The sequence below is a fragment of the Helianthus annuus genome, chromosome 15, assembly GCF_002127325.2.
Source record: "Helianthus annuus cultivar XRQ/B chromosome 15, HanXRQr2.0-SUNRISE, whole genome shotgun sequence".
Lineage (NCBI taxonomy): Eukaryota > Viridiplantae > Streptophyta > Magnoliopsida > Asterales > Asteraceae > Helianthus > Helianthus annuus.
In genome coordinates this window covers 39,446,646-39,518,734 of record NC_035447.2, presented here as the reverse complement: position 1 = coordinate 39,518,734, position 72,089 = coordinate 39,446,646, and the positions used below count along the sequence as shown (strand labels likewise).

The 72,089-nt window shown below is 36.4% G+C and overlaps 3 protein-coding genes and 2 long non-coding RNA genes across 10 annotated transcripts; 2 read left to right on the top strand and 3 right to left on the bottom strand.

Moving 5' to 3' along the window:
• Positions 1-21,174: 21,174 nt before the first annotated feature.
• Positions 21,175-32,743, bottom strand: LOC110909607. The gene is made up of 3 exons (XR_002575481.2): positions 32,581-32,743; positions 31,833-31,922; positions 21,175-21,405 (listed from the first exon to the last, which is right to left on the bottom strand). It is a non-coding gene; the product is annotated as an uncharacterized LOC110909607 (long non-coding RNA).
• A 3,493-nt stretch (positions 32,744-36,236) lies between these two features.
• On the bottom strand, positions 36,237-37,747 carry LOC118487446 (probable serine/threonine-protein kinase clkA). The gene is made up of 2 exons (XM_035984301.1): positions 37,018-37,747; positions 36,237-36,733 (listed from the first exon to the last, which is right to left on the bottom strand). The coding sequence occupies exons 1-2, from the start codon at positions 37,745-37,747 to the stop codon at positions 36,237-36,239; spliced, it is 1,227 nt and encodes a 408-aa protein (XP_035840194.1).
• A 13,374-nt stretch (positions 37,748-51,121) lies between these two features.
• LOC110911416 lies at positions 51,122-53,221 on the top strand. 2 transcript variants are annotated; one of them, XM_022156022.1, is made up of 3 exons: positions 51,122-51,355; positions 52,443-52,551; positions 52,954-53,221. In XM_022156022.1, exons 1-3 carry the CDS (start codon positions 51,137-51,139, stop codon positions 53,028-53,030), a joined length of 405 nt encoding a protein of 134 aa, XP_022011714.1. In that variant the 5' UTR covers positions 51,122-51,136; the 3' UTR covers positions 53,031-53,221. The 2 variants fall into 2 exon arrangements, with proteins under 2 accessions (XP_022011714.1, XP_022011712.1); XM_022156020.1 differs by having other exon boundaries at positions 52,948-53,221.
• Positions 53,222-53,904: 683 nt separating this feature from the next.
• Positions 53,905-57,405, bottom strand: LOC110911417. Of its 5 annotated transcripts, none has more exons than XR_002576941.2 (6): positions 57,109-57,405; positions 55,361-55,457; positions 55,160-55,262; positions 54,796-55,064; positions 54,501-54,557; positions 53,905-54,204 (listed from the first exon to the last, which is right to left on the bottom strand). It is a non-coding gene; the product is annotated as an uncharacterized LOC110911417 (long non-coding RNA). The 5 variants fall into 5 exon arrangements; XR_002576940.2 differs by lacking the exon at positions 54,501-54,557 and having other exon boundaries at positions 57,109-57,168; positions 57,242-57,401; XR_002576942.2 differs by lacking the exon at positions 54,501-54,557 and having other exon boundaries at positions 57,109-57,168; positions 57,262-57,401.
• A 4,665-nt stretch (positions 57,406-62,070) lies between these two features.
• On the top strand, positions 62,071-63,447 carry LOC110913607. The gene is made up of 2 exons (XM_022158429.2): positions 62,071-62,751; positions 62,863-63,447. The coding sequence occupies exons 1-2, from the start codon at positions 62,071-62,073 to the stop codon at positions 63,445-63,447; spliced, it is 1,266 nt and encodes a 421-aa protein (XP_022014121.1).
• The last annotated feature ends 8,642 nt before the right edge of the window (positions 63,448-72,089 follow it).

Genomic DNA, 72,089 nt, shown 5'->3' with positions numbered 1-72,089 from the left:
GCATGTTATGCTGTGATCAGGTGATAGATATAAACGGTGAATTTGATTGATTATAAAAGCTGATATTATTGGTAACCATGGTTGAGAACACGAATTGTGTTTTAAATGGGTATGAAATCTGAATGCTTGCTATGTGATATGTGTTAACGGTATTTCGTGTGACTTGTTGCAAACGTGAAATGGCTATGCGTTTACAAAACTGACCGTTCTTGGTAACCATGGTAGGGAATGGTTGACCAACTGGGTACGGGTAATGTGATGTAACATACCGAGCAATCTAAGGTGAGTTCACTGCTCTTTTTCCAAGCATGCATCCCGGGGAGGGATATCTGGTAATTGTTCCGGGGAGGAACGTCGGGTTATGGGGATGTTTGTTATTACACTCTTTTCTATCATATAAGACCCCTTACATCTACCGATAGTTGCCGGGGAGGCAACGAGGTATTTAGTTGATAGCGCTATTAGGTTTGGCACCCTCACACCGTACCGGGGAGGACGGGCATGAACTAATTACCTTAAAGCATGACCAATGTTTTGATAGAGTCATTGGGGTTGGGCAAAAACATCTTGTAGCCATCTGCAGTATTTGAGTTAATAACAGCATTAAATCAAATCGTTGAACTATTTTATACACATATCTGGTAACTAAACGCGTTAACAAAACTTTTAACTCACCAGCGTCGTCTGACGCACTTGTCTGCATGCTTGCAGGTTTGTAGGTTTATATCAATGGGAGTTGCTGTCTGAGATGCTGGAGTGGTCCTGGGTCGAGATACATGGATTTTCAATACAAGCTTAATGGTTTATGTACACGTGGTTTACGAAACACTTAACAAATGAGTTATGCTTCCGCTGTATATAATAAATGATATGTAACGTTTGTAACACTTTATGTTAATGAATGAAAGATTTATTAAAATATTTATGAGTTCAATGTGATTGGTGGCTTGGATCCTGGTACGTCACACGCTTCGCGGGGGTTTCCGTATGTGGTATTTTGGGGTGTGACAGATCAGGTTTCTATAAATCCTGATGTTGATGCATTGAGTACTTCCGTGGAGTTCATGGCGATTGTCGAAGATATACATTGATGGATTTTAAAGCTAAAAGCACTAAATTTTAAGCTAAAAGCACTAAATTTTTGTTGTTAGGTTCGTAAATTTCTTGGTGTTGTTCTTAGATTCTAAATTTTTGCTGTTAGGTTCGTAAATTTCTTAGTTTCGTTTTCTTGAATTCTATGTAATTTTGTAAAGAAGTACAATAACAAACAGGGCTTTGAACATCTGTTTGCATTTTGGTTAATAGTTAGTGGAAACCCATGTTAGGTTGAACAGTGTTTTTAAGAGGAAAACAGTGCGAGAAGACAGTAGATCTTATTAAGTTAAACATCTGTTCATGGTTAAACAGATGTTTGGCCTTTAACAGATGTTTGGCCTTTTATATCAAAGGTTTGGACTTAAACAGTTGTTTGACCTTAAACAGATGTTTGGTCATAAACAGATGTTTGACCTTAAACAGATGTTTCTCCTTCTATATCAGATATTTTTACTTAAACAGATGTTTGACCTTAAACAGATTTTTGGCCATAAACAGATGTTTGGCGTTAAACCAAACATCTGTTTAAGGTCAACATCTATTTGACTATTGGTCAACATTTGATTGACTTTTGGTCAACATCTGTTTGAATTTTGGTCAACATCTTATTTTATAAAGAAGTACAAAAACAAACATTTTTACAAAATCCTAAATCATCGTATCATTTAAGTGCATTGAAGTAAAAGTGGAAATGACATTATTTATGTGGTCATGTTGTGCCTTTGTTTGACCTCTAATATGGGTTCATGATCTAATTCGGTGATTTGAAGACATTGTTGTTTCGTCTTTATACTAATAAATAAAAATCAAATACACTTGGATGATTATTAAGCTCCTCATTTTGATTATTTGGGTATAGTATTCTTGAAATTGGTGTTTTTTTGCAAACAGATGTTTATGGGCAAACTTTTGTTTAAGCTCAAACATTTGTTTAAGGCCAAACATCTGTTTTTGGCCAAACTTTTGTTTATGGGCAAACATCTGTTTAAGCTCAGACCTTTGTTTATGTTAACAGTGTTTATATGTAACAGTGTTTTTCACATCAGTGTTTTATAGTCTGTTAGGTTGTTAGATGTCATCACCTTAGTGTTTTATATGTAACAATTTTTATGACATTAGTGTTTATATGTAACAGTGTTTATATGTAACAGTATTTATCACATCACTTCAGTGGTTTGATCTGTACTATAAATTGAATAGTTGTTTTATTTTTATTCTAATAAATAAAAATCAAGTATACTTGGATGATTATTAAGCTCCTCATTTTGATTGTTGAAATTGGTCTTTTTTTGCAAACAGATGTTTATGGGCAAACATTTGTTTAAGCTCGAACATTTGTTTAAGGCCAAACATCTGTTTATGGCCAAACTTGTGTTTAATAATCATCCATCTTTATAAGGTCAAACTTCTGTTTAAGTCCAGACAACTGATATATAAGGCGAAACATCTGTTTAAGGCCCAACATCTGTTTAAAAGTCTGTTACAACCACTGTGTTGGTTGAAACATTTGATTGTTAAAAGTTATCCACTGTTGAAATACAACCTCTGTTTCTTCATTCTTCGTGTTGACCACTGACTGACCAAACATCAGTGTTTAAAAAACTGTTGGGTATCCACTGATAGGAAAAATAGCCACTGCTCACTTTTTTTTTTGTTGACATCCATTGATATTGACCATCAGCGGTTTTCCTAAAAAACAGCCACTGCTCACATTTTTATTATTGATGGTGTTAATTGGTGATAGATTGAAATTATCAAATAAAAACTAGAATTACAATGAAATTACCATTTTACCTAATCGTTACATTCCAATGAGATACGAGTTCCTCCAACATTGTTTTCGTGATAAAATTTAAAGTTAAATTAAAAAATAAAAAAAATTCTTGATGACTATTTGTTGCAAATCAAATCAGTAATTAATGCTAATTTCTTGAGCTTTGGATATTTAAAATATGCAAAATGTGAATTTCAAACTGACGGTTATTATCTCTTAATTAAAGTTAAAATAAAAATTAGAAAAATCATCAAGACAATTGCTTTCAAATCAGATCAGTAATTACTGATAATATCAGTAATTTTGAAATTCAAAATATGCAAAATGGTAATTTAAAATTAACATTCTCTCTCTCTTTTTTTTCCTACTTTGCATATCATTTCTAATATTTAATTACTTTAATAAACCAGGATATAAGGATATACACTATTTACCTTTCAGTTCCCAATAAACATCATGACAATTGCTTTCAAATCAGATCAGTAATTACTGATAATATCAGTAATTTTGAAATTCAAAATTCAAACCATATATTCTAATCTTATAAATAAGATATAATTATTTGGTTTCACATTCAAATCTCGCTCGCTCATATATGTGAGCGTGTCTCTCTCTCTCAAATGCATCTTTCTCGTGATTCAGCCGCTTATCTCCGATTACACTTCTTTCTTCGAATGTTTGTTGATTATGTTTACATGTTATCGTTCCAGTATCATTATTCCAACATTGTCATTTCAATAAAAATTCGCATCCCACATCAACCTTTCAATATCGATGTTGCAGTATCATTGTTGCAACATCGTGAAAAGTTGCATGTGCTACCTTCTTTGATGGCAGAGATGCAACTTCAACGGACGATATGTATCTTCTATCTTGAAAAGTTGCATGTGCTATCTTTTTTGATGGGAGAGTTGCATTGTTCGATTTTCGTTAAATCGAAAGTCAGGTTTTCTTGCACCAGGAAGATTTTCTTCTTTTATAGAAAGTATAGATTCGTGCAATATCGTGAAAACTCAGATGTGCAACAACAGTTGAGAAGAGACCTTTGCATTTTAGGTTTGTTTCTTATTTGTGTTGTTAGTAATATAGAGTGCGGTGATAGAGACGTGCAGTTCATGGCAATGCTGAAGGACATACATCGAGAGGTTCAGCAATCGATGGAGTTGAAACTAAAGTTTCTTAATTCTTGCTGTTAATCTTAGATTTGAACTTTAATATTGTTCAGTTATGTGATGTAATTATTGGACTTTTAGTTTTAAAATGAAATTACAATTTTTCCTAATCGTTGTGTTTTATTTTTATTTATTATTTAGTGTTTGAGTAAGATTTAGATTATGTTGATGTTGAATTGTGTCTGAACATCTGTTTGGTAAGTCAACAGAGGTTTAATAGTGTCAAGGATTGGTTTGATGGTCAACCTCTGTTTCTTCATTCTTCATGTTGACCACTCACTGTCCAAACATCTGTGTTTCAATCATTGTTCGCTATCCACTGATAGTTAAAAAATAGTCACGGCTCACATTTTTATTGTTGACATCCACTGATATTGACAATCATTGGTTTTCCTAAAAAAACATCCACTGCTCACATGTTTATTGTTGATGTGGTTAATTAATTATAGAATGAAATTATCAAATGAAAACGAGAATTAAATGAAATTACAATTTCTCCTAATCCTTACATTCCAATGAGATAATGCTTCGTAGATTCGTAGATGTTTGAAGACCGACAAATGTTCAAAGAAGTAGCACTGTGTACATTTGTCTGTCTTTGTCGTTCTTCAAACATCTAGGAACCATTATTTGAGAATATCCCTGAATTTATCTGAGCTGTAGAATGAGATCCTCTACTGTTGGGTTATCATCTTTCAAATCCATTTTCCCTAAATTTATGGATTCTGTTTTTCAACAAGGATGTAATGCAATGAGTTCTCTCAAATGAATAGACGGACACTTGCTTCCATTCAAAGGGTTATGGTGTGGTTATAACAGCTGATCATGCTAAGGACTGTTATAATTAACCACTGCTCCTTATAAAGACTGATGGAGTTAAAGACTAATGAGGCCTATCCACTGTTTAAGACAAAGCCCTGTTAAAGACAAGCACTTATGTACCTAAAGCCTGATCAATGAAAGGAAAACCACTGCTCAGTAGCAGCAGTGCTTCAGCATCTACAGCGGATTCAACTTTAGTATTTATGTATCAGTGTTTCTTATGTAACAGTGTTTAGTGTAGTAGTGGTTCGCTATAGTTTATCTCTCGAGCCAAACCGTATACAAACTCAAAGACGAACCACTGCCCAACAACAAAAGTGGTTCAGCATCAACAGTAGATATTCTACCTTTGTTTATGTTAACAGTATTTATATGTAACAGTATTTATCACATCAGTGTTTTATACTCTGTTAGATTGTTAAATTTCATATCATTGAGATGTTTATATGTAACAATATTTATCACATCACCCCAGCATGCTAACTGATTATTAAGCTCCTTATTTTCATTATTTGGGTATAGTATTTTTGAAATTGGTCTTTTTTTGTAAACAGTTGTTTATGGGCCAATTTCTTTTTAAGGTCAAACATTTGTTTAAGCGCAAACATCTGTTTATGTCCAAACAGATGTTTAAGGTCAAATATCTGTTTAATGTCAAACATCCTCAAAATAGTTAAAAATGATAGTTTTCATTAATCCTTAAAAGTCTGTTACAACCACTGTTTTGGTTCAAACATCTGATTGTTAAATGTTATCCACTGTTGAAAGACAACCTCTGTTTCTTCATTTTTCATGTTGGCCACTGAGTGACCAAACATTTGTGTTTCAATCACTATTGGCTATCCACTGATAGTTAAAAAATAGAATTACAATGAAATTACAATTTTACCTAATCGTTACAATTTTATCTACGAAATCCTAACAAGTGTTAACTTTAGCGTGTATTAGTTTATAAATATTTCATTAAATTTCTATTTTTCTATGTAATACTTTATTTTAATAATCTCAACATGCATCTTAAAAATAGTTAAAATGAAATTTTTTCATGAAATATAAGCATTAAAATGTTTTCAGGAAATCAAAAATCCATTGTAATAGTTTATTTTAATAATCTCAACATTGCACCATCAGGACTGATAGGCTATCCACTGATAGCTTAAAGTTTCCCACTGTTTTCATTGTAACCATTGCAACCACTGATTTTATTCCATCAGTGGCTTCATAAAACAACTGTCTTCCATTACTCATCAGGGGTTGGCTCGTGGACAGTACATAGCAGTCAGCTCTTTTGTAACCGCTGCCACGTCAGCATTCACTTTTTCCCCTATAAAACCCTGATCAAAACCCCCAAACAGGGTTTTTACTGTCAAATCGAATTCAAAATTCCTTTCTCAAAGTAGTTATCCTCCATTTCTCTCAAAATTCCTCATCGTCCTTCTTCCTCAAGTGGCAAAATCTCCGTCTTCATCATCTGACAAATCCACTCAAAAGGCCTTAGAAATTCCATACAAAGCTCCCCATAACTACTTGGGTCTGTTGACAAAACCAAGTAACACTCAGACCTTCAATTCCGTCATAGATGCTCTTTCGTCTTCAAAGTACATAACTTTGTTGACTTCTGATGCTCCGATTTACTTGGCAACCCAGAGGGAATTTTGGAAAAATGCAAATCTTGAATCTCAAGGTGAAACACCCACAACCATCAATTCCTCGATAAAGGGTGTTAAAGTTAAAATCACACCACAAACCATCTCTGAAGTGTTTGAACTCAATGATCTTCAAGGTAAAACTTCTTTCCCTAAAACAAAGTATCAAAAAGATTTTTTAGAAAGAGGGTATGCAAAGGAAATGAAAAAAGACACTTTGCAAAAAGGCAGTTTTCCCCCTGCCACAAGTTTTTGTTTCATACCCTCTTAATGTGTGTTTCTAATAAGACCAATGCTTTCAATGAAATTCCATTAAAGATCCAATACCTGGGTTATGCTATCTTGCATGGGGAAAACTTTAAATATTCACAGGAGATCTTTGACGACTTGGTTAAAAATGTTACTAGCAAATCATTTTTACTATTTCCAAGCTTCCTAAGCTTTTATTTTCAAAAGAAATTTGGAAAGGATGATGCTCATGTGCTTATCCAGGGTGAACATTTTCAAATAAATGGCCTTACACCTGAAACATTTACAAGGCTATCAAAAGTGTCCAAAACACAAGCTGAGGCTCCTGAGCAGACTTTAGCAGCTACCGCTGCTCCTCAGGCACCTGCTGCTGAGTTCACTGCTCAAGGTGATCACAGCAGCAAAACAACTGCTGTGAAACCCACACCTAAATCCACCAAAAGACCAAGACAAAAGAAAACACAAAAGCCCCCCAAACCTAAAACAAAGGCAACTCTGGAAGATGAGATCCCAGAGCAACTGCCAGTGACAACACAAAAGTCACCAGAAACCACTGCTGCTACTTCCTCACAGCAGATGGTAGAAAGATCTCAACCCGAGCCTCAAACTCCTCATGCTTCTTCTAAAAAAGAACAGGTTTTAAGAACCGGGACACCAAATTATGATGCTCTAGAATCAGTTGATCCTATCATCCACAGCCCACTGCCCGGGGCAAATTCTCTTTCCACAACCATACTCACCTCTCAAATTCCTGCACAAACTAAACTTTTGTTGGATGGAGTTGATATAGCTCAGACAGAAATTAGTTCCTCCCAACGACCTATCACTGAATGCATTCCACCACAAGTGACTGAGTCTGAACTCTCTATCATTGCTAACCCACCAACAACACCAGAGGAGGTTACACTGTAGGATGTACAACTACTTCCTGTCAGTAGTTCAAGCGAAGTAGCAACTACAGGTATTGGATCCACTGATCTACACCTGGCCAGTTGTTTCATAAATCAGACTTCCTTGAAGGCAATTTCCTCTCCAGCAACTCTGATAACCACTGGTGTGTTTGTTCCAACCACTGGTACATTTAAAAGGTTATCAATTGCTGAGGAAAGAAGTCCCCAGTACCGAGAACAAGGGGCATCATTGGATGACTTTTGGGAAAATTTTCCTAAGGCAACCACTGATACAACCACTGTTAGTGGGAAATCAGATGATCCTATTAAGTTGGGTGATGGTTTAATGTACCGAGAATTGACGGATAGAGTTGACAAGCTTGATACATCTGTTGCAGAAATCAAAGACATGCTGCAACAGTTGTTGAAAGCACAAAAGATACCACCCCCTGCTGCACCAACTCCAACAACTGCTCCATCATCTTCTCCCACTCCAAATGAGCTGTGGAATTTGTTTCAACCTCTGCTACACCACCAAAGAGAATTAGCTGATCAGCAACATGAGATACAAGTTCAAAAGATCAGAAATCTCATGGAAGCAAGGTTTAAAGACACACAGGCAGATATCAAGGCAATCAAGGCCCATTTGCTGAATACCACTGGCACTGCTCCTCCCTCTATCATCTTTGTGGATAAACCACCACCAGCTGATGCCAAAAAGGGGGAGAAATTGAAGCAGTTTAAAAAGAAGGGATATGAAGATGGTCTGTACATTGAACCAGACAAGTCAAGTATGCTTGCAGACATCCCCTTGCCAGATGGTACTAAAAAGATTGATGTAACCACAAATGCCATTGCTGATGCAAAAGCAAGGGTAAAAAGGGATATGGAGGCAAAGAATAAAGCAAGGTTTGAACAGGAGAAGAGAGTTTTTATGGAAATGAATGAGCAGGGTATTTCAGAACCAAAGGATATAGAAAATCCTAAAAACTCCACACATCAATCTCCCAAACCAACAGGGGTTAAAACTCCTATTGTATCAACTGTTGGTACTTTAGTGGTTTCAACATTTGTTACCCAAACAACTGCCACCACTTCAACACACACTACAACTACTGCTCCCACTTCAACCACTGCCTCACCAAAAACATCATCACCACCAAGAATCACCTCAACACCAAAAACAACTTCATCACCACCATCATCTCCTGCTAAAAAGCAGAAGACTTCAGATGACACATCATCTATTGTAATCACAACAGTGGTTGAAACACCAGTTGTTCTAACAACTGTTAGTCAGTAACCTTCTACTCAAATCACTACCACTCAATCCATCAAAACACCACCAACCTCTCCTAAACCCAAAAGGAGAAGGGTAACCAATGTTGTTCTAGATGATATCACTTGACCACCACAAACAACCACACAATCACTGCCACTTGTACCTATTCCAAACCATGTTCCTTTTTCTTCAGCTCAAGTTCAAAAACCAAACACTGCCATCACTCCTGCAGGTGTTCAGTACCCTTTAGAGCTTATAACAGTTAGAGGGGAGGTCAAATCCTTCTACACTGAAGATGACCCTGCTAAAAGGAGTTTACCATCTCTTGAAGGATATCCTAGGCCAAACAACATTGAAGAATATATGAGGTTAAAGGCTCAACAAGCAGAGGATATCTCTAAAAGGAATTCACATGGTAAATCTGATAAGGAAATACAAAGATACTATCAATTCCTGCTAACTCAGGTCAGAACATTGGAGCAGTTTGCAAAAAATCTTTGTCAGCAACTATCAGAAAGAGCAGATGAAACCTTGAGAAAAGATTATCTTGATAACATCATGGCTTACAAAACGTATAAAGGAGAAAGGTACATGTACAAAGAAAGGACCATTAGTGAGCTTGAAAGTGAAGCAGCCAGAATTCAAGATATGATAAAAAAACAAGGTGAAGCAGACTCCTCCTATCTGGGCATAGTTTAAGAAAAATGTACCAGAAAGGACTCTGCAGCTTCAGAGGATGAAAGAAGAGCTGATTACAGCTTCTTTTGGGTCAAGGAATCAAGTGTTAAGATGGAAAGAGGATAAAGTGTTTACATCTTACAAAAGGCTCGAAGAACTAAGGAAGAAAAATCCTAATATTCCACAAAAGCCTGATTATCCTGAAGCAGTGGTTTCAGCTGAGCCACAAAAGCAACATTTCAGGAGATCCACTGCTCCACCTGCTTCCATCCTTAACCAAAGAAGGAATCAAAAGCAGATGGATAAAATAACAGCAGCAGATAAAGAAGCAGAGGATTACCTTGTGAAAGTAGGGGTTAAACGGATGACTGAAGAAACACTTGAATCTTGAAATAAATTCAATCATTCGATTCTATGTTAAAATGTGTGTTGAAAGCATTTCTCCTATTTGATTGTGTGCAAAGTTTATTTCCATTTTAATTCCGCTGCATTACTTGTTCATCTTCTTAATTCTTAAACAAAAACACAATCAAAAAGAAACTCAGGTCCTAACAACCTCTATTATGGCTTCATTATCTAATTCGGTGATTTGAGGACATTGTTGTTTAATCGAATGAGATGGTTGATGTAATGTGGTCGTATTAATAACAAATAGTAATTAATATAACTAAGTTTCCCGAGCCCGGGAAGCAATCCCGGGTAAAAACCTAGTATATTAATAAATGAGATGCTTTGAGCCATTTGTTTTTTAATGGTGGAGCCATTTTGCTTATGTGGCATCCATTGGTTTAGTGGAGGTTGATTTTGGGAGGGAATTCATCTCATTCTTTATACACAAACCAGATTTCTCAAAACACAAACCAAAATCAACTCTGGATGCAGGATCTGTTCTTATAATGGGGCGACCCGATATCAAATGGATCATATATATTGTCTTTAACAATCCCTAAAGCTTCAACCACACTTCTCAGAACACACACAATTCAATCTACCAGAATTCTCTGAAACCCTAAATCCCTCTCGATGTTTCTGTGAAATCGATCTTCTTCCATATGATCCAATCCATCTTCTTTGATTCAAGTTTCTCTCACTTTACTTTTCATTGCAAACCCTAGCCAAACCTCTGCATCATCATCTTCTTCACACAAATCAATCCTATTAACCAATCAAAGTTATGTTTCTTTGTTTTTCATTTTATTGTTTCTGATTTCTTTGTTTTACGATTCTAATCTCATTAATCGTTTATTTTCTTTTTCTTATCATAAACCCTACATACTGACTCTTTATGTACCATTACTTTGTTCTCCGGCGATTCGTCCATTGTTGTGACAGGTATGATGTCGTTTTTTTGATGTTTACAGTTTTCGGTTTTTCTTATGTTGTTATCTATCTGCATCCTATATGTTATCTAGGTTAATGTATTTGATAGATAATTCATATTTGACACATGCATTATGATTTTGATTTCAATTGGTATAACGCACACATATCCGACGATATATTGCTTGAATCGTTGTGTTGATTTTGGGGATTTTAAAAAAATATGAAACCTTAAGTTGGGGATTTCTCTAAAAATCAATTGATGTAGCCATCCCTCAGGCATTTATTCTCTAAAAACTTTTCCTGGAGTTAATGGTTTTTAAATATAAATCATTAATTTTATAGTAATTCTAGAATATTAGCACTTTTAGATATTGTTTAATTAGTATTTAAAAAATTGCTTTCATATAAAGTGTGTATGATAATATAAGTCTTGAAAATTAGTGTTATAGCTTCATATTAAGTCAAAATCTAAATCTACGATTGATAATTAATATAGCACAAGGGTCATTACTTTAGGAAAGAAATTGCAATTTTCCATCTTTATGCAGACATATATGTAGACAAGAACCTGAATTATAGTTTACTTTAAAGCGGTTTATGATCACGACTTTAGAACTGTAATTTGCAAGGATATCCTTCTGACCTTAGTAGAATACCCAATATCAGGCTATCAGCTACATATATGTGTGCATAAATGAGATGATTTGGGCCATGTGACATGTGATGGTGGAGCTTTTTTGCTGATGTGGCATGTTATGGTGTACGTATCTGGTGATTTTGGGGGAAATCCATTCTAAATACACAAAATCTTTAGTCCATGCGGGATCTGGAAACAACTGGGTCGGACATTGGGTCACCTAATGAATTAGAAGATGCAGGATTTGACTGGAAAATACTTGGGCTTGATGTTCACAAGGTTTTACTATTATGTCTTTTAAGCTATAAATCTTGAAACTTTATGAATTTGCAAAATGAACTAAATTGTTAAGGTTTCATCATTGACAGGTGGATTACGAGTCATGGGTCTGTGATCAAGATGCATATGCATGTAGTGGCCAGAAATGCTTAGCATAGTCGTTGTTATTCGTTCATGAGGTTTGTTTCTTCACTTATTCTATTAATGTATGTTTTAATGCTTTTCATCATATTATAATTTTACCTTTTACATACCTATATTATATGTAGAACTAGAAAAACACCTCACGCATGTTGGGAGCCACAAGTATGCAGGGACCCTGATTATATATAGCAAGATTTAATGTGAAAGTTGCTGGACACTGGTAAGAGAATTTGCTACTGTGTTTTATTATTTGTTTCTAACTTTGTTTTCACCAGTCAGTTTAACATATGTATGTTCTTATGTTATTGCTGCCTGATAGGTACATATTTAGGGGCATTTTTTCTGGGAAGTTTTAAGTTTTATTATTTATGCATTGATTTTATTATAACATATATAACATATAGTTGTTTTTCATAATTTACAGGTTGAAGAGACTGTTAGCGAAAGTATATATTGAAGCTTCATTGGGGGAAATAGATGGTCAAAACACAATCAAATATTGAGTTAATTGGTGAGTGGTCGACACTCAAAAGAAAACGCTAGATGTTTACAGAAGCATATTATGTGGAGTCATGATTCAAGAAGCATGTTAAACTCGAATGGGTTAAAGTAGTGTTAGCTTGGCATCATATAATTTCCATTGGGCTGGGAGATAAACGTGTTGATAGAGGTGCACAAAAAAATGCAGGTACGGACCCATTGATAAGGCAGATGGAAAGATGGAAATAATTGTGACAATAACAATTTATTAATCAAAATACGTAACTATCTATCTAACAAGCATGCATTTTTTGTTGTTTTTTTGTGAAAAAGAAAGGCGGCATGGCACCTGATGCAGGTAATTTGATTGATGAAGCTGAAGATGAGTTGGAACCTGGAGTTTGACGAAGAACAGTCACAAGATGAAGAATTACCTAAAGACGCAGTTTCTAAGAAAAGGAAAGCCTCCACACATCTTTCGAACTTAAAGTTAGACGTTGATCGGAGTGTCATGCTCCGGTCAAATATAATATTTATAAGCCCAAATTACCCTTAACTATGTGTTAGTGGTAGCAAGGGGTCGAACCACAAAGAGTATGTGGTTTGTGTGTGGATTCAATTGAATTATCAAGAATGTCACGTTTTATGAAGCTTGCTAGAATAATTTTTAGTTTTCGTTTAATTGAAAGATGTGAGTTTAGACTAAGTGAATTGATTAGATTGATTAACAACTAATAATTAACGATTACGAAAAACTTGATTACTAGAACAATAATGAGAAAAAGGAATCACACCCGGTTTCGGTAATTGCTAACTTAGGATTTCTACAAGTTTTAAATTCAACTCAAATGCATTTGATTAACGGATTTAGTGTACCGTGACTTAGGTGCTAATAGCTATCAACGTCCCGAAGAACGGATAAAAATACACTTTGTAATCAACACCAAGTAAATCCTAACCATGACAATGCACAATTACATATCACCATTTCGCAAAGTCATAACTTTTAACATCGTTCGACAATTTACGAATTCGTAACAAATGTAACACTATTATCAAAAGTTTCAAAAATCAAACACAAATTGTCACTAAGTTGGAACAAGAACAATTCGAAATCCTAAAATTAACAACTACCTACACCGGGGTGAAACCGAGATGATTAGCCGCTCATGGTTGAAGAAGCTTGATCACCGGATGATTGGGATGCGAATTGAATCATCTTGAATCTTGTGGAATGGTAGAAGGATGAGGATTAGGGTGTTGGTGGATGATGATGGTGAAAGGAATGATGATTGGATGAACTAGGGTTTGGTGGATGATGATTGTGAGAGATGATGATGGTCACGATTCTTGATGAATTCGGGTTGTGATGATGAAGTTGGGTTGAATGGTTGGTGAATGAATGATGATTAGTGGCTCCAAGATCAAAGTTCAAACTCCAAGTAAAGTGTAACTCCCGAATTGATTGCTAAAAGACCAATGAAAATCGAGATTAACCCCCAAACCACCAAATTTCGCGTTTCAGAAATCCATTACCCGTCGCCGACGGGCATGACCCCGTCGCCGATGGGCTGCCAAAAACATGAAAATGGCCGACGGCCTATTTGACTGGTTACGCACGGTTTCGGCCGACGGGTGTTTCTAAGGGCCGTCGCCGACGGCTTGGGACCCGTCGGCGACGGGCTCTCCAGCCTGCTTTTCTGATTTCTTCGTTTCGTACTTTCGGTTGATTCGTAACGTGTCCTGATGCTCCGGTTTGTGACCCGGTGACTCGTAAAGCTCCCGAAAAGCTCCTTAAACTTCATCAAACCTGCACAACACATATTTGATTAAAAGTAGGCTATCCGAATTTAAAACCTATGTAAAAACATCAAGTTATGCAATAACGAACACCGGTTTTCAACCACGTATCACATCCCCACACTTGTCTTTTGCTTGCCCTCAAGCAAATCTGTTTTTCACTTTCACGTGAGTCAAACAACGAACACACTTCCTATTCCCGAGACAAAGGTTAAGGTCTATTGTCATACAAAAGTTCAAACCTTTTACAATTTTCACATATTTACCGGTCAAGTGAACAATCACATATAATAATGGTTATCCAAGATTAACCCGCCCGTAAAACTAACAAGTCATGCACATCCCTCACAATGTTCTCTCCACTCGGCTTGTAAATTGGCTAATATTTATAATGTATTAGCACTACAAAGAATATTCACTCAAAACCGATTAGAACACATACCCGCATAAGCTTGCAACTCAATCATTCTCCACCATTGGTCACAAACACTAAGCATAAGTCATAAGGTCTTTATGAGGGTTGTTACGGGGCTAGGCTAAGGGTAGGATTTAGGATATTTTAAAGTGGCTAAGGCGATGAAAATTCGATTTTTATTACAAACCACTAAATTAAACAAAACTAAATATAAACATCAACTATGGGCAATAATCTTTCACCCTTTTATTCGACAACTACTAACACTTCTTTTTGTGTTTTTCTTCAACGATTTTCAATTCTTTTTTTTCATAATATTTTCTGATGATTTTTTTACAAACAAACAAGAACAACTATACAAATACGACTCCTATAATCGAATTTCCATCACACGGGTTTAAAAGAACAAGGTTTAAGGTTATGGGCTATAGGGTGATCAAACGAAAGGTTTAGGCTCAAAATGGGAGGCTAGAGGATTTATTTGGGTAAGGATAGATAAATGGTTTTAAGAGAAAAGGTTTACCTAATGCCTTAATCATTCTCGTGCTTGTATTCGGTCTATAGTCTCAAATGTATCAAAAGTTGCAAGTTCTACAATATATGACTAATGGTCCACTCAAACAAAGAAACATAGGTATGTAATCTATGATATAAAAGTGGCTCAAAACCTCACATATCTAAAAGGGTATGGTATGTGACATGCATAAAAAAACTAGTTTCTTAGGCGGATTATTCCCAAATAACCACCCGCTAAATACCCGTCATGCTATTAATTTGAACTTGACCATGACAAAAGACCAAATGGGTTGTGACATCCCTCGTTGACTTAGTTACTTGTGCTTTAAGACCGCTTTTGAAACAAGACATTTTTGAAAATTTTTTGAAATTTTCCCCCATCCCCACACTTGAGGTAAACATTGTCCTCAATGTGTAGTATTTAAATGAACGGGTCAAAATCGAAAACTTTTATTACTCCCCCATCCCCACACTTGAAGTACATATTGTCCTCAATGTGTAAGAACTAGAGTATTAAACGCACAAGGGATGTGACACGGCTAATTCCCCCAAAATTTCACCCCGGAAAAATAATATACAATTTACATTCCACTTATTTGTTAACTAAAAATTCATAAGTAAAAAGAAACGTATGCACCTGATTTCCGAGCTCATTTCTCGAGTGCTCCTCTTTTCTTCATGAAAGTGGTTGTCCCACGAACCCAATTTTCCTGCAAATCTTAACCCTTGTGTAGAAGCATGCTTCTCACAACCATCAAAATTTGTTAGTTACCTAGTTCTACCATTTTTATGAAATTATTACCAAGTCATACCTTATTTTACTTTGATTTATGTGGAAAATAATTTACAACAACAACAAACCTAACTCACTTTCGTAGGAATCACGGTTGCATTTAGCGTATGCAACAAGCCCTTTTAAACCCCCCAATAGCTTGGGAGGACAAGTAGGTCTCGTGAGGGTTATATAGGGAACACACCCACAACGTTCATTTAACTAGGTAGAAAGTAAATAAAAACGACAAAGAAATAAAGAACCAAAGTATACAACAACAACACAAAACGTACCATACCTCTACCGCTGATATCGCTAGTTGGGATCAACTGGCGGGTTTGGCTGGTATTGATAACCAGTGAGGGCCACAAACATCTCCCTATAGTTATCGAGTGGACTCTGCTCCCCTTGAGGTGGTGGTTGGTAAGGAATTGGGATAAAGCTGGAGCCTACCACTTCGGGCCAGTGAGGAGTCGGATCGGATGGGCCTTGTGGGTGGGGAAGGTCGGGGTAATTAGTCCATCCCGAGTGTTCGGCAGATGGGAGACCGGCTTGATAGTCTCTTTGGTGTCGCTCCTGATCGTGGAGCACCTTGGCATTATGAATAGCCATTTGGTGAGAGACATACAAGGCACTCCAGCGGCGTCGTTCCAATTCTCTTGCTTCATTTTGACGCCTTGCCTCTTCTTCCTCCCATGCCCGTCTTCGGGCTACCTCATCCTCTTGCATCTTCGCCAACTGTTCCATGTGCGACCTCTGCATTGCTTGGAACAGTTGTTGCTCCTCCACAAACTTATTCATTCTCTCCCGATGGGCTGCTTGAACTGCCCAATACTCCTGCATTTGGGATCCTTGTGCCTCCTCCCAGGCTTCCCTCCTTCGGTTATACTCTCGGCCTTCACCTATGCATGCAGAGATATTGTCATATATCTCTTGCTGTTCCCGATCAAAATTTTTGTAGGAGGGCACCCGTCTAATGTTCACAAAGCCCGCCACATCTGCATTAATTTCCCTATGCGGCCTCAGGTATCTTTGTCTTGGTCTTTGTGGACCGGAGGGCTCAGTTTCCTCCTCTTCATCACCCATCTCTTCATCTTCTCTCGATTCCGGTTGTGCCCCTGAAGTAAGAAACTCATACTTATGACCCATCCTGTCGGTCACAACATACTTGTTCCCTGAGAGCTTAACCTCAATCTTCCAGTTCTTCTTCATGGAGGCCTTGTTAATTTCCTCCAACGGTTTAGTTACCCATAGTGATTCCGGTGGTAGGCAATTTTGTTGAACGATCATGGCACTAATGAGGCGTGCGTATGGAATAAAACGCCTCTGGGATGACTCCCGAGTAGCCCACGTATTCATCATCACTATGTGTCTCCATGACAATGTGGGAGTCCCATATAGCAAAGAGTGCACCACCCTACAATCACTCGCTCTAACACCTCCTCGATCACCAAACCTTACCAAAATATTCTCGATGGAAATCCCTTGGGGAATCTTTCCCTCAATCGTCATTTGATTTCTTTTTGCTTCTCCTCCGTTGTTGTAAGGTAAGACAACCGCTATCATCTGCTCGGGATCATCACTGTTCATATGATTATCCAAGAATCGCTCAATGGATGGGTAATCGTATGCTTGCACTCCCAAGGAGTCAAAACGCGCAATACAATTCATTTTTCCGAAGGACATTGTCATGTTCCCTCGGCTAGTCTTCCCCACCAATCTCCACTCCGATGGAGGTTCATTTTTGTTCATGAGCTTCAAAGTGGATAACCATTCACACACCTCCGCTAAATACACCCGGGAGGTGTTGTCTTCATACTAGTCAAGGACTCTTTCCCAACCTTGACGTTCGAACATCTGCACAATCCCAATTTGTCGAAACTCTTCCACGTTCACAACCCGTTCACATACAACCCTTTCTGGAACTAAGGTGCTCACATTGTTTACCATCTTCCATTTCCATAACTTAGCCTCCAACTTCCTATCCTGATAGCCTGATAATGTTTTGTTTTTCTCTTCATCCCAAACTTGAGCGCTACGGCTATCCCTAAATTTTTCCCATGCCCAATCCTGCCTAAACAATCTCGCATCATTCTCTTCTACGGAGCTTAGCTGCTCCCACTTCTTCGGTATTAAACCGGAAGAAGAACCGACTCCTGATGGTGAAGCTTGCCCTGTAGTCTTTTGTCTTTTACCACCGGCCATAACTACAATCACAAACAAGCAAAACATCAATATAAACCCCAACCATTACTACACTCTCAAACTTTGAACATAATGTGTGATGTTGATATTTTAATTAACAAGTGAATGTAAAATCGCCTTTTTAAACTTACAAAGTCGCTCGCTTTATCATATACTTATCAATTTTCTTGTTAATCTTGCAATTTCTTATAAGTTCAACAATATATTCAACATCACCTTCATGTTCATTATTGTTCATAACAAGTGTAATCACTTCACTATGGTTATAACATGCTCAAATTCCATCCAAAGCAACTAATCTTACTCAAAATCATGCTAGAACAACATACATTGTCTAAACAACCTACTCTTAAACTAAAAAGTTTAAAATTCTGGAAGAAAGACACTAAGCGTATGATAATCGAGCACAAATTTGAGTGAAATCCATACCTGTGATGTTGTAGACAAGAAGAAATACGAGAAAGATGTAAAACAAGTAACTTGATGCACACCCTTCAAAAACCCGAAATTACACACCCAGCAATCTTGCAAACTAGCAAGAATTGATGAAAACCGTGTTGGGGGGTTTTGTTCCTCTCGAAAATTCACACAAGATAAACCCAAGAATCAGAGGATTTGGTGGAGAATTGAGAGAGTTATAAGAATGTGAAAGTTTAAGGTTTTGGAGAAGAGATGAAGAAGATGAAGGGAAAAGGATGAGTTAGGAGAGAGATGGCAGGGATTTTTGGAGGAGTGGATGATATGAGATGGTTGTAAGTTGAATTGAGTGGTTACTATAGAGTTTAGATTGTGTGTGGTGGGGTAAAAAGGTGTATTGGTTCGATTTTATGGTGTAAAAACGAGACTGGTTCGGTGTGAGAAAGCAAGCCCGTCGCCGACGGGTCCCGGTTTGTGCGAGTGTAGCCGACGGCTTAACTGTCTGGATACGGTCAACCTGTGCCGACGGGCCTTATGAGAACCCGTCCCCGACGCCCTTACACCCATTGCCGACGGGCTTTATTTATTAATTTTTTTATGAAAATTAGGAGGAAAATTATGGATTTTTAACAAAGGGTCTATATACATTAAAAAATTCCTAAAAATTATTAAAAATCTTTTTGTAATTTTTTATAAGTTAAAATTTGAAACGCGAAAATCGTTAACGACCCTACCACCCCCCAAAAAGTCGTGTATTGTCCTCAATGCACATAACAAAGCCTAAAAGCATACCTTGTGTCTTCATGACCCGTTCGGAATGTCCGGACTTCACACAATCAAGAGAGATTAGTATGAAACGAAAACGATTAACACAAAAACACACAAACAATTAAATAATTATACATAACTTTACACAAAACGTTACCGGTCCTTTTCATTCGACCTCATAAACCGGGATGCTTACCACGAAGCTCACCGATTCCTTGTTTTCATCCAACTTTTCGTTACCGTCGAGAAACGGTTTTAGCCGATGACCATTTACCGTTTGTCGTACCCCATCCTTCGAGTCCTCGATGGTAACATCACCCAATTGTCCGACCCGGGTGATAACATAGGGTCCCATCCATTTGCTCCGGAGCTTTACGGGAAAGAACTTGATCTTCGAATTATAAAGCCACACCTTTTGGCCAACCTCGAACTCTTTCTTTCTCAACTTGGCATCATGCGCTTTCTTCATCCCGTCCTTATACTTGGACGAGCATTCATATGCCATTTCCCGTAGCTCCTCCAACTCACATAGCTTGAGTTTTCGTTCCTTACCTACATCATCAAATTAACCTCTTTAATAGCCCACAATGACTTATGCACAAGTTTAACCGGTAAATGACAATTTTTACCGTAAACCAACTGGTAAGGTGTAGTGCCAATGGGTGTCTTATGTGCCGTACGGTAGGCCCATAATCAACTTAATTGACCAATCCTTACGGTCCGCTCGCACGGTCTTTTGCAAAATCTCTTTGATTTGCCTATTTGACACCTCAACTTGCCCGCTTGTTTGCGGGTGATAGGGGGTAGCAATTCTATGGTCAACACCAAACCGTTTCAAAAGTTTCCCAAACCGAAAATTTTTAAAATGAGATCCTCCATCACTTATGATGACACGAGGAATCCCAAACCTTGAAAAAATATTGGTTTGAACAAAATTGCAAACCACGGAATGGTCGTTTGTCTTGGTGGCTATTGCTTCAACCCACTTTGACACGTAGTCAACGGCCACTAAGATGTACAAGTTGCCATAAGATTTGGGGAATGGGCCCATGAAATCAATACCCCACACATCGAAAACATCGACTACAAGGATTGGTTGCATGGGCATTTCATCCCTTTTTGAAATACCCCCTAATTTTTGACACTCTATGCAATTCCTTGAAAACTCATTCGCATCTTTAAAAATAGTTGGCCAATAAAGACCACTATTCAACACTTTATGACCTGTTTTGTGACCACTAAAATGGCCACCACACGCAAACGAGTGTAGATGCTGCAACACGCTTGGAATCTCTTTGTCATCTATTGCATCTTCTGATCACTTGATCCGCACACTCTTTCCACAAGTGCGGTTCTTCCAACCTGTAATACTTGATTTGAGACATAAAATGTTGCCTCTTCCGTCTATCCCAATGTGCTGACATATCACCTGTAACAAGATAATTTACAATGTTAGCGTACCATGGTAATTTATCTAATTTCATTATGTGCTCATCTGGGAAAGACTCATTGATCTCTAAAGACTTCGGATCCTCTTCGACCATCAACCGGGACAAGTGGTCCGCTACCACATTCTCGATACCCTTTTTGTCCCGTATCTACAAATCAAACTCTTGGAGCAATAACACCCATCGGATTAACCTCGGTTTTGCATCCTTCTTCTCCATGAGGTACCTAACTGTAGTGTGATCAGAATAGATAATCACTTTACTACCCCATATGTATGACCGAAATTTATCCAATGCATATACCACCCCAAGTAGCTCCTTTTCGGTGGTGGTGTAATTTAATTGTTGTAACGCCCGTCTGGTTTTATTAATATTTTAATAATAAGATACACATTTTTATGCTAAAATGTGTCTTTACAAAACTTGTTATACCAACATTCCCAAATGATTACAACATTTCAAAAACAATTTATAAGTGTTTACATAATTCACTTATAACAACACAAATCAAGATTTGACGCGGAAGCTTCATTTAACGTGTGTTCGGTTCTTGCTCGCCGCTTGATCTTCATCCGGATTAGGTCCATCTTCACCTACGGTCAAAACCATGTAAATAATTAGTTTTGACACTTTAATAATCGAGTATAAACAAGTTCCGTGCTTAATGTAACAAAACAAGAAATTATTTTTGTTTTGTTTTCAGCCCCCTCACCCGGCCGGTTCGGATTAACCACCCGGCCGTGTCAGCTAACCATAAATTTTTCACAGAACCTTCGCCCGGCCGTGTCAGCTAATCACCCGGCCGTGTCAGCTCTGCACTTTTCTCAGCCATTAGTTCTTACCGAAACGGACATAACTCTCTCGTTTTTAATCCGTTTTACATGATTCTTTTTCCTACGCATCCGTAATTTAATTCTCCATCATATGGAGTTAAAATCCGACATTCGGATTAACAAAATTTAAGACTTTTAAATCTTTGGATTATTACCCTTTTTACCAAATTTTGACCCGTTCTTGATTTTATCAAACAAACATGCCTATTTGATCTTTAAATCCATGAACTTCATAATTTCAATATCTCCTATTATATTAGGCTCAAAATCACGGGTTTATATACCTTCTATAACAACCCTCGGTAAAACCGACACCCTCATAATAATTTTGACACCCAAATATATCTTGAAATGTATCAATATGTCTTTATATGCACCCCGTATATGAAAACCGAGCCCAAAATAGATTGTATATATATAATAAATTAAAAACACTAAAAATTTAAGCTGAGGCGGGCCGCATAGGACCTCACCTAAACTTAACGCGGGCCGCATTAAGATGTAACCGGACTCCGCTGAATTCTTTAGTTCATGCGGGCCGCGTATGGTTCCGTTTAAGTTCATGCGGGCCGCGAGTGTCCTAAAATCTGGCACGACCCTGGGCCGCCACGTGGCCCAACACCCGGACAAGCTACATAGTGACACAGCTAAGCTACGCATTGACCGGAGGTCAACGCGGGCCGCGTAGGCCCTATGCTCATGTTACGCGGGCCGCGAGAGAGACAGAATCAGGCCCTATAAATAGAACGCATCGGATTTCACTTTCCGTCGTTCATTTTCTTTCTTTCTTTCTATCTAAATTTCTGTAGTGGCGTTATTATACCCGGGCATTATACCCCCTATTAGCGAGGTTCTGCTACGATGTAAGTATTATAACCCCTGGAGACGTATTAGATACGCTGCCCGATTGATCTAGGGTTCCGTAACGGCTGTCGTGGTTCTGCCCGACGTAGTCGTTGGAATACCGTCTCGGGGAGGGTATTACTAATGTTAAAATGGGTTATTATTATACTAACACACGTGCATTTGTGTAAATTATAGATATTCACCAGGAAACCTTAAAGAATAACCTAAGACAGCAAAGTGAGTAATCCTCTTTTTGTTAAATGTTTTTACAAAACCTTACATACTTTTCCATGCGCATAACAGTTATTGAGTATTTGTAAGAATACAATTATCGTGGGTATGTTGGGGTTTTGTATACAAAATTTGTTATCTCCTGGTTAAGGAGTAACATTTCCACAAGTCAGGTCTGACAGTACCAACGTGTGATAATTGATATAACTTGGAAACAAATGTAATTGCGGGATCGCCCTCAATACTATTCACTGTGAAATTATTTTCTTTAAACCTGATTAAAATGGGATTCACTCACCAGTATTTCCCACTGACAAAATGTTTTTAAAACGCGTTTCAGGTAACAAAATGTGAAAGCCAAATAGAAGCCAGCTGGACAGCACTGAAGGCTTGGAAAAGTGGCAATAAAGTTACCTAAGAATAAAATGGATGTTTTTATTAAATAAATAGGATTTATTCCTATAAAATGTGTGTACTGAAAACTTGTGTTTTACCCATATGTTTAATGTTATAAAACATGGTGGTTTACTCTGATTAAATATTTCCTAACTACGGTCCTGATGAAAATTTCCGCTGCCAAATTGGATAAATAAACGTGATACCACCGAAACTGGCTCACGGCCGCCCTTTCCCGGGAACTAGGGATCGGGGGCTGTGATAGAAGGTGGTATCAGAGCTATGCCACTGATTCAGCCACAGAAGTGTTCCGCTGACATCAAAATTCAAAGTGTTAGGAAATAAATTACGGGAACACGTGCATAATTGTATTTTCTTGCTATGTGTTATGTGACTATTTGTTAGTTTACAGTATGAGCGACCAAGGACCCTCTGACGCCTATCGTCAACTGTCTGGTTCGCCTAGGAGCGAAGGCACCTCCTCTTCTCAGCCTGCCCTCTCAGGGTACTCTGCTGACACGGAAGAAGGAATCTTTGTGTTTAAGGCTCAATCTGAAGAGCCATTTCCTCAGAAAAAGAGGGGACGGTTCAGTAGGGGAGCACACGAGCGTAGGAAACGAATGAAAAAGTTGCAGGAACAGCGAGTGTTAGCCGCAGCAAAAAGAGAGACTGATGCCTGTAATCAGGATATGCTAAATAGGGGTATAGCTAATATCCATATTTTAGCAAACACTGCTACTGACCCAAACCTGGAACAAATGCTAGCACCTCAACCACAACCACAAAATCCTGACCAACCCATGGAAGTAGAAAATCAAATAGAAATGCCTGATTACAACCCGGAGGAGATACCTAGGGTACCTGCACCAAATCCTCTAGACCCAAACAACTACGACCCCTGGTGGGACGATGTTAGGGACTACGTGCAACAAAACCCAATACAGGAAAATGTGCCAATGCCCAACTTAGGAGCTTATCTAGGGTTAGATCCTCAAGATCCCTACAACATTAGTGATGCATATGTTAGGGAAATTTTCGAGAATTCATACCCGTACCAGGCCCCTATGCCTCCATATCAGGAACCCGCACCACAGATTCCTAACCCAGTCCTAGAACCTGCACCCCCAATGAGTGCAGAAAATGTCCAAGAACTTAGGACCTTCGGTGAGGAAATTTTAGAAAGCAGTGAGAGAATGCGACAGGTGGGAGAACGCCTCGTATGGAAATACGACGAGCGTAATATGGATTTTTTGATGAATCCATATCAGTGAATGTGATGGCAGGAACGGTAGTAGTAGTAATAATATAATATAATATAATAATATATGTGTGTATGTGTTAGAAAAAAAACACTACGGACGCCTACTATTAGTATTGTAGCTTTACATTTCAGTCGGTATTGTAATTTAAATTTCAGTACTAGTGTGTAATGATGCATACTATATAAATAGAGTAAAAGTCGCAATGCTCGACGCTTTTGGCTGAAAGTGCGTGTCATGTGATTGGCTATATTCAAATATTACTTGTGATATTAATATTTGGTAAATGTTTAAAATTCAGATGGCCGACGCGGGAAATCAAGATAATCTGAATAACGATAACCAGAGTAACATTAACGTGGTTAATGAGAATCCGGACAACAATAACAATGGAAACCAAATGGATAATAGTGTCGTTCAACACATAGTGGCACAAGGAATTATAGATGCAATGCCATTTATTATTCAAACGGTTCAAGAAGCGAATAATAAAAGAAAGCATAGCAGTAAGCGACCAAGTGAACCGGAACACAGCGTGAACAATGGACCCATACTTCAAGCGCCCATTCCCAAAAGAAGAAGAACCATGCCATATGGTTGTTCTTACAAGGAATTCTGGTCCTGTAAACCAATAGAATTCTCGGGCAATGAAGGACCCATTGCAGCCCTACGCTGGATAGAGAAAACTGAGGCTGTTCTAAAAATAAGCAAATGTGTTGAAGAAGATAAGATAATGTTTGCTTCAAATCTGTTTAAAAACGCAGCCTTAGAATGGTGGAACACTATCCTCCAGTCAAGAGGAAGTGATAGGATTTATAGCATGGAATGGGAGGAGTTCAAAAATATGGTAGAAAGGAAATTCTGCCCTCCCAATGAAAAGGAACAGATAGCAAATAAGTTTCTGAATCTTAGAATGGTCGGGGTAGACAGTAAGGGTTACACTACCACATTCTTTGAATATGCTAGGATAGTACCAACCCTTGCATCACCTGAACCGGTATTAATCTCCCGTTACATCTGGGGATTAATTGGAGAGATTAGACATGTAGTCAAGGCAGCTAGACCCCAAACCATAGAGGAAGCTGTAGAACTAGCCAATACCTTGACTGATGAACTAGTGCGAACTAGAGAAGAAGACCAGAGGAGAAACCTAACCCAAAGGCTTACTCAAGAATTCCATTCTGGGAATTCCAACCGTAGGAATATAGGTTCTACCTCTGCACCATACTGCAGAAACTGCAAGAAGAAGCATTCTGGAAAATGCTCCACTTACTGTAATTACTGTAAGGCACCAGGACACAAGGAAGAAAATTGCAGGAGAAAAACCAGTAATGGAATGTGTTACAACTGTGGAGAAAAAGGTCATATTAAGACAAACTGTCCAAAATTGGCTCCAGCTGCAAACAACAAGAATACTAAAAATGCTAGAGCATTCGTCTAACTGCAGACGAAGCTAGGATGATTCCGGACGTCATTGCTGGTACGTTTTTAGTTAATGATATTTTTGCTAAAGTATTATTTGACTCTGGTGCAAACCAAAGTTTTATTAATACTTCATTTTGCAAACTCCTAAATCAATCATTAACTAAACTACCACAAGAATGTCTAGTAGAGACAGCAAATGGAGAAACCGTTAAGATTTCTGAAGTCTTGCAAGAAGCAAGAATAGAAATTTTTAATCAAAAATTTATTGCAAACCTTTACCCAATGAATCTAGTTGGATTTGATGTCGTATTAGGAATGGATTGGTTATAGCCAATATCTTATGTGATCAAAAGTCAATTCAGGTAAAATCACCAAGAGGTGAAAAGATCACAATTAAAGGAGATAAACCATCTAGATCCACTAAATTCATCTCTGTGATGAAAACTGCAAGTTATATAAGGAAAGGATCTATAGTGTATTTGATTTCTATAATCACTAACACTAAAGGAAAAGAATTAAAAGACATTCCGGTAGTGTCTCAGTTTTCAGATGTCTTTCCAGAAGAATTGCCAGGACTACCGCCAGACAGAGAAGTTGAATTTAGAATTCACCTGCTACCAGGAACAGCACCAATTGCCAAAGCACCCTACCGTTTGGCACCCGCGGAAATGCAAGAATTAAAGAAACAGCTAGACGAATTGTTGGAAAAAGGATTCATACAGCCAAGCTCATCGCCATGGGGAGCGCCGATTTTATTTGTTAAAAAGAAGGACGGATCAATGCGTATGTGCATTGACTACCGCGAATTAAACAAAGTCACGATTAAGAATCGGTATCCATTACCGAGGATCGATGATTTGTTTGATCAACTTCAAGGAGCTCGATTTTTCTCTAAAATTGATTTAAGATCAGGATATCATCAATTAAAGGTACAGGAAGAGGATATTCCTAAAACCGCATTCAGAACGAGGTATGGTCATTATGAATTTACTGTCATGCCATTTGGTTTAACCAATGCCCCAGCCGCATTTATGGACATGATGAACCGAATATGTAAACCATATTTGGATAAATTCATAATTGTCTTCATAGATGATATTCTAATTTACTCTAAAAGTAAGGAAGAACATGCAAAGCACTTGCAATTACTTTTAAGTTTATTGAGAAAGGAAAAGCTTTATGCTAAGTTTTTAAAATGTGAGTTTTGGTTAGAACAGGTACAATTTCTCGGACATTTAGTTAACCATGAAGGAATTCATGTAGATCCAACAAAGATCGAGGCAATTACCAAATGGAAAACCCCTGAGTCACCAACCGAAGTTAGAAGTTTCTTAGGATTGGCCGGTTATTATAGAAGATTTATTCGAGATTTTTCTAGAATAGCCATTCCTTTAACTAAGTTAACCTGTAAATCTGTTAAATTTGAATGGGGACCAAAACAAGAAGAAGCCTTTAAAATCCTTAAGCAAAGATTAACCCATACACCCATACTAGCGTTACCGGAAGGAACTGAAGACTTTGTAGTCTTTTGTGACGCTTCAAAGTTAGGTTATGGATGTGTATTAATGCAACGTCAAAAGGTTATAGCTTATGCCTCTAGACAACTTAAAAGTCATGAAGAAAATTATTCAACCCATGATTTGGAATTAGGAGCTATAATTTTTGCCCTTAAGATTTGGAGACATTATCTTTATGGTAGTAAGTTTACCGTTTTTACAGATCATAAGAGTTTAAGGTATGTTTTTGGGCAAAAAGAGTTGAATATGAGACAAAGACGCTGGATGGAATTACTTAGTGATTATGATTGTGATATCCAGTATCATGCAGGAAAAGCCAATGTGGTGGCTGATGCTTTAAGTCGAAAGTATCACGAAAAGCCAAAAAGGGTACGTTCTCTTAAATTAAATCTACAAGTAGATTTAAACGATCAGATTAGAAAAGCACAAGAATCAGTAATCAAGGAGGATACTGAAAAATTAAAAGGAATGATTAAGGAGTTAGAACAAGGAATAGATGGAATTTGGAGGTTCCATAAAAAGTGAATGTGGATACCTAAATTAGGAAATTTACGTCACCGTATATTAGAAGAAGCTCATAAGTCTAAATATACAATGCATCCAGGAAGTGATAAAATGTACCAGGATTTAAGGAAAAATTTCTGGTGGATAGGAATGAAAAAGGATATAGCAGCTTATGTTTCTAAATGTCTAACTTGCTCACAAGTTAAAGCTGAACATCAGAAACCCTCAGGTTTGTTGCAACAATTAGAAATGCCAGTTTGGAAATGGGAATTGATAACAATGGATTTTGTTACCAAATTACCCAAAACAAGAAAAGGTAATGATACAATCTGGGTGATTGTAGATAGACTAACCAAGTCAGCTCATTTCCTACCAATGAAAGAAACCTTTAGTATGGAACAATTAGCCAAATTGTATGTAAATGAAATCGTTTCTTTACATGGCATTCCTTTATCAATTGTTTCTGATAGAGATAGCCGTTTTACTTCTCATTTTTGGTCAAGTTTCCAAAAAGCAATGGGAACCAAGTTGAACTTAAGCACAACTTATCATCCTCAAACAGACGGGCAAAGCGAAAGGACAATCCAGACGATGGAAGACATGCTTAGAGCTTGTGTAATTGATTTCGGAGGTAATTGGGACGAACACTTACCTTTAATAGAATTTTCTTATAATAACAGTTATCACACAAGTATCAATGCTGCACCATTCGAAGCACTTTATGGACGAAAGTGCAGAACCCCAGTCTGTTGGGCAGAAATTGGGGAAAAACAACTATCTGGACCCAAGATAGTACAAGAAACAACTGATAAAATCATTCAAGTCAAGGAACGACTGAAAGCAGCGCGTGATCGACAAAAGAGCTACGCTGACAACAGACGCAAACCATTAGAATTTCAGGTAGGAGATAAAGTATTATTAAAAGTCTCTCCTTGGAAAGGAGTAGTAAGATTCATCAAAAGAGGAAAACTAAGTCCCAGGTATATTGGACCTTTCAAGATTATTAAAAGAGTAGGACTTGTAGCCTATCAGCTACAACTGCCAGAGGAAATGGCAGGAATACATGATGTATTTCATGTATCTAATCTCAAAAAGTGTCTAGCCGATGAATCACTCTTAGTACCTCTTAAAGATATAGAAGTAAATGAACAACTCAAATTTGTAGAGAGACCTCTACAGATTGAAGATAGGAAAATTAAGAATCTCAAGCATAAGAGATTAGTTCTGGTCAAAGTGAAGTGGGACTCTAAAAGAGGACCTGAATACACATGGGAGCTTGAATCAGAAATGCAAAAGAAATATCCACACTTGTTTCAGTAGATCTCGAGGACGAGCTCTAAAACAAGGTGGGGAGGATATAACAACCCTCGGTAAAACCGACACCCTCATAATAATTTTGACACCCTAATATATCTTGAAATGTATCAATATGTCTTTATATGCACCCCGTATATGAAAACCGAGCCCAAAATAGATTGTATATATATAATAAATTAAAAACACTAAAAATTTAAGCTGAGGCGGGCCGCATAGGACCTCACCTCAACTTAACGCGGGCCGCATTAAGATGTAACCGGACTCCGCTGAATTCTTTAGTTCATGCGGGCCGCGTATGGTTCCATTTAAGTTCATGCGGGCCGCGTATGGTTCCATTTAAGTTCATGCGGGCCGCGAGTGTCCTAAAATCTGGCACGACCCTGGGCTGCCACGTGGCCCAACACCCGGACAAGCTACATAGTGACCCAGCTAAGCTACGCATTGACCGGAGGTCAACGCGGGCCGCGTAGGCCCTATGCTCATGTTACGCGGGCCGCGAGAGAGACAGAATCAGGCCCTATAAATAGAACGCATCGGATTTCACTTTCCGTCGTTCATTTTCTTTCTTTCTTTCTAAATTTCTGTAGTGGCGTTATTATACCCGGGCATTATACCCCCTAATTAGCGAGGTTCTGCTACGATGTAAGTATTATAACCCCTGGAGACGTATTAGATACGCTGCCCGATTGATCTAGGGTTCCGTAACGGCTGTCGTGGTTCTGCCCGACGAAGTCGTTGGAATACCATCTCGGGGAGGGTATTAATAATGTTAAAATGGGTTATTATACTAACACACGTGCATTTGTGTAAATTATAGATATTCACCAGGAAACCCTAAAGAATAACCTAAGACAGCAAAGTGAGTAATCCTCTTTTTGTTAAATGTTTTTACAAAACCTTACATACTTTTCCATGCGAATAACAGTTATTGAGTATTTGTAAGAATACAATTATCGTGGGTATGTTGGGGTTTTGTATACAAAATTTGTTATCTCCTGGAGTAACATTTCCACAAGTCAGGTCTAACAGTACCAACGGGTCATAATTGATATAACTTGGAAACAAATGTAATTGCGGGATCGCCCTCAATATTGTTCACTGTGAAATTATTTTCTTTAAACCTGATTAAAATGGGATTCACTCACCAGTATTTCCCACTGACAAAATGTTTTTAAAACGCGTTTCAGGTAACAAAATGTGAAAGCCAAATAGAAGCCAGCTGGACAGCACTGAAGGCTTGGAAAAGTGGCAATAAAGTTACCTAAGAATAAAATGGATGTTTTTATTAAATAAATAGGATTTATTCCTATAAAATGTGTGTACTGAAAACTTGGGTTTTACCCATATGTTTAATGTTATAAAACATGGTGGTTTACTCTGATTAAATATTTCCTAACTACAGTCCTGATGAAAATTTCCGCTGCCAAATTGGATAAATAAACGTGATACCACCGAAACTGGCTCACGGCCGCCCGTTCCCGGGAACTAGGGATCGGGGGCTGTGACACCTTCTTTAACCCGTTTTGACTTAGAAGCTTATTTTGACCCGTTAAGGGTATTTAAGCAGTTTTACCGCATAATTCATACCCATTCACTTCTAGCATTGTACTTCCATATTATTTATCAATTTATCTTCCACCACAACTATATGTGTGGAGGATTTAATGTGGAGATCTATTTATTCCGAGTTTTACCCCTCGGATTATCATTTTATGGCAAAGACTCATATAGAGTCATTTGACCCAAAGATTCGCATATTTCACTTTTTATACTTAATACAAGTATCTATTTGGTCACAAAACTCATTTCTAAGCAACCTTTAGGGGTCGTTTGCTTAATTTCACTTATAAGGGCATTTTGGTCACTTTTACCCCTCCTATTACGACGAAGGACCTTTAAAGCCATGTTCGACCAAAATCCCACTTTTAAAACTATAATCTTGTTTAGAAACCATTATATTTCTAAAATACCATAATCATGACCCAATTTATTCGGTTTACCTTAATGATAACCGAATATCTATATTTTATCCTTGTCTAACTCTTATAGAACCTTAAGTTCTACATGACGAGTTGAATCATTATACAAACCTGGCTCGGATAAATATATTGACCCGTTTCGATACCTTGCCTTAGTAGCCGCTAAGTAATAGCGATGTCAACATTCAGTCAATATTTATTCCTGTAATCATACAACTCGACAAACCATTAGTCGATATTGTCAAAGGGTGATATTTTCACCATTTGACCCGTTTGGTCTAAATGACCGTTTACTTTTGCGAGATGGATTTATCATCATCTCGTCTACATGACTTGTACCGGTTTACACCGTACGGTCAATTTTCCTTATAAATCTATTTCTTGATCATTTTGACCCCTTTATATCTTACGCCATAAAGTGTCCTTCAAAACTAACGGTTATCGTTAACTAGTGACCACCTTACCGTTTTACCCTTATTAATTGTATTGATTTACCTTACAAGATAATCATTCAGAACTCGTTATTTATTAGTCATTGCATGACTAAATGATCTTATTAGCTCTTTTTAATCATTCAACATGGTTTATCATTAATGTCTTTTGTTCCGAACCGCACATGACGGGTCAAAACATCATAAGTCAAATATGACTTTTGATTATTCATAATCTATAAAACCAATAGTTGTTAATAAAAGGTGTAAGCTTTAACTTACCTAGTATCCGGATTATGCTCTTTTCCGCGTATACGATTCGTTTGACCCGCTTCTTTCCCCAAGCCTCCATCTAGCTTGTCAAGAGTCAAACTAGCATCATAATTCGTAAGATGGTTAGATTAGTCATCATTATTATGACTAGTTCATCTTACGGACTTTATGTCGAAACTTCTATTCGACTTCATCGTAGGTTGGGTCGACTTTCTAAAGTCAACTACCTTTAATCATATAATATGCACGATTAAGGCAAATCAACATTATGATTAGAACCCGTTTTATCCCATATCTCATGTAATTAGTCAAGCTTGCCAATTACGCGTTTCACTTGAATTTCAACACTTTACTTCTCATTTAGGCATTTTAACAAACACCTAATGGGCATTCTTTTATAGAATTTAACAATCAAACTTATGGCTACCTATCTTGCCAATTTCAACGTCTTTTACTAGAAGATCATCAAATTCATGGTTAAATGTCAAGATTAACTTCATAAAGTTTAAATAACACTAGTTTGACAATCATGGTTCTAGTGTTCATCATGTTTCTACAAAACCAATTTAAACACCCATAATGGATGATCATGAACTTTATAATTTCAACACTAATTCAACTAGTTATTGACTAGGGTTTACTCCTAGACATGATTTTATCCTAAATTCATCCAAACTTTAATCATGCAAGCCAAATTTTCGATTTCATATGTTCACCAAGAATTCAAGATGGAACTAAATAATGAAATTTGGCATACCTTATGATCCCTTCATCGAGGTGATCATGAATTCGTGCTTGGATTTCGATTTAGGTTGGATTTACCCCTTCAATTTGTTGATTTTATGCTTGTTAGGGTTTGAGCTTGAGAGCCCTTCTTGGCTCCTGTGTTTTGTACGACTAGAACACACACAAAGGTGTGTGTTTTGGTGTTTTTAGTTTTAATTAATAAAAACCCATTTTCTCATCTTAACCATTTTAGTCCCTCTACTTTACCCAGATTTATAAAGGTTACTACATCAAGTTCCCTCATTATTTTAAAACACTGGACTAACTAGGTTGATATTCCTAGTTATTTAGTGGGTTCCGGGAGTTATAACCTATTTTATTTTAAGTCCCGTTAACTCGGACTTCTTATAAACTTACTCCCTTAAAAGCTTTTATTCACGTTGTATTTAATATTAGGATTATTCCTTTAAATCCTAATATTTTCGAGTTAAATTTTACCACTAACGGTATTTCACCCGTCTTTCAGTATTAACAGAGTTTGATTACTAATCCCATTTTCGGGGTGTTACAATTGTGCATCCGAAAGAGTCTTACTTGCGTAGTATATGGCAACAGGTTTCTTGTCAAACCGTTGTCCCAACACGGCCCCCACCGCATAATCACTTGCATCACACATGATTTCAAAGGGTAAAGACCAATTTGGCGATTGCAAGATTGGGGCCTCAACTAACTTTTCTTTTAATTTGTTAAAAGCGTTTTGGCAATTTTCATTAAAATCAAACGGTTGGTCTTTTAACAACAAACTACATAAAGGTTTGGTTATATCACTAAAACCCTTAATAAACCGCCGATAAAACCCCGCATGACCTAGAAATGACCTAACACCTTTAACAGTCGTGGGATACGGTAAAGTAGATATAACTTGTACCTTAGCACGATCAACCTCTATCCCACGACTTGACACCACGTGTCCCAACACAATTCCCTCTTGAACCATAAAATGGCTCTTTTCCCAACTTAAGACCAAACTAGTTTCGACACACCTTTTTAACACTTTATCTAGTTGGTCCAAACAAGCCTCAAAAGATGACCCAAAAATTGAGAAATCATCCATGAAGATTCCAAAGACTTCCCCACCATATCTGAAAAGATACTCATCATACACCTTTGGAAGGTGGCGGGGGCGTTACATAATCCAAACGGCATTCGCCTAAATGCGAAAGTGCCGTAGGGACAAGTAAACGTGGTCTTTGCTTGGTCTTTCGGATGGATGGCAATTTGGTTATAACGAGAATAGCCATCTAAGAAGCAATAAAATTTTGTCCCGACAATTTCTCAACTATTTGGTCAATGAACGGTAAAGGAAAATGATCTTTGGAAGTTGCGGTATTCAACTTCCTATAATCAATGCAAATTCGCCACCCGGTTACCAGCCGAGTGGCTACCTCTTCACCTGCGTCATTTTTGACGACTTGTATACCCGCTTTCTTGGGAACCGTCTGTGTTGGGCTCACCCATTGGCTATCCGAGATCGGGTAAATGATACCCGTATCGAGCCATTTCAGCACTTCTTTCTTCACTACCTCCCGCATATTCGGATTTAATCTCCGTTGTGCATCTCGAACGGGAGTCACATTCTCTTCCGTGATGATTTTGTGCATCACCACCGAGGGACTAATACCCTTCAAATCCGCAATGGTCCATCCAATCGCCCCTGATTGGTGACCAACACATCCATCAACTTTTCCTCTTGCTCCACGGTTAGATTTGATGCAATAATAACCGGGAGTGTATTGCCTTCACCAACATAAGCATACTTGAGATGCTTCGGTAATGCTTTCAACTCGACCTCCGGAGGCTCTACTAAAGACGGCTTCAATTTAGTGTCAATGCTCTCCGGTAAACTCTCAACTTGGTGCGTCCATGTCGGTTTTCCCTCTCGAACCGCAAGCACCTCCAAACTCTTCACTTCTTCTTCTATGCTCCTTTCCACCTCCACCTGTGACCTGTCAAACATATAACAATCCTCCATTGTGTTTTCCCCATCCACGACTGTGTCGCAAAGAGGTATTCACGTGTCAACAATGTCCGCCATATAGCATTCATCATCAACTGGAGGGTTCATAAGTCCGGAAAAAACATGCAACCTCAACCTTCGGTTTCCAAATGTCATGTCAACCGTTCCTGTTTTGCAATCGATTTGAGAATTTGCGGTTGCTAAGAACGGTCGACCCAAAATCACCGTAGGTTGCTTGGTTGGGTCCTTGGCCACATAATCAAGTACCAAAAAGTCCACTGGAGAGTAAAAATCCTCGATTTTTACTATCACATCTGAGACAATTCCACGGGGTAGTTTGGGTGTCAAATCGGCTAACACCACGGTGGTGTTTGACGACTGAAGCGGACCAAACTCATATTGGTCATACAAGCTACCCGGTAGAATGCTCATGCTAGCACCAAGATCTAGAAGTGCCCGGTTGATTTTAAAATCGCCTACTTGAATTGAAATGATAGGCGCTCCCGGATCTTGGAGCTTAGGTGGAAGTGCACCTGAAAGAATCGAACTCACATTTTCAGTTAAATCTATTTTTTTTGGAAACTTATGAGTTCGTTTCTGCGTGTACAATTCTTTCAAATACTTAGCATAAGACGGTACTTGTTTTATCGCATCCAAAAGAGGTAAATTTATACTTGTTTAAAAATTTCCAACAACTCTTCTTGTTGTGGACCTCTTTTGTTTACAACCTTCTTAATGGGTCCCTTCAATGCTTCGGGATAATGGGAGGTATTAGCCTCCACACCCTTTTCCTTAGCCTCGGGGACGGGGATAGTCACAACGGGGATGTTATTATTCTTCTTCAAGTCATTTTTATTTTGACCCGTTTGACCATCCTCATGCTCATCCTCACTAGCATCTTCCACCACCCCTTCAACAAACTGGGGTGGTGGTGTTTTGACACCATTATCAACGACTCGACCACTGCGTAAAGTAATTTTATTAATTGGTACCTCACGTGTGTTTCTCGAGCTTGACCCTTGATGCTTAGGGTTCACCGCGGTGTCACTTGGGAGCTTTCCCGTGCTTCCTCTCATTTGAGCCATCTCTTCCGCGAGTTGACCCACTTGCTTCTCTAATGCCTTTTGAGATTTATCCCTCACTTCAAATTCTTTCCTCACTTCGGCTTTGAACTCGTGGTGTGAATTGGTAAGAGTACTCACGGCATTCATGATAGCATCAAATTTCGAATTAATCGAATCATCACCTCGGGAGTTAGAAGCATTACCCCTATTTCCGCCTTGGTTGTAACCACGTTGATAATTACCTTCACGATTTTGATACCCTTGGTTACCCCCTTGATTGTAATTCCTTTGGTAACCCCCTTGGTTACCACCTTGCCGATTATTGTACGAGGATCCACCTTGACCTCCTTGATTACCCGATTGAAAATTCGGGTTCATTTGATTCGAGGCATTACCATACCGGAAATTAGGATGATTTCTCAAGCCCGGATGGTAAGTGTTGGAGTTCATGTTATATTGCTTCCGATCTCCATACACTTGGTTGACTTCCTTGGTGTAGTCACTCGACCCCATTGGACATTGCTCCGCTCTATGTCCAATGTCACCACACTCTTCACACACCTCAAATTGCACCGCATTCACTTCCTTCTTCTTCATTCGAGCCATTTACCGCTCTAAGGTAGAAATCCGATCCTTAGAGTCGAGATCGGGAAGTGATCGGGAAATGGGGTGTTTCTTAGCTCGATCGGCCAATTCTTTTTCTTTTGAACGTTTACTCATCCGTTCCAAAAACTCCCAATCATCGTCTTCATGGTTGCTCAAAAGAGCCCCATTGCTCGTCGATTCGAGACGATTCCATGTTGTGTCATCCAACCCATGTACAAAACACTTCACCAATTCCCACTTTTCTATTTGGTGATGTGGGCATCTTCGCATCAATTCCTTGAATCGAGTGAATGCTTCATGCAACGGTTCACTCGATAGTTGCCGAAATGACCTTATTTCATCCCTAGCATCGTCGGTTTTTGCCATCGAATAGTATTCGTCTAAGAAGGCTTGTTGCATCTCACCCCATGTCCGGATGCTATTCGCCGGAAGTGTGAGAAACCATTGCTTTGCCTTGTCTTTCAACGACAATTGGAACAAATGAAGCTTGACCTCCTCTAGTGCAAAGTTGTGCCCCCAATAGTGTTACAAATGGAAGAGAACTCCGCCAAGTGCGTATATGGCTCATCATTAGACCTCCAATTGAAGTGGGGAAGTATATTGATGTAATGCGGTTTATAATCAAACATCCTCCGTTCGCATACTATCGGGGAGTCATTTTCGGTAACTATCGGTCAGAAACGGTCATTCACTCACCGTGGAGGTTGTTGACGACGTTGTGGACCATTTACTTCTTGATCACCCTGTCTTCAATTGTCCCTTCGATCACCGCCCCTATCACCTCTTCTATCGTCTCTTCGATTTCCACCTTGGTTACCCCTTTGGTTACCCCCTCCCACGAAACGAGGAATACGATTAGGGTTGCCATTGTTGTTGTTATTGTAAAACCCGTCATTTCGGTTCCTTTGGTTGTTATTTCGTGGTTGGTGGTTATTCTCGTAACCGTCATCTCTTCTATTCCCATACCCGTAGTCTTCATCCCCAAAATAATTGGCATTTTGGTAGCCAAATTCCTCATCTTCATACCCTCCTGCATTGTAACCATTACCCCGATTCACGTATCCCCAATCTTCGTCATCGTTAGCCCGATCATCATAGTACCCCCCATCGTCCGAATTTTCCGTATGAATGCTTACATGTTCTGGAGATTGGCAACCAGGAACACTAAACGGCTCATAATCGGGGATGGTGTTCCTTAAATCGTCTATGTTGAAGAATAGATCTTCGTTCGCGGGATTCCCGCGATCTCGGGTGCCTCGGCGGTCGGAATTGGCATTTCGATCATCAAGGTTTAGGGGTAAGGATTGTTGTCGATGAAGGTTTTGTTGTGGTGGGGTTCTTTGGGTATTGTTGGGATTTTGGTTTTGGAAAGGTGGTGTAGGTGGTCCGGTATTGTTATTACCACCCGGTCGCTCTTGAGGTATAGGTTGAACGTTTTGGGCGGGATTGAAGTTGCTTCGGTATTGGAATTGATTTTGGTTGAGGTTTTGGGTTGAGTTTTGGTTTGCCATTGAATCGCTTTCAATGGTCGGTGTAAGTGGTGGTGTTTGGTTGGTTTGATTAGAAGCAAGAGTTGCTTCTAACCGGCTTGCTAGGTTTCTTCTTGCGACTCTTTCGATTTCCGGTTCGTAGACTAAAGGTGAAGTCATCCCGGAGTTCCGTGTATGCATGCACTACCTGTAACCTGCACAAGTAACACACCCCGCGTAACAAGGAAAAAGACGAGTACAAAAAGAAAGCTAAGCAAATTAAACAGATAATCACGAAATTCAAGCAATAATCCAAACACAAAGCGCACGCACTCCCCGGCAACGGCGCCAAAATTTGATCGGAGTGTCGTGCTCCGGTCAAAGATAATATTTATAAGCCCAAATTACCCTTAACTATGTGTTAGTGGTAGCAAGGGGTCGAACCACGAAGAGTATGTGGTTTGTGTGTGGATTCAATTGAATTATCAAGAATGTCACGTTTTATGAAGCTTGCTAGAATAATTTTTAGTTTTCGTTTAATTGAAAATGTGAGTTTAGACTAAGTGAATTGATTAGATTGATTAACAACTAATAATTAACGATTACGAAAAACTTGATTACTAGAACAATAAAGAGAAAAAGGAATCACACCCGGTTTCGGTAATTGCTAACTTAGGATTTCTACAAGTTTTAAATTCAACTCAAATGCATTTGATTAACGGATTTAGTGTACCGTGACTTAGGTGCTAATAGCTATCAACGTCCCGAAGAACGGACAAAAATACACTTTGTAATCAACACAAGTAAATCCTAACCATGACAATGCACAATTACATATCACCATTTCGCAAAGTCATAACTTTTAACATCGTTCGAGAATTTACGAATTCGTAACAAATGTAACACTATTATCAAAAGTTTCAAAAATCAAACACAAATTGTCACTAAGTTGGAACAAGAACAATTCGAAATCCTAAAATTAACAACTACCTACACCGGGGTGAAACCGAGATGATTAGCCGCTCATGGTTGAAGAAGCTTGATCACCGGATGATTGGGATGCGAATTGAATCATCTTGAATCTTGTGGAATGGTAGAAGGATGAGGATTAGGGTGTTGGTGGATGATGATGGTGAAAGGAATGATGATTGGATGAACTAGGGTTTGGTGGATAATGATTGTGAGAGATGATGATGGTCACGATTCTTGATGAATTCGGGTTGTGATGATGAAGTTGGGTTGAATGGTTGGTGAATGAATGATGATTAGTAGCTCCAAGATCAAAGTTCAAACTCCAAGTAAAGTGTAACTCCCGAATTGATTGCTAAAAGACCAATGAAAATCGAGATTAACCCCCAAATCACCAAATTTCGCGTTTCAGAAATCCATTACCCGTCGCCGACGGCTTGGGACCCGTTGGCGACGGGCTCTCCAGCCTGCTTTTCTGATTTCTTCGTTTCGTACTTCCGGTTGATCCGTAACGTGTCCTGATGCTCCGGTTTGTGACCCGGTGACTCGTAAAGCTCCCGAAAAGCTCCTTAAACTTCATCAAACCTGCACAACACATATTTGATTAAAAGTAGGCTATCCGAATTTAAAACCTATGTAAAAACATCAAGTTATGCAATAACGAACACCGGTATTCAACCACGTATCAAACGTATAGTGTGTACCCTCATTTTGTTATAAAATTATTTAATAAATAACAAACTTATACCCTATTTTTAATGTTTTATAATTGGTTAAACGGGTCAAAGGCGTCTTGGAAGCAAAGCTGAATCCAGGTGGGCCTGCTGATGTTTATAAATGGAGTAGGATTGTTGATCTGAAAGTGAATTGCTTCGCTTGGCGTGTCTCGAGCGGCAGCATCCCTACGACTATCGTTTGTAAGGAATGTAGCTAAACTTACGCTAAGATACACACAATGTGCATAATCCTGAATTTATGCCCTAAACATGATTTGGGGTTGTTACATGTTAAAAAAGTAAAAAAAAAAAAAAAAACACTTTTCGTATGTGTACTCTGTATATTGTGGATACTAGATGGGATTAAACTTTGGGTTGAAATATGTAATGAAGGCAACGGCGATGGCGGCTTTTGCGAGAATGACGGTTGAAGATTCGAAAAAGTTGCTTGCTCCGGAATACTACCTTTCTTGGGTTGTTTTCTCACAGAGACAGAAGTTGAGTTTTATTTATTTTTCAGTTGAACTGGCTTAATGCTCATCTTACAAAGATCTGGCCCTATGTTGACGAGGTCAGTTGATTGTATTGAATGGCTAATTTATACTTTTGTTAACACGTGTACCTGATTTAAATAGTCAGCTGTGATATGACAGGCAAAAGATTTTTTTTTTTTGATTAGGCTGCCAATTGGTATTGTTTTATGGGGTTGGTGGGTATATATTATATTAGTTCTTTAATCCTAATTTTGTATAGGTTAACCATGTCAACCCTGTACGGACCTGTTTACATCCGAAACCTGCTGAGCACTTGAGCCCCATCTGTTTATTTCATGTCGGGTTTGTGTCCTGTTATGTGGTTCCACTGCTCGAAGTTGTCGTACTCTCACAGTGTTGTTAAGTGTTTGGTAATTTTTGATAGTTTGAGGATGAAATTTTATAAACTGAGGGTAAAATCATGGCATCTAAGTAATTTTACTCTACCCTATGGTAACAAGGTTTGTTGAATCCACTATAAAACCAATTATTGCCCCCCAAACAATCACATAATCATAATTCATAAGCAACATTTTATTGTTGTGTAGTGGCTGTCTAATTTGGATGTAAATTTTGAAAGTAATCTTGAGTATTCATGTGTTGAAACATGGTGACTTTAGTGTTTGGATGCTACTTTTAGTGTAAATTTCTTTTGAGAACCGATTATTTTGGAATTATGCTATTATGTGATTTTGGATTGTCCTATAGGGCAGCATCTGATCTTATAAAGGTTAATGTGGAGCCAATTCTTGAGCAATATAGACCAATGGTATTGTCTTCTCTGTCGTTTTCCAAGTTTACTCTTGGCACGGTCGCACCATAATTTACAGTTAAGGCTAGATGATGTTTTCACCGGTTGCCTATTCATAATTTTTAAATCTTTTATTTCAATTCACTGGTTATAGTGGCTAGGTAGCATGATATTCTATTTTAAGATGATTTTACATATTCTTTGAATTCTAATTGGTTATGTTTTTAGGAGTTTCTATAATTGAAGGTGGAGATGAAGGAATAACTATGGAATTAGAGATGAATTGGGATGGGAACCCGAGTATAATACTTGATATCAAAACCAGACTTGGAGTTGGATTGCCTGTGCAGGTACAGTTTGGATAGCTATCTTTTTGCTATTATTAATCAAAAATTTTTTTTTTTGTAATTTATATATAAAGTTAGTGGACTTTTATTAATCTTAAATTGATTTTTATTCAACACTTCAGTATGACGGTTTGGTTCTTAGCTATCATTTTCATGTCTTTTTTATCTTTGGAATGATTTTTCTATATAATTTCGTAGTAGCCATCTCGATTGCAATGAAAAATTAAAGTAGAATGTCTACTTTCAGTATGTTATATATGCAACATAAAACTTTGCAAGAAGGAAAAAAGTAAGCATTTTCTTGAAATTTATAAGTTAATTACGTATATATTTGTGCTAAAATATTGAAGTGTTTGTTGTATAACCGGAGATGAAGCTGCATGTGTCACACCCTGGCTTAGCGGAAGCGTGGGTTAATTTGGTGTGACTTCTTAATACCATAGCTTAATCACAACAAAGCTATATAAAAGTAAAACCATGCAGATCATCCATTGATTCATGTTTTAAAATAAAAGTACCACAACATAGTTTTAAAATATCGACACATGCAACGATAATACAACATATCTAAATAAAATCTTGTTCAAAAGACACAACCACAAACATGAAATAAACGTAGTTTAAGAACTGTGACTCGTCCAGGTAAAAGCCACAACCCCTAAACTTAGATGACCTCATAACTCTTACGCAGCGTGAAAACATAGCATACCGTGCCAGATCCTTAGTTTCCTGAAATACATGTAAGTTGGAAAAATCAACAAAAATGTTGAGCGAGTTCATGTGTAGTGAGTATGTAAAACCTTTGTAAGTATAAAATTCCTGGTATGTAGCAAATAAGGAAATAAAGAGATCACCAATGGTTTGCAAGGCCATTGATATGTGTGAAGTGCAATAGGAAGACTCAAACCTAGCAGATTTTTGCGTCGGGTACCAAGTCACCCCGAGGTCCGTACTGTTGGGCCTGGGGCTGGGCTCGCTACACCCAGATAGATCTACCGCTAAAGACCCTCGGTCCTACGATGAGGATTAATGGCCTCCAGTTCCCGCCTACCCACTCACATGATCTAAGTAGTAACACTCCTTACGCTAACCATACCATGTAAAAAGTATTCGTAATCATAGTAACATGTATTTCACCCCCGAAGTATAAAAACTGAAAATAGTTAAGAGAAAAGGGGGACATGAACTCACTGAAGTGCGTCTCGAAATAGAAATCTCCTAGTCAACCTGCTGCATAACGACCTACACGTACTAACTTCTATTAGACGGACGGCCGTGTTTTGGCTTAAGATTTAACGTTTTTGGGAAATAGTTAGGCAACTATTTCGTATTTACACTTCGTAATTATGTATTAATTATATTCCTTCCCAAGGATGGGGGTTTTAATACATGCGCGTTTTGTAATTCCAAAATATATTATTAAGTCTCACTTAATAAAATATATTTTAATTTATTTGTCTAAAATGTTCTATCTTCAAAATATACATATTTTTCCCGAAAATATTATATTTTACTTCTTATAATTTCCAAAATAATACCTTTATCAAAATACACACTTACGAGTATTTTTCCGAAAATACATAAGTTACATTTTTATAGTTTGTGTGGTAACAATAATACCGGTGTAACTTAAATATTATTGTGAGAGCGTTAGTATTATTTTGGAGTCGTTACTGCTCAGTGTATTCCAGTAATATTATTTTTACCCCAAAAAAATAATATTTATGTAGTTCACAAAATAATCATAAAATCCACACAAGTGTTACTATGAAAATATATATTCTAAATATATACTTAGCAAGTTCTATTTATGAAAATTCCACCTCCGACACTTGGAAGTTTTGTAATAAAAATCATGGAGAATTTTTATTTGGAAAATAAGTTAAAAACACATTCACAACACTTGTTACAAAAATATTTCCAAGTGTTATATTTCTGGAAAAATTTCGCCAGAGTTTCCTCTGTAACTGGAGGTGGCCACGCTTTCTAGCGTATCATTTTCTTTTCAAAATTCAATCAACAATTTTCCCAACATCAACAAACAATATTCAAACACTAAACTAGTCAAAACAAGTATAAATCGCAAACACATGAACTTGTAAGTTGTGTAAAAATACGTAGTAATCTTCTAACATTTTTAGTAGATCTTTCCATCTTTAAAAGTAAAATCAGTTTCTCGGAAATCTTATTTTTAAAGAAAATGCAAGTTTACAACTTCTAGTCCAAGGATTACGAAAATATTTCTTTGTTAAAACCTTTTGTCACGCAAGTGTTTACACACTTGGTTGTTCACAAAAATGCCTTTGTTTCAAGAAAGATCCGGCTTTTAAATGAGATTGCATCTAACACTTGGTTCTTCGAAAATACCACTTGTAGATCTTTAGATCTACTAGTTTAGAACTCCATTTTACAAGAAAAACTATTTTTACACAAGTTCATGTTTATGTATGAAAGGGTTCGTCATCTAGTAACTTTCCTACTTAACATAATGCTAGTTCATGTTTCATGAACATGATCTAGCGTGGTTAGATGACGATCTGTTCCACTACTAGCAATCAACAACATAAAATAACCATTACTAAACAAGATTCATGAGTTTTACACCATTATTCACTCTTTAACCGTCTTGTTCTTCATTCTTACTAGACTTTTAGTTTTGTTTTCGCAAGTTCTTGATTTTTATCCGTTAAACTTCTTATTAACCACTTTAGACAAGATCAAGAGGGTGTTTAGAATCACTTACAACTAGCTCAAGGCTAGGGAAGAACCAAAGCGAAAACAAGGTGGTTAATAGCGATGTAGAGAGGTCCTTGTGATCCCGTGAGCACCAGGTCTCCTTGTATGAACTCTAGCACTCTTGTATGTAAGTGGTTTAGCAAGATTAAAGTTGGAAAGTGATGGTGGGTGTGTGTGTGGGTTTGGCCGATTGCAAGAGAGGGAAGGAGAGAGTGAAATTTTTGTGTGGTGATTTGTGAATGAAGATGATGGACTCTTGTTTATATTTATAGACCAATTTTTTCCCATTGTCCATCATATATTATGTAACCAAGATATTAGACAACAAGAAATATAATATTCAAAATTTGTAAGAGTGTGTCCCCTTGGGGGACCGATTCGGTTGGGGGGGGGGGGTCATGGTTTGATTTGAACCATTTAGTTAGTAACTAGTTAGTTTAATTAGGTGATTAAACTAGTTACTAGTGTGTAGTGTTTTGTGACGGGTGTTAGGGTGTTCGGGGATCCTAACTAGCTCAGAAAAGGAAAAACAATGTTATTGTCAATATTTTTATGTCCCGGGTAAAGTCCGGTTGTTCGGTTGGATACTGATCCGTTAAAGTGCTTACTAAGCATTTAAAGTGTCTTTAATATTATTTTTAGTGACACAATGAATTCCCGACACTTTGGAAAGTGTCTAGTATTATTTTCCCATGTTTTTGCACTTTACTAGTTAGCTTAAAAGCTGAATTTAGTATTAAAGTGCAGGATTTTGTGTTTAAAACATGTTTTAGGCACATCCGGTCACTATAACTATCACCTAGTGATGTAGTTCTACAATCCTCACCTCCCTACACTTCCTACTAGTGTAGTAAACTATTCCCAGCTCATACTGGCCTTAGAGACAGGGGGGCCTGTCTGATGCTGGCTATGTCAGCATGTTTACTGGGTTATCCGTTCATTGTGTTACTGTGCTATTGTGCATCAAGTTTATCACTATAGTTCGGTGTAAATAAATGGAATGACAGTTAATAAAGTATGATGCAAGTATATGTATGTATCGGAAATCACGTAGCAGTTTAACCACAACTGTAAGTAAGCACAGTAATTAAGCATTAATTAAATATTAATTAATTCGTACGGATACCTGGTTTGGTGAGGGTTGTCACAACATGACCTGCTGAGCGAGGGCGATAAAAACTCGGAGTTGGATTCATCTGATCATGTAATCCAAAGGTATTAGTAATAGCCTTTTCCAGAACACTGTGTATATTGACATGTTAAATAGTCGTAAATTGGTGGTGAGTCACTCTGAATGAATTTTTAATGCATAGATCCTGCTAATGGTTTGTAAACGGGTCAAAATAACAAGTTGTAGACACTTTGGCAGGTTAAAATTTTAACTCTTTAACAGTTTTATATCTTTTTTTAAGGCAAATTGGATTTAAATAATCCCAACTCACTGTTATTGGCCAATAATAATCCCAACTCTTTTAATCACCAATAATAATCCGAATTATTCACTTTTGTTTGTAAAATACTCCCAGTTAAAAAAACACTAACTAGGTTAAAAAATTGCTGATGTGGCATGCCACGTCACCTGCCACATCAGTTGCCACGTCATCAAAAATGCCACGTAGACAACCACGTCATCTGCCACGTCATCAAAAAATGCCACATCAACTACCACGTCAGCAAATTTGCTGATGTGGCATGCCACGTCACCTGCCACGTCAGCAATTTGTTAACCTAGTTAGTGTTTTTTTAATTGGGAGTATTTTACAAACAAACGTGATTAGTTCGGATTATTATTGGTGATTAAATGATTTTGGATTATTATTGGCCAATAACAGTGAGTTGGGATTATTTAAATCCAATTTGCCTTTTTTAAATAGGTTGGTTTGTTGCCAACGGGTAGCCAGGTGACAGATCAACCCTGACCCGTTTAGTGCCAAATCTAACCCATTTATTTGGTGTCATGCGTTTTGTTTTGTTTGCAAGAGGTGTGGTGTGGTTGAAGACACGTAGAAAAAAATGAAGCTGTGTATGCAGTTTTCTTAATGACGATTCTGAAGATGTGTAGAAACGAAAAGGTTTTAAGGGTATTAGGGCGACGCCGTGTAGAATGGTTAAAGATATCAAGGAAGCCTCTTACCGGTGGATGATCAAAAGATCTAAGGTGGCAGGAATTGATCCGGGGATCAGGTACAATTTTGCTGATGGACTTTGAATACTACGATATTTATCAAAGAATTCACCGGTAGTAATTAAGTGACAATACTTGCAAATATTCTTTTTTGAAAGAGCGAAGACCGGATATTAAAGAACTTGGATAAAGTGACAATTGTGGAGGACCCGAATCCGAGCTTGCGTCTAATCTATCAACTATTTCTCCTCCAAATTCCTGTATCAACACCGTTCAATAATATAATTTACTGTAAGACCATACGTGTACCTATATATTTATAATTTTTTATTTTAGTATCATTTTTATACGTTTATATTGAAAAGGTATTTCATAACAAAGTTTATCTCAATGCCAGTAGATGTTATATGTTTGTGTTAAGCCACTGTGTCGCACTCATCTTATGCGGCTCTGCGTCGTTCTTCCATCACATGCCCTTTCAAGAACAAACATAAAATTTTCATGTTATCCGATTCTTTTCCTTCCAACCTCTCCTAAGAAATTGTGTTTGTTAGCTGTTTTATATGAGACTAGGAGTTATATTTTTATGTTATTCGTAAGCCAATATTAAAATCCAATGTGACTGTGCATATCAAAATATATCGTGTTTGTGTGTTTCAAAGGTTGGTGACGGTGGTGGTGTTAAAGCCTTGGAGAATTCATGATAGTTTTTTAGTTTTTGGTACATGTTAAGTGTTATAATAAAGAACGAACACAACATTAATAAAGTTCTAATAATCTGTTATAATAAATAATTTTTTTTTGTGTTTTGGGTCATTCAGCGAGGCTAGTTTCTGCCCCCGGTTCTTGCCCAAAGTTTCTGACCCTACTCGCAACCCTAATTAATGACTAGAACTTTCAATTTAAAACAATTATAAAACAATTTTCTTCGCAACCCTAATGACTATAACTTTCAATCCAAAACAATTATAAAACAAGTTTTTGACATAGTTCGATAAGTATAAAGTAAATTTTCCTACCCGCGAAATTCGCAGGTGATAACCTAGTATATATATATATATATCTAAAGGCATAATAGATTTAAATAACTTCAACTTTCATCAATTGCCCGTAGCACTTCCAACTTTTGATTTGTACCACAACACTCTCAACTTTCAACTTATTTTCCTCTGACACTCCAAAACTATCTGAACACTAACCTGGTTAGCTGATGTCAGATGTCACGTTACTAAATAAGTGCCACATTAGACACCACGCCAGCCAAAAAAGCCACGTCATATGCCACGTCAGAAAAAAGTGCCGTATATGATGCCACGTCAGCAAAAAAAATGCCATGACAAATGACACCTCAGCAAAAAAAAAATGTCACGTCAGATGTCACATCAACAAAAAAACTGAGTTATATTTCAGTTAGTTTGAAAGTGACACAAGAAATAAACTAATTGGTGAAAATTAAGGTTATTTAAATCTAATACCAGATGTATAAAATTAGATCTTCTGGTTCATTTAATTCTAAGAATGAAACACTAAAGAATTACCCATACTAGCTACGAATAAGCGGCTTCAATTAGTGACAAATTAACAAACTAGAACTTTTTGTGATGGTCACACAGATATTGTCTTTTTTTTTATTGTTTCTTTTATAATTTAAACATACAAATGCTCTCACACTAACTAAAACAGTTTGTGGGTAAATAGGGTCCTTCTTGAGATTTCGATAACTTTGTACAACAAGTAAAATTGGACACAACAAAATAGAGACTTATTTATATAAGCAAAGTTCATTAGTATGGCGATAATTGTTAAAACAATAATAAAGCAAGATTATTGTAGCAAATTGAATTATCTTGTACAATTAAATGAATCGTGTGGTTCTTATGGCATTCTTGTAAACAAAATTTTTGATCAACTCTTCATAATTCATAAAGGGCTAAAAGGGTATTGGTATTTAGGCTAAATGATTAGTTGATTAATGGGCTAAAGTGAAATGACTATTGAGTTATTGGGCCCCTCTAGTTCCCATTTTTATAATTCACCCATGTGCATTTTTTTCCAAATATATTCAAAACTAGTTTTTGCCCCGCCCGCGTTGCGGGGCAATAAACCGAATATTTCTCTCTCATAACATGTATGTCTGTATAGAGGGTAAAATCATAATTATATTTTGAGCTAGAAGCGAAATCATAATTTTAAATTGAGAGCAAAATCATAATTTTGAGCTTGGGGTTGGGGGGGGGGGAATCATAATTTTATTTTGAACTGTGGGCAAAAACGTAATTTTGAGCTGAGGGCAGAATCGTAATTTTAAGGTAGAGGGAAAACCAAAATTTTATTTTGAACTGGGGGCAAAATCGTAATTTTAAACGAATGGCAAAACCGTAAATTTAAACTGAGAACAAAATTAAAAATGAGTTTTTGAACCGAGGGCAAAAGAGTAATTTTGAGCTAGGGGCGAAATTATAATTTTATTTTGAACTGGGGGGCAAAAACGTATTTTTAAACAAATGACGAAAGCGTAATTTTAAACTGAAAATAAAATAAAATTAAAAAAAGATTGGTCCAATGGGGGAGTGCCAGACAGCTGCCTGACACTATTCCCCCTGCATGGCACTATTCCCCCATCTTGTAATTGTATATGTAGATAATGCAACGGTCATTACTTCTTCGTTGAACATCTAGTAGCGTATTGACATTATCGAGTTTTTTCCCAAATAGGTGTAGATGGAAAACTTATTTACCAAAATGGGTACTTTGAAAAGTATTTACCAAAATGGGTATTTTTAAAAATGTTACCTTTTGTCACTCCTAATTTTATTGGATTAAAATCACTTCTTTTTATAAATATATTATATTAATTAACAGAGTTGAAGGACAAAAAATGTATGGTAAACTTTGAAAATGGAATCGTGAGATTTAAAAAAAGGTTTTATAAATATTTCTTCAATTCCTTTTTAAACATTTTCCTTTCGCTTATATGTAGATATTAATTCTTTTTGGTTTGAGATATTATTTGCATTTAAACCATATACCAAATTTTATTATTTACGCTTCTTATTAATAAAAACAACGTAGATATTTATGATTGTCACTGAATTATGTAATTAAAATATAACTTTTAATATAAATTTGAATTTTGTTTTGTAGTAAAAAAATTAGAGATTTTATATGCAAAAATTAAATAAATTCGGGCTAAAATGAGTTATGCTCGTATCACCTGTAAATATTTATGTTGTGTTCGGGTTCGTATGCTTGAAAAGATTGGCGGGTTCGGGTTGTGCTTGGGTTTATGTCGGGTTGGACCTGCTAATCCACACTCCTAACAGAAGATACATGTAACTTTATTAGAAATTTTATTAAAACCACTAAAGAAATTTTATTAAAACCACTAAAGAAGTACATTTCTAAGATAAGGGCATGAAATGAGTCTATTGAAGTATTAGATCAATTCTAGGTAGAGAATCCACTTTATTTATTTATAGGATTCTGATCGATAACCGGTGTATCATTACTATACAAAATATCCTAATGTTGAATGAGAAGTGGGAAATGATGCCAATAAAGAATAGACAGAGGGCAAACCTGCTAAAAGATAACGTTTCTAAGATTATTAAAACCACTAAAGAAATTTTATTAGAAATTTTTCTAAAATAATTATAGAAAAATGTTTAAAAAAGAATTGAAGAAACATTTATAAAACCTTTTTTTAAATCTCACGATTTCGTTTTCAAAGTTTACCATATATTTTTTTCCTTCAACTCTTGTTAATTAATATAATATATATTTATAAAAAGAAGTAATTTTAATCCAATAAAATTAGGAGTGACAAAAGGTAACTTTTTAAAAATACCCATTTTGGTAAATACTTTTCAAAGTACCTATTTTGGTAAATAAGTTTTCCATCTACGGGTTGAGATCCTGTACAAACATTGCTAATTATAAGAACCGTAAGAACAGATCTGAACCATTGATAATTTAAATCAAGGGTTGATATTGATTATAAAAAAAACCCTTATAATTAAAAGTTACTACTAAAAAATTAGGGGTAATTTTGTAAAATTGCTAGTCATTTGACCATTTTCCATTAAATACAAATTCCACCAAGGTTTTTAAACTAAAATAACTTTTATATACTTCATTATTTTTTTAAAAAAAATATATCATAAAATCAAGTATTTTTTTATCTTTAATATGAGTACCATATTGCTATACTTTTTTGTATTTATAAAAGTGATTTTTAAAAAAGTTAACAAAAGGTGTTTTATAATTGTGCTGATAACGTGCTGATTATGTGTTAATTACAAAATAATACAACCAAACACCAAAAGTAGATATAATCAGCACATCTGGTGTGCTAATAATGGAGAACAATTGAGGTTGTTGTGCTGATGTCGTTTATGTTGATAATGGAGAACGATTGAGGATGATGTGCTGATAATGAAGAACGATTAAGCATGTTATGCTAATTATATAGTGTTGTGCTGATTATATTTTTTGTAATTATTTTTAATTAGTTTTAAATAAATATGGTCAAAAGGTCTAAATTACCCTTAAACTAATTTTTTTTATTGATAGACACTTGTCAATTATTTGTTGGTTCTTACGGTTCTTACAAACTTAAGTGTTTGTATTTGATCCCATTCCTTCCATCTACACCTACTTGGGAAAAAACTCTGACATTATCACCGTACAAGTAAGTTCTCTCTTTAACATTCATACATTTCTTTAACATTGAGAACTAGTTTGTCAGTACAGGTGGTGTAACAAAATTACACAAAAACATATAAACATTATAATTCTCTCTTTTAGTCACATATGCATTCACTATATAAAACAATTGTCTTAAATAAAAATTAAATACAACAATCAAAAGTTACTATATATTTTCCATAGGCAGCTTAACCAATTTACGAGTCCAAGGTGAAATAGAAATCTTAGGGCCTTTGTACAAATGCTTATAGCCTGGTTTTGGTTTTTAGGTCAAATAGGAAGCTAAATTATGTTTTACATCATTCAAGTAAATTATGTCTTAACATTCTTGAGAATGGGTTAATTCGACTTGTAATTTTTTTTTTTATAATGTAAAATAAAATACCATCATACAAGTCAATTTATATATACTCTAATTTGCAACATCTTTACGCATATTGTTCTTGTACTCTTGGCTTTATCTGTGTATCATGCTTTTCTTAGTTGTAAAGTTAGCTTAGCAGGTTGTACATTGTTTTGCCTCTTTGTCAACCAGCCCCTTTAAGCCATGTTTCCTTTCAAAACTTTCAAAAGTATTTGCTCTAGGGTTTTGTATAACCAAGAGAGAGAGAGAGAAAGAAATTACGGTAGAGAGAGGCAGGAAAGAGACACGACGGCGGCGATTAGGGTTCCGCCACAAACACAACGACGGTGGAGACTGTGGTTGACGTCGCAAGCTCTGGTTCCAGCAAGAGAAGAATGTCTGATGCTTTTTCAGCAGAATTCGGTAATCTTCATTTGGTTTTATTTCACATTTTCTCCACCAGTAAGAATCAAAATTAAATACAAGTTTAGTCAGTTAGTTGTGTTCTTACACTGATTTCTGTTTGAATTTTGCAAACTATTTTTGGTGGTATGTGCTATGTGTTATTGTATGGTACAACCTTATTTGATTTTATGCGCTACGTGTTTTGTTCTACTTTACTTATTGTACACGCGTCTTCTTCACTCTTCATCAATGCTTTCTTATAGCTAGAAGGGCTTATGCCAGCAATGTTGATGAAGCGACATTCAGGTGCTTAATTTGATGATTTTTTGGAATGAATTGATTGTTAGATAATATGACATGATTTGTTCTATTTTTTTAGAAATGATATCTTTTGGGATGATGGGCATGATGTACAACGAAGGGTGCAAGTTCATTCAAGTTAGTTAAGAGTTATTAAAGTATGCGGGATGGGCAAGTTTTGTGTTTTGATACAATTAAAGGTGGAAAAACAACCTTAAAGTATATGTTTATATATATGTATGCAAGACCTTTTATAGATGATCAATATCACCTATTTTGGAGTCAATATGGAATTGACATTTCGAGAAACATATGTTTGAAATGCTTGAAGTATATAATTTATAGATTGTGAATATAAGAAGGTAGCTACTGAATCTGATGGTGATTATAAATTACTCTGCTGCTGTAGCTGATGATATGAAGAATACAGTCAAAATTTCTTCAACATTAGTGTCTTTACCTCTTCGGAGATTAACTGGAAACGATAATGCAAACTTTTTTATATGTCAATAGCATACTTAACCACTAATAAGAATTATCATTGTTTTAAGTTTATCGGAAAGTTAGCGGGTCAGTCTACTACTTTGGGCTTGTAGGTATTTCTGTATTTTTCAAGATTGCTTATTTTGTGCAGCGGGTCAGGATATCCGCGATAAAATCTTAGGTACGGTAGAAGCATGTTCTAGAAGAAATTTGTCAGGGACTCAGGGGTGCCCAACAAAGTTCATGAAACAAGATGTTATATATCCATGTATGACTCTCATTCTTCAACTTAAAAAATAGCTAATATATGTTATAATTGCAGGGAGATGCGATCCAAGAACTTGCAGGAAAGAATGATAAAAACTACATCCAAGTAGCAGTTCTGCCATATTATCAAATTGACGCCTATGTTTGCACCGCTACTAGACCAGGTATGAAAACGGTTGGACATGATTCAACGTTCAACCCTTAAAATTGGGAAAGCAACAATCATCTTAAGTTAAAGATGATTTATTTAAATTGGTAAATTTGGCAAAAAGAATATGTATATAACAAATTATAGCTCAATTGGCTAAAGCAGGTATCAACACAAATGTCTAAGTTGGGTAAAACAAATACTTGGATGAAACTGATCCAACTGTTAAAAGATCACTCAAACTGGGCTTTAGTTATAACTTTGTGTTTTTCCCTCAAAAATTAGAATAGATTGCTTGAGATTTCTAATATGATAATTATGCATCATGGCAATCTGTTGTTATTAACTTTTGAGTTGTGATTACTTTTATATAAAGCCTAAGAATTTGATAAGTGTTTTGTTGTAATTTAAGGAATAGGGTTCTGGCAACTCTTCAGTTTTCCGATGAAGTTTCGGTCAAGTTTTGTTCTTCGACGAGGTTTCTGCCCAAGATAACACCGGCGTGGTGGTTTTGACTGATACATTACTGATCTCTAGCATGTTATAAATATATTAAATGTCCATTCACCAAATTTCCAAAATCATGTTCGTTTTAGACAGTCTCATAAAATATTGAACCGTTTATCTACAAACCCGACTCGGCTCTAAAGAGGGTTCTCTTTTTTTCCTGGAGAAAAGAACTAAAATTTACGTACACCAAATTTTTGCTAGCATGAGCTTGTAACTAGAGAAACGAGGACTTGAATTTACGTCTAAATTCAATGATTTCCAACGCGTGTGTGTGGAAAGATAAATGCCAAAGAAGAAGAGGTAAAAAAAAGTCGTACAGATAGCTTTGTCTAAATTGTGTGAGTTGAATATAATAATTTAAATCAATATTTACATGGTTAATGTAATTCAACTTGATTGATGTTTTTTAAGTTTTGAAACGTCAAAGGTTTGACATGGTTAATGTTTAATGCTATCCAACATTGGGCTTCCATTGCGCTTTAATTTGTAAGCCTTGGCCGCAACGCGGTGGGGGTTCCATCTAGTTATATCTTAACTTCCATCTATTTGTTTTTATTCATGTAAACTTACATAAAAATAACCATGTATTTGTTGTATAATTGGTCTAGAATAAGTAATTTCAAAGAAATTAAACAAACTTGGAACCCGAATTAAAATTGCAAAATATTGTTGAAACTTGGATTAATCTCTGAATCGTATGAGAACTATCAGATAAACCTATTTGCGGGTTACACGCAATGATTTATCGGATTAGACAGAGATTTCTCTCGACGAAAATCGGATTTGAAGAATATGTGATATAGGATAATCATGGCACATTCAAGTCGTAACCGTTGTTCTTACTGTGTTTACGTACTGATCGAAAAAAATTCATTTGCTTCATATGGCCTCTTTTCATTTAATCAAATATGATGGGCTTTATGCCATCATTGACCCACCAAAACCAACGTAATGGTAAAATAACTAGAAGATAGATCCGCCCGCGTTGTGGCGCGGGCGATTAAGGAAGAAACACGAATCAATACAATACATAACCTCATTAAATATGATAAACACGAACGTTGTAGCCTTCTTATACTTTAAGTTAGTGTCTCATTGTCATCTTGTTCTGGTTCAGGAGAGACATATCACTGCTGGGTTAGTACACGCTAAATACCACCTGGAATATCATAGCAAAATATGTACATCAAAAAAAGTTTAGTATCACAGTTGACCTTTAAATTGAGAAAATAACACTCATAAAAAAGTCATGTCTGTTATATGCAAAGTCTTGATGAAAAATACTGTTATACACAATAATTTTAGTAACAAAATGGTCATGAGGTTGATTTAAATCACATTCTTTGATAACATATAGTCAACTCGACATGTTCTGGGCAACACCACACATTCTAGTTACATCAATATTAACAAAAATGGATGGACTAATTCATATAAAAAAATAGTGCGACTCACATTAGAAGATAGGCCAAACTAAACCGTTTCAAATGCTGAAATGTGTCCTCATGACTTCTGTTAATAACCTCTATTAGAAGTAATACGTATATTGTAAAGAGAAATATTTGATTTGCCAATGGGTTTAGGCATCTTTATTTTAACTTAAATATACGTTAAATGTTGATTCACATATAATTACAAAAGATACTATGTAAGAAATTCAGATCAATAGTTTTATTCCAAGTTTCAGTGGTTAAATTAAAGGCATATATAAACAATATATTGAAAGGGAAAAAAAATTAGTAGAAGTAACCTGTAGTTGTGACCCTTATAACTATGACTGTGGTCCATGACGTCGAGGTTGAGATGGAGTTCGCGAGTAACTTCATTCTTAACACCCATCACTGAATGTTTTTTTAAATTCCAAAATCAGTTTATTATTGTGTATTCTTGGCCTCGTCTTCCAACACCCTGCACCATTACTGGTTACAACTTCCATGAATGCAATCCCGAAATGTGTTGGGACAAGAAACAGAGCAATTACATGTGGTAGTATCCCGTTTATAAAGTGGAATGCCAATCCTGATTAAAAAAAGCATAACCATGATTGAATATCCATATCTTGAATTTTTCTTGTTTAAAAACAAAGAAGAGAAAAGAAAAAAAAGGGTTCCAACCAGCAAAAGGGGAAAGGGTATTGTAGATATGATGAGCAGCGTGGTGTCACTTGTATAGAGATTTCATATCATGCAACTCTTTGTGGATCCAGTAGATGCCAAACTAAAAAAAGTAAAAAAAGACCCAAGTACACATGAATACTTTTTTTATCTATGATCAAACAGTATTAAATATTAAGATGATAAGTCTGGTCAAGTTACCTTCAATCTTTGACCATCGGGAGCAACATCTATATCATGAAAGCAACACCTGCCTATCCACCCCCAACCTTTTAAAGGAACTTAAAGTTAGCCAACACTGCAACAAAACAAAACTTAATAAGTGTGTTTCTAAGTTGTTCATTTGTTTCAGAACATCACATCAGATGCTTGATTTGCATAATTAACACCTCGTGTTTAACCCATAAAAATCCCGGCTTGTGGTTTTTCATAAACATCAACATAATTAACTACGGTGGCAAGTCTTAACACACTCAATTACAAATGGGTTGATTCCACTTATGTTTTTACTAACGGGTTAAAATTAGAAAAAAAGTAGTTTAAAAGGAGATCTGTTGAGAGTCACTCGAAAAGTATTTCTACTGCATACAACCTCCAGAATCAACTTGTTGCAATAATGAGATTATTAGTGTAACAAAAATGTTGACTAACAATGCTTGTGACCTGACCCATCTTGACCCACAACAAAATTTACCCGTACACAACGCGCCCGACATGCTACCTTGTCACCTCTAAAATAAAAAAAATATACATGATTACTCTAAATCATAAATCCCTACTGAACAGTGAATACACAGTAGTTTGGGGGGGGGGGGTTATTGCACGGACCTCCCGGCCGCTGGAGTGATCCCACTCCACAAGCTAGCAACGTCCAATGCTGCCTGGCGGTGAATACCCCATCCCGAGCTGAGTCCGTTTCCCTCTGGGAAGAAGGTGGCAGAATACCCCCTGCCTGGACTCGAACCCGGGTCTCTGTGAAGAGTAGAGGTGGGACTGGCCAACTGGGACACCCCAGTTGGTTGAATACACAGTAGTTTTGTTATGTAGAAATTGTGCAAATAAATAGCCTTTCCTTTTTTAATTTTTCAACAGTTGATAAACATTTTTTGTTGGTGAAAAGTATTTATGATACCTTATAAGTGACCAATCTAACTCCATTAAGTTGGTGAATGCTTAATTTCATTTGAGATCAAACAACTATAGGGTATGTGGCCAATCTTCTGGGTAATATTTTTTGGTATCATTCAATCGCGCCTCTAAAATGTGGCCATGTAAGCAGCCTTTCAAAACCGATAAACCAACTAAAAACACCCTCTCCTCACTCGATGACAAAACTCATCTGAACCCATCCTTGTAAGCTGGCCTCTAAAATGTGGCCATGTAAGCAGCCTTTCAAAACCGATAAACCAACTAAAAACACCCTCTCCTTACTCGATGACAAAACTCCTCTGAACCCATCCTTGTACACGGATGCGGCTCTAAAAAATGCCCTCAAAATAGACTATTGTTGATGCAGTTAGTCAGCCATAAGTAGACTTATGGAAGATCACACTAAAATTAGTTCTCATTTATTTTAATTTATTCTTTTAATAATTTACAGAAATCAAACATCATCAACCAAAAGTAAAAAAAAAAAGATCACATGTATGTGATCCATCAAAATATATGCCCAGTAACCATGAGATAAACTGTGAGCAGGGAGCAACAAAATTGTCCTTTCAAAATCATGCACTGCCAATGAAACAAACTAAGATTGTTTCTTTCATGAATAGAAAAATGTTACTAACTTCTACACAAACGACAAGGAGGAACATAACAAACAACACATCGAACTTACATAACAACAACCAATCGGTCACCGGAGTTTTGTAACACAAAAAATAGCTTAAACGGAAACAATGAAAACCGATCTAAATGAAAAAGAAACATACAATAGAAGCTAGGCTTACCAAAATTCTTGCCGGTGTAACGGTGTTAAACGGGTTCCTCGCGCCGCCTCCATCTTCTTACTGTAAGCATACCCACCATCACGAAAGCAACAACAATTCCAACGAATGAACACTACGATTAAGCTAAACATACCTGTTGGAGCCCTAATTTACCTGACAAAAACCATCTCTTGCCTTGTGGTGTTGTAGTGTTAGGTCGCCAACGTCGATTTGGGGCAAACCGGTGGTGGTGAGCGATGACTGGAGAGCCTCTGTGTCGATTTGGGCGGTTATGTAGGTTACAAAGGGGAAGAAAATGACAGCACAAACACACGCGTCTTCTTTAGACAATGTACACGTAACCTAACCAAAGATGTGCACAAAACTCTCTTTATGCAAACAGTACAACAGGTATAAGCCTAAAATTGTTGCAAATTTATAATTTATAATTATAATTTATAATTATATTATAATATAATATAATATAATATAATATAATATAATATAATATAATATAATATAATATAATATAATATAATATAATATAATATAATATAATATAATATAATATAATATAATATAATATAATATAATTTATATTTATAATTTATAATAGTATTAAGCTTTAACCATTCTAATAGTATTTATTAACAGGTAGAGGATCCTGTAAAAAGTGCTCAAAGTGTGATAAGTGTATTATAACACTATATATAATACTATATAACACCATATAAACACCGTATAACAATATGTAACACCATATAATACCATATAACACTATGTAACACTATATATCATTATATAACAAATATAACACTATAGTTTGTCTGATAGCATGTCTATGATAGATATATAGTGTTATATTTGTTATATAATGTTATATAGTGTTACATAGTGTTATATGTTATTATATGGTGTTACATATTGTTATACGGTGTTTATATGGTGTTATATAGTATTATATATATTGTTATAATACACTTCTCACACTTTAGGCCCTTTTTACACTATCCTTACCCTTTATTAACATAACAATTGTTAATTACAGTTATTAATTAATAGGCTTTTAACAAAACATTATATTAATTAATATAAAATATGTTAAGCCCAAACTATTATTTGATTAATCAAACTAATAATTAATTAACAGGCCCAAATAACATTCATGTTAAACGAGCTCGTACTCTCGCGTCACCTAACTCGATTAATCACCGACGTTATTTCTTCGATCAACAAGTTGATCCAATACCCTAAAATACATGTCGATAATACTAAAATAACCAACAATATTTTAAATAGTTTGTGACGTAACAACATACATATAACACTTTAGGCAAATTTCTACAAGCAATAAATGAGAGAAATGTTTTGTAAGAAATGCTCGACCTAAAACAACAGAAATGAGTTTTGGATGAATTGAATCAACACGGGCACAACAACCTGTGCTCGGTGGGGTAATTCTCAACCCCGATAACAAAAAATAAATCAACGAGTTACTATCGGATAAAAAATTGCAATACTCACTTATATGAGTGAATAGACGTTATAATACAAGTTATTCCTTAATATCCATTTGTTTTTATTTATGTAAGCCAATACATAAAATAATAATAATAATGGGTTAGTATATAATAGGAAATTTATTTGGGTAGGAAGCAGTAATCTTAATCATCTATTTATTTAATCAAGGGCTAAGATTAAATAAGTGAAATTAAAGAAAAAAATTGGAGGCGCGTGGGTTTGTTAGGGGCATTCTAGTCAATCAGGCAATAGTTTCTCTCTCCTCTAATTACCCCTCATTTTTTAAACGTTAATAACTCTTTCATCCGACATTTTTTTTAAATTGCACCAAAAAACGTGCGTTTTTTATCTTTAAAACAAGTATACTATTGCTATATTTTTGAATTTTTTTTGAAAACCCAGTTGCGTAAAACGAAATGAAAAAAACTCAGTTGTGTAAAACGCAATGAAAAAAAAACCTAAAAAATGACATTTTTCTAAAACCCAATGCACCAAAAATATAAATAAATGTCTTTTTTGTAAAACGCAATGGCCAGAAAACACAAAGAAATGTCTTATTTCTAAAACGCAATAGCCTAAAAACCCAAAAGAAAGTGTACTTTCTAAAACGCAATGGACTGAAAACACATAAAAATGTGTTTTACCTAAAACGCAATGCACAAAAACACAAAGAAATGTCTTATTTCTAAAACGCAATGGCCAGAAAACACTTAAAAATGTCTTTTTTCTAAAACGCAATGGACTGAAAACACCTAAAAATGTGTTTTACCTAAAATGCAATGGCCAGAAAACACTTCAAAAATGTGTTTTTCTAAAACGCAACAGCCAAAAAACACATAAAATGTCATATTTATAAAACGCAATGGCCTAAAAACACAAAATAACGTGTTCTCTCTAAAACGCAATGGACTAAAAACACCTAAAATTGTGTTTTACCTAAAACGCAATGACTAAAAACACTTAAAAAAATCTGTTTTTCTAAAACGCAATGGCTAGAAAACACATAAAAATGTCTTAGTTCTAAAACGCAATGGCCAGAAAACACTTCAATCGACCCCAGCCAGGGGCTCTGCCCGCTGCCCTCGGACCCCCGCCAAGATCGTAAAACGCAATGACTAGATTCAAAAACCCAGATCGTAAAAATGCGATTCAAAAATTTCTTACATAGATTTCTTCATATTTCTTCACCGATTGACGAAATTTGAATGTTAGAAACACTTATCAGCGATCGAATCAAACGAGTCGAGTGATTCGCTTCAAAATCACGGGGAAAAAATGAAATTTTGTATGAAATTAAACTGGGTTTCTTCAAAAAAGCTAAAGAACACGTTGATTGGGTGTTTGAAACATTGATTTGTTACGAAAATCGCACTATAATGTAGTGATTATTGAGATAGAAAGTGAAGAAATGGTTGAAGATGGTGGGTTTTGAAAATGATGGGTTTTGAAGTTAATGGAGAGAAGAAGGAAGAAGAAAGGATACGATTGACTAAAATACCTTTTCTCTTTATTTTAAATTTTGACACATGTCATAATACTATTACTTCCTATCATTCCTATCCAAATTAAACTTCCTATTTGATACTCATCCTAATAATAATAATGTATTTTATATTCTTTTTAGAGTAAATTGCCATTTTAGTCCCTGAGTTTTGTCCAAATTGCCATTTTAGTCCAAATAGTTTTTTTTCTCCTCTGGGTCTCTGACTTTTCCTTTTTCTTGCCATTTTGATCACATTGCCTAACTTAGTGTAAAAACCAGGTTATAATTAGGGGTATTTTTGAAATTAAATTATTATGAGTTTTATAAATTATGTTGTAAACTACCCCTGGTTATCACTACACAACAGTTATGCCAAAAATACCCCTGGTTATAACCAGATTTTTAGACTAAGTTAGGCAATGTAATCAAAATGCCAAGAAAATGGAAAAATCAGGGATTCAAAGGAGAAAAAAAACTATTTAAACTAAAATAACAATTTGGACCAAAAACTAAAATGGCAATTTACTCTTCATTTTATTTGGATTCTTATAATGTAGCTAGGCATGTTTCATATTTCATCTTGAAAAGGATATTTTTGTTTCACTGAAATACATAATGTAGCTAGGCATGTTTCATATTTCATCTTGAAAAGGATATTTTTGTTTCACTAAAATATTTTACACGTAAGGCTGGAGGGTGTGAGGGCGTTACCTCCGCCACCTCACCATGTATAGCGTTCATATGGGCTCTATCACCACACCGTTCAAGTGAAGAGGGGGCGCCATACCTTCATCACCACCATGGTAACGCCAAGCTTGAAAGTTTCAGGTAAGGCCCACAACATGTCAACCAATCAATTTTTTTTTTAATTTTGTTTAATAGGGAGCTCTATCCACACCCTACAAATTAAAGGGGACTCCATGACTGACGTGAATCTTACGTGACCTGATAAAGCCCCTAAAGGGCTCCAACCACACTCTCCTCCAATCTAACCGTGTATGTAGTTTAAGTATCACTTTATTTTCAATCCATTTATAGTTAGAAAAACTTACATTATTGTAGTTTAAGTATCGCTTTATTTTCAATCCATTTATAGTTAGAAAAACTTACATTATTATAAAACTACAAATAGGCAACATATTATATTATGGCTATTGTATTCTTGGCTTTGATAGTTTAAAAAAAGGATTTTTTTTTCTTTTTAACTCTAAAGTTTCAATCTTTAGCAATTTAAGTCTAAAGTTTCAATCTTTGATAATTTAACTCCTTTGATTAATTTGATTTTTCATTTATATTCAAAAGTTTTCATCTTTTATAATTTAACCCCTTTGATTTTTTTACTTTTAACACCAAACTTTTCATCTTTTGCAATTTAACCCCAACACTTTTTTACTTTCAACTATTGTCATTTATACTTTTCATCTTTCGCAAGTTTACCGTTTAACGTTTCGTTCTAAATTTTCCGAGTTAACACGCCGCAACGTCCGTGTGGGGTTCAACATTTGTTCTTCTGTTTTTTCTCGTTTGACTGACCCGTCGTAATGTGTCTATTTTTCCCCATTTGATAGGTATGTCGCAACGCACGAGTCAAAGATCGACTTAGTTATTTTTTTCTATGTTTTACAGAAAGGCTCACGCTCATGTAAGAAACATTTGTCTTTCATCTAATATGATATATAACTAAGGGGATACGGTGTGGGTTCGGCAACCCAGCGGCAAAGGTGTTTGCCGCGCGGCAAACACCGCCGCCGACCAACATTAAACGCGGCAAAACATGAAAGGCGGTGAGGGATTACCGAAGCGAGAAAGGAGAAGGTTGCCAAATTTATTACCCCCCTAACGGTAATATTACCGTTTGACTTAAAAAAAAAAATTGTTTTTTAAATTTTTTTTCACCCTATATAAATACCACTCACACATTTTAAAAAAATACACCTTTCTCTCTATACTCTCTCATTCTATTCTACACTTTGAAAAATATGGAAGGCTCAAAGAAGGGTGAAGGCAAGAAGAAAATGGTAGGGTCCGGTTCAAAGTCGAGGCCTCAAGATAAACGTGGTTCGGGTGGTAGTAGTGTCCCGTTTAATCCGCAACTTGGGTTTGCGAGTCACACCCAACCTCCATTTTATTTTAACCAACCCATGCATCAAACTTTCGGTTATGATACCCAACCCACCCAAAATTGGATGCAATACGGTCCGAGGATGACTCAAGCCGGTTATTATGATTACTCCCAAGAAGCGCAAAATGCTTTTGACCCGTTTGCTTTTCAAAACCCAATGTCACAATCACCAACCCAAGACGAACAAGATGACGCCGATGAGGAGTTCGTGCCGGAAACACAAGAACATGAGTTACATGATATTGATGAAGATGTTGCGGATGATGAAGATGTTGCGGATGAACCGGAAAAAAAAGCAAAAGCCAAACGGGAAAATTGGTCGCCTAGACAAGAAGAGGCGTTGGCAAAGGCTTTTGTTCATTGCACTTTGAATAAAAGAAAAGGCAATCAACAAAAGAAGGATAGCTTTTGGAAGAAAGTTCTAAACCACTTTAACGAAACGGTCGGCGGAAGTAATCGAACCCACCACCAAGTTCGATCAAAATGGGTGACGATGCAAACAAAAATTAACACATTCAACGGTCTATATCATCAAGCGGTAATTTTTTTATACGGTTTATTTTTTTTATACGGTTTATTTTTTTTATACGGTTTATTTTTTTATACGGTTTATTTTTTTTATACGGTAATTTTTTTATACGGTTTATAGGATCGTTTACGTCCTAGCGGGAGTGACGACGCATATGTAATGAAACAAGCGTTAAAGGATTACAAAAGCAAAGAAAATATTGACTTCGCTCATGTTGCGGCTTGGGAGGTTGTTAGAACAAGTGAAAAGTGGTCGCCGGTACCTTTGTTGAATGAAGAAAGCTCCGGTTCGGGTCTAAAAAGAAAGTCTTCAGATTCGGGAAATTATGCCCGAGGATCACCGAATGTCGAAATCTCAAGCGGTTTCACTATTCCCGACATAAACGAGGATCCTTCACCACCACCACCAAGACGACAAACGAGAAAGGAGAAAAAGGACAAAGGGCCGTCTTCAAAAAACGAAAATCCAAGAGATATAACAAGCAAATTCGAAGAGTACAAGGCCATGAAAAAAGAGATAATGGAAATTAAACGTGTACGAGAAGAAAAATATTTGACCTTGGCCGATGAGCAACGAGAGGCGTTGCGACAAACAATGTACGAGAAGGACTTTGAGTGGTATAATCGGCTTACCGACGACCTTAACCCGAAGATGTTGGAAGTCGCACTCGCTAGAAAACGGGAGATCGCAAAAAAATATGGATGACCTTGTGATTTTTAGTTTTTTTTTTAAGTTAGATTTTATTAAAAATGTAATGTTTTATTTTTATTTAAGATGTAATGCTTTATTTTTAATTAAAATGTAATGGTTTATTTTTATTTTTAAAAAGTTTATTTTTTTTCCATTTTATCTTAAATATAAAAAAAACATAAAATAAAAATAAAGTTTGCCACTCAGCAAGTGTTTAAACCAATGCCAACAATTTTCAGCAAAGTTTAAACATTTTTGCCTAATTGACATGGCACGCTCTGATTGGTCGGTTTTTTGTTTTGCCACTTTAAACTGTTTAACCACTCCTTATACCCTAATGAATCCCTGCCGCATTGTGACGGGTGGTAATTCTAGTTAATATTCAAAAATCAAAACTATCGAAGCTACTAAAGTCCAATATCATGTGACTAGACCCGTAACATAAGGGGAAGAAACAAGAACAATATAGAAACCTGTATATTTATACCCCATATCACCCCCCACCACCTTCACTACCACCAGTCCACCACACACCTTCAATATTTTGTCTTGTAATTCAATAATAAGACACTCGGTTCCCTTTTTCATCTTGCAAGTCAAAGATCTCACTTTCACTTATACTATGTATACTAGGTGAGGTTCATTACACTACATACTGCTGCTTGCTATTGCTATGCTACAAGCATTCACCGAAATGGCCCAGTATCTCTCACGTGAAGCAACAAGATCCAAAAGAAACACAACTTATTCTAATCCAAGAATGCAACTTATTCTCATATGGGTAATCCTAATTGCCACCCATCTACCACCTTCTTCAGCCGTCCATCGCCACCATGATTCGTTACCTTTCGGCGGGAAAGCTGTATTCTTTAAAACTGCATCACCACAGCTCCATGCAACAGCGCCAAGCCGACAACGACAAGCCGGAGAAGAAGATAAAAGATTAGTTCACACAGGCCCAAACCCTCTTCACAATTGATTAGTTATAAGTAAATTTTCATATTTTTCAGTTGAATTTTCATTTCTGTTTTTCTTTTAGTGGTTAGTGGTAGATTTAAGTTTTGTAACTTGTAAGTTTTTTCTATTATCATTTTGTTCCTTGTCTTGAATTCATCCAAGTTAGAACTAATGGTGGCATGGTTTAAGTTTTAGCCTTTTCAGTCCATGTTTAATGAGCCTGTGACACACTCTAGGATATGTATAACTATATACATACACATACATATGTGTGTAGAGAGTGAGAGAATTTACTGTTGTTGTTTTCTTTATTCAGTGTTCCATACTTCCATCTGAAACCTTCTGTGGAAAAAGTTAATGTGTTTCTGTATTGAATTTGATGTAGATGCTGCTGTCACTAATTTAATGTTTTGTAGGTGATGTTTAACAACCATTGACTTACTTATATCTATACTATATATTTATATAATACATAAGAAAGGACAAAAAAATAATTACTAACTTTTAAATAATTAACAATTCTTTTACATAATTTTAATAGTTTAATTTTTTTTAACGGCCAACAGAATCTATTCCGAGTACTCTCTGGGCATCTACTTGACCAAACGGAGTACTCCAAGAGAAACCCGAATCCACCACCAATTCCGGGGAAAACCCGATAACCCACCCGCCCGTAGACACGATGATGAAATTATCGATAAAACCCGTTTGACTCAAGCATCGAACCCAGGTTTCCTTGGGTCTCCTATCATTGTCCACCAGTGCCTCGCTCTGCACCAAGTGAAAGTTGAACCTGTATCTCCCAAGAGAAATGCAAGTCTTTCACCACTTGATCTAGAGAATTACAACTTTAGAAAAAGAGTAAACTTCCGTTTTGCTCCTTGTGGTTTGGCCACTTTAACGGTTTTGCCCCAAACCTTTAAAAATAGTCATTTTCATCCAATAGTTTGCTATGGTTTTTCTATTTTGCTCCCCGCCTCTAACTCCATCCAAATTGTCTGTTTTTTTTTTTTCATTTTGCCCCCTGCAGAAAGCAAAATAGAAAAACCATAGCAAACTATTGGAGAAAAATAACTATTTTTAAAGGTTTGAGACAAAACCATTAAAATAACCAAACCACATGAAGCAAAACAGAAGTTTACTCTTAAAAAAATATGATATCCAACCTTTTGTTTTGTAGGTGATGTTTAACAACCATTGACTTACTTATATCTATACTATATTATATAATACATAAGAAAGGACAAAAAAAAATAATTACTAACTTTTAAATAATTAATAATTTTTTTTAATTTTAATAGTTTAATTTTTTTTTGAACGGCCAACGTTATCTATTCTCAGCATTCTCAGGGCACCCACTTGACCAAACGGAGTACTTCGAGAGTAACCCGAGTCCACCACCAATTCTGGGGAAAACCTAGTAACCCACCCGCTGGTAGGCACGACAGTTAAATTTACCAGTAAAACTCAGTTGGCTCAAGGATCGAACCCAGGTGTCCTTCGGTCTCCTATCATTGCCCACCAGTGCCTCGCTCTGCACCAAGTGGGAGTTGAACCTGCATCTCCTAAGAGAAATGCAAGTCTTTCACAACATAACATGTTGCGTGATTAACAGTGTCTATCTTCTCCGTCGTGTCACGCCACACCCATTTAGTATATAATTATATATAGAGAGACACGTTGTTTTTCAATCTTGAAAGTTTAAAAACACAAGTAAATGGTTTGAGTTGAGATTAAAAAAAAGAGTTAAATGCCCGGATAGTCCTTATGTTTGCTCTTTTTTCACCTTTAATCCCCAATTTTCTAAAATTACAGCTATAGTCCCCAACTTTTCAATTTTCGTTCCCGGATAGTCTTTGTGCCTAACATCAGTTAGTTTTCTCAGTTAAGAGGGTGTGAAATGACAAAAATACCCTTACTATAAAACAAAATAACTTAATAGATTTATTTATTTGTAGGACTCACTCGTTTATAAAAACAAAATAAAAACCCCAACCCCCCCCCCCCACCTTCCTCTCTCTTTCTTCTCTCTTGACCCTTACCACCTTCCACGACCACCACACACCTTCATCTTTTCCGGCTGAAACGCCCACCTCCGTCACACCTAGTTGTCATCACCATAGACCGTCGTGGCCTACCACCACCACCAAATCGCTTACTCCTACATTTTTTCAGGAGTAGAAAGGAAGGGAGGGTTGAGTTGGTTAATGATGAAGAAGGAAGGGAGGGTGGGGTTGGGGTTGGTCGCCGGTCGTATGTCTGAGAAGAAGAGGGAAGGGATTGTTGACTTTTAGTTAAAGTGTTTTTATAATACAGGTGGAGCCCACAATATAATTAAATTTCTTTTTTGTTGTTTTAATTTTTATGTTTTATAGAAAGAGTATTTTTGTCATTTCAAACCCTCTTAACTGAGAAAACTAACTGATGTTAGGCACAGAGACTATCCGGGAACGAAAATTGAAAAGTTGAGGACTATAGCTGTAATTTTAGGGGGCGTTTGGTTCGCGGAATGATTTGGAATTGGAATTTGTATAGGAATTAGAATTTGAAGGAATTGGATTTGGAATTTAAACATTCCACTTGAAATTGGATTTTGTTGGAATTGGAATCTCAATTTCATTTTTGTTGTGTTTGGTTGTCAAATGAATTGGAATCCATCACGCCGGCACCCACAACCACCAGTTCGGATCAAAACGGTTCGCATCGAAATGGTTCGGGTCGAAGCGGTTTGATTCGAAACGGTATTGGTCGAAACGGTTCGGATCGAAATGGTTCGGGTCGAAACGATACGAGTCAAAACTGTTCGCGTCGAAACGGTATGGGTCGAAACGGTTTGGATCGAAACCAGTATGGGTCGAAACGGTCAAAGATTCCAATGAATTTACTTTAATTCCTTCACATATAGGAAGGATTTTGAATTCCTTTAGTTAAAGGAATTTGAAGGAATACATGTCTAATTCCAATTCCAATTTCATTGTCAACCAAACACATGAAGATTGGAATTGAGATTCCAATTCCATCAAATTATGTGAACCAAACATCGTAGGTAGCGTTCGTTTCATGGAATGGAATGGAATGGAATTAGGAAGTTTTTCTTTGTAAAATTGATCTTGGTTGGGGGAGGGATGAATTTGAAATCCCATGAATTTCTTTAATCAATGAAATTTGTGACTATTTCAACATTCCATTCCTTCATTTGAGTGAAGGATTTCTAAGGAATGTTGAAATAGTCACAAATTTCATTGATTAAAGAAATTCATGGGATTTCAAATTCCTCTCTCCCCCAACCAAGATCAATTTTACAAAGAAAAACTTCCTAATTCCATTCCATTCCATTCCATTCCATGAAACGAACGCTACCTTAAGAGATGGAATTCAAATTCCAATTCCCTTAAATTCAATTGATTTCCTGCGAACCAAACGCCCCTTAGAAAGTTAGGGACTAAAGGTGAAAAAAGGGTAAACCACATGGACTATGCGGGCATTTTACTCTTAAAAAATTGTTTATTTATACAACTTACACATGTGCACATATTACGTACACATAATTAAAAGTTAAATAAAAGTTGTACATAAAAAAAAATAACAGCTAATACGTTAAGTTAAGATTTAGGTTTGTTATTTCTATTATCGTAACAATTTGATGTTCCAAAATAAACTTCACCACACACGGGATTTTTTTTTGAACGGCCAACAGAATCAATCCCGAGCACTCTCGAGGCACCCACTGGACAAACGGAGTACTCCGAGAGTAACCCGAGTCCACCACCAATTCCGGGGAAAACCCAGTAACCCGCCCGCCCGTAGACACGACGATGAAATTACCAGTAAAACCCGTTTGGCTCAAGGATCCAACCCAGGTTTCCCTGGGTCTCCTATCATTGCCCATCAGTGTCTCACTCTACACCAAGTGGAAGTCAAACCTGCATCTCTTAAGAGAAATGCAAGTGTTCTACCACTTGATCTAGAGATCATTGGCTACACACGAGATTTTGCTAGAAAAAACATAAATTCCTGAAAAATGTGAGAATCTACCTGAATTCACTACGTGTGTGTGTGTCTGATTTGATATACTCTCACGTAAACTCAATTTGAACAACATACAAAGTTGAAAGGAGTAGAATAAGGTTGAGAGGAGTAGAATAGGAAAAAAACACACCATTTTTATCATTTTCTTAGTTGTGTCATTTTCTAAAATCTTAAATAAGTTTTTTATATGTCACCAATTTTTTAAATATAGCATAAAATTGACCATTTTTCAATCTTTAATTAGGTATGGTAATACTAAAAACTAATTTTGTTTTAAAGCGTGTTGAACTACAATGATGTGTCAGGATTTTGAACCACCCAAAACGCAATATGTTTATCCAATATAACAGCGTGTTACTTTTTTTTTTTTTTTGAATTTTGTGTTCATTTTCTTATTCTTTGAAAAATATAAAATAATGATTGAACATTTGAATGCATTTACCCCTCGACACATTGTTGTAGTCATTTATGTTGGGAATTATTGGTGTTCAATTTTTATTTTAAATATAATATTATTTTATTTAATTAAGGGATCCAATTGCAATACGTTAAACAATTAAACAAACCATAGAGTGTTCGCGAAAATATACCTTTTTACGGAAAACCTAAGCTTCACACAATGTCACGCTAATTGACATGCGTTCACGAAACCCGAGATCCCGAATCAACTCCTTGACACAAATATCAAAACCCAAAACCCGAACACGTGACCCACGAACACCTTCTTTGTCAAACAACCAAACCTGGTCACACAAGAAAAACCGGTCAAGCTCGGTTTTACGGTGGCTGCCAGAAGCAGCGACGACTTTTGGCGATGACCGTAGCTATTGTTGTTGCTGCATCATTGGGTGGCCAGAAGTCAGCCAGTGTGGATAACCCAATGTGACACGTGGTAGGCTAGTTGGGTGGTCCAGCGGTGGTGGTGCGCCCGAAGGTGAAGGTCAGCGAGTGAGGTGGTGTTGTGGTGGTTTTGTTCTTGTCTCACAAAAACTCTTTTTTTTTTTTTTTTTTTGTGTCCACCTCTAAAGTCAATGAACCCATACCAATTGTATTTTCACACAAATACTTTCATCATACATTTATCTTATAAATATTATATATATATAGCCAACTCTTACCCTATATATATATATATATATCATTTATTTAATAACTAATATATGTTTTTGTCAAAAATTACTGAAGCAATTAAGTGATCAAATTAGTTTGTGAGTTAGTGTGCTATTGATGTTTGCAAAAATATGTTAAGTTGATTGTATGTGAAAACAGCTTCAGGATATAGCTCGAGGATATCAAGCTATACCAATAATCAAACAACTGAGCGGTAAAAGTAAAAGTTGACACATGATATACGAGGAAAGCCCTTGATCAATCTAGATCGCCGGCACAAAACCTCGGGAGCTGACAATCGTCAGCTACCTTGTTCTTTTTATTGCTTGAATAACCAGGATACAATTGCAGGATAATGCGCAGATCGATTCTAAGTGTTACAATGATTGTGAATTGTGAGTGTTAGAGTGTAAACGCTGCGAAAAAAGAGAATGTATGAGTAAGAGAGCTCGAAAGTGTGTGTCTTCCTACGATCTGACATTCCATATTTATAGTAATACAAGTAAACAAACTATCCTATAATCTCGGGATACTTTTGGATATTCCTTCATGACTGTTGTGGACCTATTCTTCCGGCTTCAACGTCTTTCTTCCAACGATATTGAGCGAATCTTCAGGAGAACTAGTCCTTATGAACGTTATTATCCTGCAGCCATAGCCTATAAGCAAATTATTAGTAACAGTCAAGATACTGCCTAAGGATGTTACCAATATCCTAGTTCGGTATCCTGATCATAAATAGCTAACATAAAATCAAGATGCACTATCAGGATATAGGCTTAGAATTTCACCCATGACAATATATATCACCTATTTTTATATATCTCATAAATAAAAGTCATAATATTTCTAAATAATATTCATCCACTAATATTTAAATTATTATTTAATTAACTCTTAACTAAATAACCAACTAAATATAACTAATCGTTTTGTAAACGATTAATTCCATAAGTATTTCAATCAAATATTTATTCCAAATTACCATTAAATATCGTGCATGAACTATAATATTTAACTCTTAAATATTATTCGTTTTTTGTCGTCCAAAGTGTAACTCTTTGGTTCATACCTCGTTATCAACGTTTACTAATTTTTGACTCAGACATCTCATATCCAACAATCTCCCACTTGGACATTCACTGATTAACCGATTTAACGTAGATAGTGGTGGACTTCTAGTTGCATCTTATTGCCCTAACAATGTATGATATATCATATTAGTCAATTGGTTTCTTGTGTTCAAGTAACTCCTTACTTAACCAAGTACTAAAGCCATGGCAACCTTATCCGTTATCATTTCTGTAAAGAACATCTGTTAAACATGAGACACGGATCAACATTCATTCTCATGTGTTATGTATCGATTCTTGTTATCGTTCTCTGACTTGAAGTAGTTTAACAAACTACTCCTAGTTTGAGCGTGGCCACACGTTTTACATGTGTTACATAAAATTTTACACATAAATACATAATTGTTGCATTGCTAAAGCCCTGTTATTACATTCATATGAACTACATTTATACACATCCTAAAAACAAACAAGAATCGTTACATTGCTGATTCACTAATGTGATACATAAAAATGTTACACATAATTGTTATATTGCAAAGATCCATTTGTTACAATCATATGAACTTCGATTATATACATCCTGAATTCTAAAAATATGAAATATGAAATCAAAAAAAAAAAAAAACCCAAAAGAGTGTAAAAGGTGAAGTTCAAATTATGTAACATCCTAACAAGTGAAAGTTAAAAAAATATATTTTGAAATTCAAAAAATGTGGCAGGCAAAAAAGTGTAACAAGTGAAATACAAAATTCCAAACATGTGTTAGGAATTTTCAAAAATGCCCTTTCGTGCACCTAATGTGGTAGAATCATGTCCACTCAATGGGTTTCAGTGGTTTTTTTTTAACTCATTTGGGATTTATGGGTATAATTAGCCTACATAGACACACACTGTCACATCTCATCCGATAACGGAAACATTGGAGTGAGACGAACCGAGATTGTTCTAGACTTTATAACATACTATTTGTAACAATAATTTAAACAACAATATTTCCTTTCATACTAAACGGAAGTACATTGCTTTGAAATGGAGATACAACATTTTGTCTTGAATATGAACAAACAAAAAGAAATACAAGACATATAAATTAAGTGCGTTTCTAATCCACCCTAAGTAGATTTTTTCAAGCATCATCATACATCTCCTGCAACATGTATTAAAGTATATGTCAACACAAAAATTTGGCGAGTATACAAGTTTGGTTTTACATATCATACAATAATAATGTTCTCAAATCTAACATGGCAATTCATATACTAAGTTAAATTACATACTAGCATGAACAACCTAAGTGTCAAACCACTAAGTTAAATTACATACTAGTATGAACAACCTAAGTGTCAAACCAAAGATTCCACGAGCGTAATCTAGCCAACAAGTGAACAAGACCGTTTATGATTGAATACTTAACATAGACCACGAAAATGGGTGGTACACTACTCCTATAGCGTTATACATGTTAAGGTAGGATAGCTAAGTTAA

Excerpts from the sequence above, each read along its gene's own strand:
- LOC118487446 (XM_035984301.1), bottom strand. The coding sequence starts at position 37,747 with ATGGCAAACCAAAACTCAACCCAAAACCTCAACCAAAATCAATTCCAA. Across the intron at positions 36,734-37,017 it reads TCGAAGAGACGATAGAAGAG|AGGAGGTCAAGCTTCATTTG; the intron begins GTGATAGGGGCG and ends ACTTTGCACTAG.
- LOC110911416 (XM_022156020.1), top strand. The coding sequence starts at position 51,137 with ATGTTTCCTTTCAAAACTTTCAAAAGTATTTGCTCTAGGGTTTTGTAT. Across the intron at positions 51,356-52,442 it reads TGCTTTTTCAGCAGAATTCG|GGAGATGCGATCCAAGAACT; the intron begins GTAATCTTCATT and ends TTATAATTGCAG. Across the intron at positions 52,552-52,947 it reads TTGCACCGCTACTAGACCAG|GAATAGGGTTCTGGCAACTC; the intron begins GTATGAAAACGG and ends TTGTAATTTAAG.
- LOC110913607 (XM_022158429.2), top strand. The coding sequence starts at position 62,071 with ATGGAAGGCTCAAAGAAGGGTGAAGGCAAGAAGAAAATGGTAGGGTCC. Across the intron at positions 62,752-62,862 it reads ACGGTCTATATCATCAAGCG|GATCGTTTACGTCCTAGCGG; the intron begins GTAATTTTTTTA and ends TACGGTTTATAG.